We start from the raw sequence: 66,007 nt of genomic DNA, 5'->3' as shown, positions 1-66,007 counted from the left end.
CATCGAAAGTGGAATCCTCTCCTTTCTGATGCTTCCTATCCACTGTTCTCTGCTTGATCTTCCTCCCCAGGATTTATCACTTTAATCCAACTCTATGCCCCAACCAGTAATGCTGAAGAAGCTGAAGTTGAATGGTTCTATGAAGACCTACAAGACCTTTTAGAACTAACACCCAAAAAAGATGTCCGTTTCATTATAGGGGAGTGAAATGCAAAAGTAGGAAGTCAAGAAACACCTGGAGTAACAGGCAAGTTTGGCCTTGGAATACGGAATGAAGCAGGGCAAAGACTAATAGAGTTTTGCCAAGAAAACGCACTGGTCATAGCAAACACCCTCTTCCAACAACATAAGAGAAGACTCTACACATGGACATCACCAGATGGTCAACACCATAATCAGATTGATTATATTCTTTGCAGCCAAAGATGGAGAAGCTTTATACAGTCAACAAAAACAAGACCAGGAGCTGACTGTGGCTCAGATCATGAACTCCTTATTGCAAAATTCAGACTGAAATTGAATAAAGTAGGGAAAACCACTAGACCATTCAGGTATGACCTAAATCAAATCCCTTATGATTATACAGTGGAAGTGAGAAATAGATTTAAGGGCCTAGATCTGATAGAGTGCCTGAAGAACTATGGAATGAGGTTTTCATGGCATTGTACAGGACACAGGGATCAAGACCATCCCCATGGAAAAGAAATGCAAAAAGAAAAATGGCTGTCTTGGGAGGCCTTATAAATAGTTGTGAAAAGAAGAGAAGTGAAAAGCAAGAGTTTCAAAGAATAGCAAGAAGAGATAAGAAAGCCTTTCTGAGTGATCAATGCAAAGAAATAGAGGAAAACAACAGAATGGGAAAGACTAGAGATCTCTTCAAGAAAATTAGAGACACCAAGGGAACATTTCATGCAAAGATGGGCTCGATAAAGGACAGAAATGGTAGGGAGCTAACAGAAGCAGAAGATATTAAGAAGAGGTGGCAAGAATACACAGAAGAACTGTACAAAAAAGGTCTTCAAGACCCAGATAATCACAATGGTGTGATCACTCACCTAGAGCCAGATATCCTGGAATGTGAAGTCAAGTGGGCCTTAGAAAGAATCACAACGAACAAAGCTAGTGCAGGTGATGGAATTCCAGTTGAGCTATTTCAAATCCTGAAAGATGATGCTGTGAAAGTGCTGCACTCAATATGCCAGCAAATTTGGAAAACACAGCAGTGGCCACAGGACTGGAAAAGGTCAGTTTTCATTCCAATCCCAAAGAAAGGCAATGCCAAAGAATGCTCAAACTACTGCACAATTGCACTCATCTCACATGCTAGTAAAGTAATGCTCAAAATTCTCCAAGCCAGGCTTCAGCAATACGTGAACCGTGAACATCCAGATGTTCAAGCTGGTATTAGAAAAGACAGAGGAACAAGAGACCAAATTGCCAACATCCGCTGGATCATGGAAAAAGCAAGAGAGTTCCAGAAAAACATTGATTTCTGCTTTATTGACTATGCCAAAGCCTTTGACTGTGTGGATCACAATAAACTGAAAAATTCTGAAAGACATAAGAATACCAGACCACCTGACCTGCCTCTTGAGAAATTTGTATGCAGGTCAGGAAGCAACAGTTAGAACTGGACATGGAACAACAGACTGGTTCCAAATAGGAAAAGGAGTACATCAAGGTTGTATATTGTCACCCTGCCTATTTAACTTCTATGCAGAGTACACCATGAGAAATGCTGGACTGGAAGAAGCACAAGCTGAATCAAGATTGCTGGGAGAAATATCAATAACCTCAGATATGCAGATGACACCACCCTTATGGCAGAAAGTGAAGAGGAACTCAAAAGCCTCTTGATGAAGGTGAAAGAGGAGAGTGGAAAAGTTGGCTTAAAGCTCAACATTCAGAAAATGAAGATCATGGCATCTGGTCCCATCACTTCATGGGAAATAGATGGGGAAACAGTGGAAACAGTGTCAGACTTTATTTTTTTGGGCTCCAAAATCACTGCAGATGGTGACTGCAGCCATGAAATTAAAAGATGCTTACTCCTTGGAAGGAAAGTTGTGACCAACCTAGATAGCATATTGAAAAGCAGAGACATTACTTTGCCAACAAAGATCTGTCTAGTCAAGGCTATGGTTTTTCCAGTGGTCATGTATGGATGTGAGAGTTGGACTGTCAAGAAAGCTGAGCACCGAAGAATTGATGCTTTTGAACTGTGGTGTTGGGGAGAAGACTCTTGAGAGTCCTTGGCCTGCAAGGAGATTCAACCAGTCCATTCTGAAGGAGATCAGCCCTGGGATTTCTTTGGAAGGAATGATGCTAAAGCTGAAACTCCAGTACTTTGGCACCTCATGCGAAGAGTTGACTCATTGGAAAAGACGCTGATGTTGGGAGAGATTGGGGGCAGGAGGAGAAGGGGACAACAGAGGATGAGATGGCTGGATGGCATCACTGACTCGATGGACGTGAGTCTGAGTGAAGTCCAGGAGTTGAGTGATGCGACTGCGACCCCCTGAACAGTCGGACTGAGCGACTGAACTGTTTTCTCCAGACTGCCTCACTGAACTACATGGACACTTGCTTTCTCCAGGTCTGTCTTCCCTCAGGTCAATCACCTTGCTTTGTTCCACACTGGTTAATTTGTCTCAGGACATTCCCCTGGGGTGCACATGTACACTTGAACCATTAAGGTGTGGCTAATCTCATGCACACCATTTGAATCTCCAAGTGAAGTCTTCAGGGAGGAGCAAGACTCATTATGGCCTGGAATTACCCTCTAACTTTTGACTCCAAGGAGCCTTTCTGTATGTGTATAGGTTCAGTTCAGTACAGTTGCTCAGTCGTGTTCAACTCTTTGCAACCCCATGGACTGTAGAACACCGGGCCTCCCTGACCATCACCGACTCCCAGAGTTCACTCAAACTCATGTCCATTGAGCCGGTGATGACATCCAACCATCTCATCCTCTGTTGTCCCCTTCTCCTCCCTCCTTCAATCCTTCCCAGCATCAGTATCTTTTCAAATGAGTCAGCTCTTCGCATCAGGTGGCCAAAGTATTGGAATTTCAGCTTCAGCATCAGTCCTTCCAATGAATATTCAGGACTGATTTCTTTTCAGATTGACTGGTTTGATCTCTTTGCAGTCCAAGGACTCTCAAGAGTCTTCTCCAACACCAGAGTTCAAAAGCATCAATTCCTCAGCGCTCAGCTTTCTTTATAGTCCAATTCTCACATCCATACATGACCACTGGAAAAACCATAACCTTTACTAGATGGACCTTTGTTGGCAAAGTAATGTCTCTGCTTTTTAATATGCTGTCTAGGCTCATCATAGCTTTTCTTCTAAGGAGTAAGCATCTTTTCATTTCATGGCTGCAGTCACCATCTGCAGTGATTTTGGAGCCCAAAAAAATAAAGTCTGACACTGTTTCCACTGTTTCCCCATCTATTTCCCAAGAAGTGATGGGACCAGATGCCATGATCTTCGTTTTCTGAATGTTGAGCTTTAAGCCAACTTTTTCACTCTCCTCTTTCACTTTCTTCAAGAGGCTCTTTAGTTCTTCTTCACTTTCTGCCATAAGGGTGGTATCGTCTGCATATCTGAGGTTATTGATATTTCTCCCAGCAATCTCCATTCCAGCTTGTGCTTCAACCAGCCCAGCATTTCTCATTATGTACTCTGCATATCAGTTATATAAGCAGGGTGACAATGTAAGCCTTGATGTACTCCTTTACCTATTTGGAACCAGTCTGTTTTTCCATGTCCAGTTCTAACTGTTGCTTCCTGACCTGCATACAGATTTCTCAGGTCAGGTGGTCTGGTATTTCCATCTCTTTAAGAATTTTCCACAGTCTGTGGTGATCCACAAAGTCAAAGGCTTTGTGGTAGTCAATAAAGCAGAAAAGTTTTTCTGAAACTCTCTTGCTTTTTTGATAATCCAACAGATGTTGGTCTCTCTTATTTTTCACTCAGACATGGTTTTTTCCTTCTCTTTGTCTTTGCCATGATTATTCCCTTGACGTGTTTACAAGAGACTCCAGTTCAGTTCAGTCACTTAGTCATATCTGACTCTTTGTGACCCCATGGACTGTAGCATTCCAGGCTTCCCTGTCCATCATCAACTCCTGGAGCTTGCTCAAATTCATGACCATTGAGTCCATGATGCCATCCAACCATCTCATCCTCTGTCGTCCCCTTCTCCTGCCTTCAATCTTTCCCAGCATTGGGGTCTTTTCCAATGAGTCAGTTCTTTGCAACAGATGGCTAAAGTATTGGAGTTTCAGCTTCAGCATCAGCCCTTTCAATGAATATTCAGGACTGATTTCCTTTAGGATGGACTGGTTGGATCTTCTTGAGTCCAAGGGATTCTTAAGACTCTTCTCCAACACCACAGTTCAAAAGCATCAATTCTTCACTGCTCAGCTTTCTTTATGGTCCAACTCTCATATCCATACACTGGAAAAACCATAGCTTTGACTAGATGGAACTTTGTTGGCAAATAATGTCTCTGCTTTTTAATATAGCTCTACAAGGCATGTTGGATGTTAGCTCCCTGTGTGTTAGTTGCTCAGTTGTGTCTGACTTTTTGCAACCCCATGGACTGTAGCCCACCAGATTCCTCTGTCTATGGGATTCTCCAGGCAAAAGTACTGGAGTGGATTGCCATTCCCTTCACCAGAGGATCTTCCCGACCCAGATATGAAACCCTGGTCTCCTTCATTGCAGGCAGATTCTTTACCATTTGAGCTACAGGGAAGTCTCTTGTTACAAGAGACAAAGACTGGCTATTTACCAGTCAACGGGGGGCTGGTTATGAATGCCTCAGCTGGACCCCACCTGTTTCTTATCTCAGGAGGCTGACTGATTGTAAAGCTCCAGCCTGGAGCTTTCAGTATGACTGACAAATAAAGTTGTATATACTTAGGCATACAATGTGATGACTTGATACACATGTACACGATTACCAAAGGCAGGGTTTCCTGCCTTCCAGGTGCTACCTGTAGGTATCATCTCATCTAACACTTACAACCCTTCTAGGTGTTGTATGTCATTTTGAAATGAGAAGAAAGGGGGCAGGGCACAACTTTTGAAAGAATGACATAGCCCACGGATATAACATAAACCAATTAGAATCCAATGGGCCCCAGATGGCAGACAAGTCAACTTCAACTAGACTTTGATCCTCAATCAGCAAGCTAAATGACACACCCAGAGGTGCCATGACAGTTCTACTGCTAAGTCACTTCAGTCGTGTCTGACTCTGTGCGACCCCATAGACAGCAGCCCACCAGGCTCCTCTGTCCCTGGGATTCTCCAGGCAAGAACACTGGAGTGGGTTGCCATTTCCTTCTCCAAAGCAAGAAAGTGAAAGTGAAGTCGCTCAGTCGTATCCAACTCTTAGTGACCCCATGGACTGCAGCCTACCAGGCTCCTCCGTCCATGGGATTTTCCAGGCAAGAGTACCGGAGTGGGGTGCCATTGCCTTCTCCATGACAGTTCTAAGCCACCATCAAAACCAAAAAGTGATCAGTGGCCCAACTCCTGGAAATCTCCACCCCCTCCCAAAAATAGTTAGAATAATCCTCCCACTCATTAGCCTATGAAATTGCCCAGCCCATAAAAGCTAACCACACCACATTTTGGGGCCCCTGTTTTCACCCTCTGCAATGGCCCCACACTTTGTCTATGGAGTATGTTTCTCTCTGAATGAAGCCACTTCTTAACTATCACTTTGTCTCTCACTGAATTCTTTCTGTGATGAGACATCAAGAACCTGAGCTTCATTACTGTGGGATTTGGCTGGGTTCGAGTGCTGGTCATGTGAGTTCAAGTCCCAATCTAAGGTAAACGGTTTCAATTTTACCGGTGAGCAAACTGAGCCTCAGAAAGCCTAAGTGACACTCCTGAGATCACACAGATGCTTAGGAACAGAGCTGGGATCCAAATTCCAATCTATAGGCACCTTTGATGGGGACACCCAGTACCCCATAGTGTGTTTTGTTTCTGGCCCTTCTTGTGACCTTCAGTCCCCCTCCCCCAACTCAGCATGGGCAGGGGAGGCCCCTGCTCTTACTCAACAATGGCCTATTCTTCTCCCGGGCCACCCCTGGTCCTCCAGAACTCCAGAACTCAGAACACTGAGGCTACAGTTACTGCGGCCTCAGTGTGTCCAGGAAGGGACTCCATTTCTACCTCTGGATTTCTTTAGGACACTCAGCTGCTTTTGGGTCCTGCTCTGGTCACAAAGAGAAGTCAGGAACCTACTCTTCAGCCCACGACTGTCCTCCTCAAGGGCCAGAAGAGTTCATTGCCCGAGCCCTGGCTCAGCCCCAGTAGGCCTGAGAGAAACCAGGCTTCTTGCAGGTATGAACTTGAGTGAAAACAGCAATTCTGACTAAAGGGCCCTGCCTTGACAGCCTTCCTTCTGCCAAGGTGGTTATGAATTTAAGTGTGAATTTCAGCATAAATGGTTACACATTAAGATGACCAAGAGGGCTTAAAAAGAAAAGATACCCAGACTCACCCCACCCCAGATCAATGGAATTGAATCCAGTGCATTTGAGTTCAAGCATCAGTATTCGGCTGAGAACCACTGAAACAGACTTGTGGAGTTTGCATGAGAATTAAATTAGCATTTTTATTCATTCATTAATTCAAATTCCTTGAGCTCCAAATCTTGGCCGGACACCATTCCAGGAGGAGGGGAAACAGCCACAGCCGTGAACAAGGGCACTTACATTAAAAAGTTAGAAATATAAACAAGATGCAGCAGGAAGTAAAAATACAAAATTTGAAGCAAACTGTTGTGATGTGACCAAGAGCACTCAAAGTTGGGGTTTGGGGAGACAGAGTGGCCTGCGGAGACCCTTCTGAGTTGGTGGTGCTTGTATACCCGGACCCTTCAGAAAAGGCTGAATGAAGAGCAGGATGAGGGATTCCAGGCCAAGGCAAAGGCCGGGAAGCAGGATGTGTTTGAGGAGAGGAAAGGAAAGCAATGTGGCTGGTGCCCTGTGAATGGGGGTGGAGAATGGAGCGCTGGTGTCAGAGGGAAAAGGAGCTACAGAGGCCAGAGTTGGCCTGAGGGGCCTGAGAGGACAGATGTGCGGTGCGATTGTCCGGACAGCAAGCCGTGGACCTTTTTGTAAGACAGCAATGTGATCTACATTATGTTTAGAGAGAAAATTGATAACTGAGGGCAAGTAAAGAGAATAAGGAGAGTGATCAGACAGGAGGCCACCGCTCCAACTGGACGAGGGCTGACAGTACAGGGACGAGGGGCCTCTCTGGGAATGCGGGTGGAGACAACGCACACACCGCACTCAGCACACTGGCTGGTGGGTAGGAAGCCCCTCTGTGGCAGCTATTCTTGTTCTTAATAATAAAAATTTCTTATCATGGCACAGTTCTCCCGAGTAAGTGAGGTGAGACCACTGGCCCAGGCTTCCCTTCCCTCTGACAAGAGCCATCCAGATCTCTCAGAGAGAGCCTGCTACTGCTACTGCTGCTAAGTCGCTTCATTTGTGTCCGACTCTGTGCGACCCCATAGACGGCAGCCCACCAGGCTGCCCCATCCCTGGGATTCTCCAGGCAAGAACACTGGAGTGGGTTGCCATTTCCTTCTCCAATGCATGAAAGTGAAAAGTGAAAGTGAAGTCGCTCAGTCGTGTCTGACTCTTAGCGACCCCATGGACTTCAGCCCACCAGGCTCCTCTGTCCATGGGATTTTCCAGGCAAGAGTACTGGAGTGGGGTGCCATTGCCTTCTCCACAGAGAGAGCCTAGCAACCTCAAATCTTGAGATTTCTTTCCAAAGACCCATTGGTACTTTGGCAAATCCCTCCCACCCCTGCCAAACAAGAGATTTTGGGTGCCAAGGGGTTTGAAAGCGGTCACCAATGGTCAGTCACCCAGAAAGGCTCTGGGTGGCTCTCACTGTCTTATGCTTGCATAATAGATAAGGGGTTATTCTGGTGATTGTCTGTAAAATAAAAGTTAACTCTCTAGCACTTTAATGTCTCCATCTAGACAAAGAAATTTAGATGAGAGTTTCTCTTGCAAGTAAATTAATCAATGAACAAACAAGCAAACAGGTGCCAATGAAAGAATAGAGCTCACCACCTGGTTGTATAAGAATTAAGTCATTAGTCATTGCAGTCGCTGACCTTCAATACACCCTGAAAGGAGTTCAGGGCAAAGATGAAGAATGAAGTACTCTGTGCTCTGGGAAAACTGGCAGCATAGGTCTTCAAAATAGTTAGATATTTTTAGGAGAAATTTTTATGAACCCAGTTTCTTGCATTTTCTCATGTTTAGAAAAGCACTAAAACCAATAACTAGGACATTGGTTCCTTGTGATCAATAGCAACCTTCTACTGAGATGTGTGTTTGATTACATGTACCCCTTAACCAGAATTATATATACACTGACCTCCTCCCTTACATCTTCTGAGCAGTTTCTCAGAGCCATCTGAGAGGCTGTCTCCCCAGGCTATAGTCTTCAACAAGACACTCAGTTCAACTCACAGCTCTTACATTGTGTGTTTTTTCCCAAGTTGACAAAGGTGAATTAATACTGAAAACAAAAGCTCCATCTAATAGTCATCATCCTGTACCAGACTTCCCCAGGACTAACAAGTGGCATGTTATCTGTGGGTCTTGGGATTCTGGGGATTATTAAGCACCCTTCAGGCTGGGTGGTAGTAATGAGCCCTTTGGTTGAAATGTAGATTTGAATAATATCCATCACAGCTTTCCAGAAAACCAGGCTCTCCACTCTGCCTTCATCCTTATCTCAACTCTCCTTTATTGATTTTATTTGACCATGTAGTTCTCAACCTACAGGCTGCAGGACAGAATCACCTGGAAGGCTTAAGAGATCCAACAGTCAATGACAATACACAAATCTCAGTTGGATTCTGACTCAAACAAACCTAAAACTTATGAAATAATCAGAGTAGTTTATTGTCTAGGTATTTGATGATATGAGGGATTAGAGTGAATTTTGTTGTAGCTATGTTTTATTATCAGATTTTCATCTTTTAGAGATTCACAATGAAATACCTATGGATAAAATAATATGATGCATGGGACTGGCTTCAAAATAATCCAGGGTGGGGAGTTGACAGGAGTATAAAAGATATGATTGGGAGTGACAACTGAGGTTGAGTGATGAGTTACCTTGGGGGTATGTTGTACCATACCATTCTGTTTTTATGTTCAAAATTTTCTAAATAGAAAGTTAAAATAATCACCTGGAGAGCTTTTAAAACATACATATATCTGGACCCCACCTTGAGCAATTTTGAAATAATAAAGGGTCAGAGGAGCATCAATATCACCTTAAAAACTCCCTAGAGAATTTTAATGTGAATCCAGGTTCTTAGTTCATGTTAGTCGGTCAGGCATGTCCAACTTGTTGCGACCCTGTGGACTGTAGCCTGCCAGGTTCCTCCGTCCATGGGATTCTCCAGGCAAGAATACTGGAGTGGAGGTGCCATTTCCTCCTCCAAGGAATTTTCTCAACCCAGGGATAGAAACCGATCTCCTGCATTGTGCTAATCAAGCACAACTTCTTTATGAATCTTCACAACTATTCTGGGATGAAAGGCCACTCACCCATTCTGCAGAGGGAGGTGCTGTGCTCTGATAGTGGATTTGCAAATCTGAGAATCTGTGACCACTTCCCAAGTACAAAATCTGAGGTATGGACATGAGAGCAGTATGATATGGTGATTTAGACCAGAGGTTAGCAAACTTTTCCTGAAGAGAGCCAGATAATAAATATTTTTGGCTTTGCTGGCCACATAGGGTCTCTATTACAACTACTTAACTGAGTAGTTACGGTAATGGCTGCTGCTGCTAAGTCGCTTCTGTCGTGTCCGACTCTGTGTGGACCCCATAGACAGCAGCCCACCAGGCTCCCCCGTCCCTGGGATTCTCCAGGCAAGAACCCTGGAGTGGGTTGCCATTTCCTTCTCCAATGCATGAAAGTGAAAAGTGAAAGTGAAGCCGCTCAGTCATGTCCGACTCTTTGAGACCCTATGGACTGCAGCCTACCAGGCTCCTCTGTCCATGGGATTTTACAGGCAAGAGTACTGGAGTAGGGTGCCATTGCCTTCTCCGGTAGTAAAGGCAACTGTAGACAATAGTGATGGGATGGGTATAGCTGTGAATCCTCTAACACGGTATTTGCAAGAAAGGCAGAGGGCTGTAGATTGCGAGTCCTCGTTTAGACCCATATGCATTAGGCTTAGATATACCTGAGCTTAAGTCTTGCTCCTTCTTCTAGGGTGGGTCTCCACTTTTGTAAGTTGGGCTTATAATTGTACCTACCTCACAGACATGCTGTGAGGGTTAATGAGATGATGTGTGTAAAGCTCAAATGCTAGCTTAATACATGGTGATTGACTTATTACTGTGACCAGAGTGTGACTGGGGATGGGGACTGCAGTGGTGAGCAAAAAGAGAAGGGACAGAGGGTCAGAACCCTTTCTCAGGACCCTAGAAGCATCAAAGCTCTTGCCATTCCTCCCTGCCCTCCTGATAAGAAGGCACACTTTTATCTCCTTTGGGGAAGGTAGATGTTCCTTCTGTCAACGTGTTCTTCCTTACCTAGAGTTTATAGCAGAAACCTTTGAGTAGTCAAAAACCCTTTTATATTTTCCTGAAAAGCTTAATTCTTGCAATTAGAACCTTGACTTGCAAGCCCCTCCTGAGTTTTAAAGGCCTGTTTTGTAACCCCAAACCAAAAATTTGATTCTGTTCTGTTGCCAGCCTCAGTCCTCCCCTTCTGAGACACAGCATGATTAGATGGTGGATACCAGAGATGGTGCTTGGAGTCAGGGAGCCTCAGTTACTGTCTCAAGACACTGTTCACTGCACCAGTTTTACAGGGGGCATTAGAGAGACAGTACATCATTCTGGTTAAGGACATGGATTCTGTAGCTAGATATCCTTGTTTGAAATCCTGTCTCTGTCACATGTTAGTTGTATGGCCTTGGACAAATCATTTAACTTTTATGTGCCTCATTTTATACTCACTAAATATAGAATTGTCATAGGAGAGATGATGGCATGGAATGCATAGAGCAGCCATACATGACAAGTATATTTAGCTACAGGTATTTATAAAATTTAACACTTGATACATAATTTAACAAGTATGTTTAGCTATAGTAAAGTGAAGTCGCTCAGTCATGTCCAACACTTCACGACCCCATGGACTGTAGCCTACCAGGTTCCACCATCCATGGGGTTTTCCAGGCAAGAATACTGGAGTGGGTTGCCATTTCCTTCTCCAGGAGATCTTCCCGACCCAGGGATTGAGCCCGGGTCTCCCACATGGTAGGCATTGTAGGTAGATGCTTTAGGCATTTATAAAATTTAACACTTGTGACCAATTATCTAATCCCAATTATTTTGGTATTAGACCAAAAAATTACATCAGAAGATCTACTTTTAAAAAATCCTCAGTGTGCCAAACATATTTACCAGGTACATATCAAATATCCACTCATTCATTCATGTTTATTTGCCTATCATAAATACCAAATGCTAGGAATACAGCACTCAAAGAAATTGAGGTCCTTATAAATTTAATCTGGACCAGCTATTTGCCATGTTCAAAACACTTGAGTAGTCTGTACGCTGCATAGGAAAATGGCTCTGTGCTTAAGGACAACATGCAAAGATCTGTGACAGTGATCCTATGCTCTAGATTATTAGGGGAAACATTACTGGGAAGAGTGGCACTTAAGGAGAGACAACTGCTGACCCAAACCATCTGAACAGAAAAGAATTGTAAAAGAAAAGGAAAAGAAAAAAAAAATGAGGGGAAAAAAAAGAGGAAAGGAAATCATGTTATAGACCTAGTATGTACTGTTATCAAAAAGGTATCTGGATTATATTTTACATCATTGAGTAAGACAGTTGGACAATGAACAGTATTGCCTATCTAATTCCATTTATTATATACATTTAAATATATATTCATACTGGCATTTTCAACATTGGTAAAGATTCATTCCAAACTGAGTCATTTTCTCAGAGGTGGGGTTATGGGAGAAATTTTTGTTTTCTACTTAACATTTTTTTATTGTGTTTCTTGAAATTTTTACATGTGTGCATTATGGTGATTACTTTTGAAAGAAATATTTACATTTGAGAAAATTTGCTCAAAAATCAAATGGGTTACACTGCCAGCAGTAAGCTTCCCATCAAAAGAGGTATTCAAGCAGGAGTTGGGGGAGCATGAGCAGAGGCTGTGATAGGGATTGGATTAGTCATCTCTGAGACCCAGAGGCTCACCTTGGGATTCTGGACTGAGTTTCATATCTAAAAATATTCTTACCTATTGTCTGGGGAGCCAGTGGGCTTGAGTGTTGGTTTGTGATTTGGCTTTCTGTTGCTCCGAGTGGGACCCTGCTGCCCTGAGCTAATCCCATGCAGTTTCAATGGGCCCCAAGGTTAACCTCTCTGGCAAAGTTTGCCTCTCCTTTACCAGCTTGCTTTGCTGAGCTCTGGGCACTGCTAGGAAGCCAGTGGGGGCATGCTGAGGTAATATTCTCCACATCAGGACTGACCTTTTAGGAAAGGAGATGGGGAGGGAGTGATGACGTGGGTCCCCACCACCCGTGTTGGTAAGAGTTCTTGTTCTTTCTCCTGCCCTTGAAGGACAGCCATGGAGCTGCTCTGTATGTCTCTACTGCTGGTAGCCTCTTGTGTCGGCACTGTCCAGGGCTCACCAGAGATGAATGGCAAGAAGGAGAGCATCAACATGTCCCAGCCCTTGCATATCCTTGTGGAGGAAAACTTGATGGTGCTAACACCTGCTGGCCTGACTCAGATGCTGAACGAGACGCGCTTCCTGATGGTGCTCTTCCGTGAGTGTCCCCCACTCCTGGGCAATGGGTGATGGGTGGGCTGAGACCTGCCCCCTTTCTTCTGGTAGCCAGAGGAATTTTAAGTATTGTTAAACAGGTGGCGCTAGTGGAAAAGAACATGCCTGCCTATGTAGGAGATGTAAGAGACGTGGGTTCGATCCCTGGGTTGGGAAGATCCCCTGGATAAGGAAATGGCACCCCATTCCAGTATTCTTGCCTGAAAAATCCCATGGGCAGAGGAGCCTGGCAGGCTACAGTCCATGGGGTCTGCAAAGAGTCGGACACAACGGAAGCAACTTAGCATAAATACATGAGAACACATTTCAATAATAATTTAAAAAAAAAATAGCATCATCCTTAATTCCCAGATGAGAGTATTGAGGTCCAGGGAAACTGAGTCATTTGCAAGATACTATGTCGCCTCTGGTCTTGATTTGTATCTGGCTCCTCTGTTCCACTGAAGGCAAGAAGCCAGGATTTACCTTCAGGTGTCTTTACCATTCTGAACCTTAGTTTTCTCCTCTGTGAAATGGGTATAAACAGAAGTGCCATACTGGATTATTGTGAAGACAAAATAAGTTGTTAAGTTGCTAAATAATATTGTAAGTTGCTGGGACACAGTTATGGGCACTGTCTCAAGGAAGATTTTTAGATCATCAGGTTTTTCATCTGAATTTTGCATGCCCACTTTTATTCTTCAGATTTTGCATCAGCAGGCATTTTGATGGAGGAAACGGACTCCTTTTTCCTGAGACACTGACACAGACCCATGTCTATGCTTTGAGACCGGATGGAAGGGATGTTCATAACAACTTTCACATAGCGGGCACCTACTGCATGCTGGGAACTGTCCTTATAGCCCCACTAAATGTTCTCACACACTCCTCATAATCACCCAGTGTACTGCCACTATTTGTCTCCCTATTTGGGGACATTTCATAATTGAAATTCAATTTACATCTGCTCTTGAAAAACCAAAAGATCTGGAAGCCCTGGCTTACATTCCTATAATGTGACAATTTGGAGCTGACTGGAGTTGGCTGGAGCTAAGTGACAATTTGCCCCTTGTGATCAGGAAACAGCACACTAGTCAGTTTGCCACATCCCTAGTCAGCCAGCCCCACATAGTCACACCCCTGCCTCACCCCTCTAGCATTTGAGTCTGTGTCTTCTGCCTGAAATTCAGGCCTCCCAGCTCCTTCTTCAATTCTTGTCTCTTCTCATTTGATACATTCTCTCTGAGTTGCACCACTTCAGCAAGGTGGTCTTTGCATCAGCGGGCATTTTGTAACAGTGACATAGTATCAGTAGCTCAGTTACCATGGATCCCATTGCTTCCTCAGCTGACTTGTGCAGCCACTTCATAGCAACATACAACAACCTTAACCTTAACCTTGCCCTTAACCTTGGTAGTTCCCAGGAGTGAAAATCTAACTGGGTCATTTGGCCTCCTTCCAACTTTCACCCTTATGGCGGAAAGTGAAGAAGAACTAAAGAGCCTCTTGATGAAAGTGAAAGAGGAGAGTAAAAAAGTTGGCTTAAAGCTCAACATACAGAAAACTAAGATTATGGCGTCAGTTCCCATCACTTCATGGCAAATAGATGGGGAAACAGTGGAAACAGTGGCTGACTTTATTTTTGGGGCTCCAAAATCACTGCAGATGGTGATTGCAGCCATGAAATTAAAAGACACTTACTCCTTGGAAGGAAATTATGACCAACCTAGACAGCATATTTCTTTTCCATGGGGATGGTCTTGATCCCTGTCTCCTGTACAATGTCATGAACCTCAGTCCATAGTTCATCAGGCACTCCATCTATCAGATCTAGGCCCTTAAATCTATTTCTCACTTCCACTCTATAACCATAAGGGATTCGATTTAGGTCATACCTGAATGGTCTGGTGGTTTTCCCTACTTTCTTCAATTTAAGTCTGAATTTGGCAATAAGGAGCTCATAATCTGAGCCACAGTCAGCTCCTGGTCTTGTTTTTGCTGACTGTATAGAGCTTCTCCACCTTTGGCTGCAAAGAATATAATCAATCTGATTTTGGTGTTGACCATCTGGTGATGTCCATGTGTAGAGTCTTCTCTTATGTTGTTGGAAGAGGGTGTTTGCTATGACCAGTGCGTTCTCTTGGCAAAACTCTGTTAGTCTTTGCCCTGTTTCATTCCGTACTCCAAGGCCAAACTTGCCTGTTACTCCAGTTGTTTCTTGAGTTCCTACTTTTGCATTCCAGTCCCCTATAATGAAAAGGACATCTTTTTGGGGTGTTAGTTCTAAAAGATCTTGTAGGTCTTCATAGAACCGTTCAACTTCAGCTTCTTCAGCATTACTGGTTGGGGCATAGAATGGTTTACTGTGATATTGAGTGGTTTGCCTTGGAAATGAACAGAGATCATTTTGTCATTTTTGAGATTGCATCCAAGGACTGCATTTCGGACTCTTGTTGACCATGATGGCTACTCCATTTCTTCTAAGGGATTCCTGCCCACAGTAGTAGATATAATGGTCATCTGAGTTAAATTCACCCATTCCAGTCCATTTTAGTTTGCTGATTCCTAGAATGTCGATGTTCAACATATTAAAAATCAGAGACATTACTTTGTCAACAAAGGTCTGTCTAGTCAAGGCTATGGTTTTTCCAGTAGTCATGTATGGATGTGTGAGTTGGACTATAAAGAAATCTGAGTGCAGAAGAATTGATGCTTTTGAATTGTGGTATTGGAGAAGACTTTCGAGAGTCCCTTGGACTGCAAGGAGACCCAACCAGTCCATCCTAAAGGAAATCAGTCCTGGGTGTTCATTGGAAGGACTGATGTTGAAGCTGAAACTCCAGTATTTTGGCCACCTGATATGAAGGGCTGACTCATTTGAAAAGACCCTGATGTTGGGAAAGATTGAAGGCAGGAGGAGAAGGGGACGACAGAGGATGAGATGGTTGGATGGCATCACTGACTCAGTGGACATGAGTTTGGGTAAATTCTGGGAGATGGTGATGGACAGGGAGGCCTGGTGTGCTGCAGTTCATGGGGTCACAAAGAGTCGGACACGACTGATGAACTGAACTGAACTGAACTGAACATGAAGTGTGCCTATTGTGTAAAGTTCTATCAAAATAATTCCAAGCCTCTGACCTCCATCTAGTTCAGGCTCTTAATGGTTTGTTTCCTTCAAAGTGTCAGAATGCACACCTGATTTTGCTTCAAGCCCATGGAACAAAACCTAGGTGAGATCCAGTTTGGGTCATTTTCTTTATAGGAGCCTGTGAGCAGGGCATAATTTCTACCTTACTGAACTACTCCTCCAGCTGGTTCCCTACCTCCCTCATTCACATCAAGACTTGGGTCACTACTTGAACATTTGGTTCATGGTTTTTTTCTCAGGGAAGAATTGAGAACTCTACAGCTGCTGTGGCTTGTGAGTTAATGGTTTGCACAGGTCAGCCATCTAAGCCGTCTTCTCTTTTTTGCTGCAGCCTTAAGCCCTGAATCCTGGACCCTCAGTGGAAATATTGAAGGATTTAGAGCCACACACTTTGCATGACACAACACACACCACAACACTCATTTACACTTCCAAAATGACACGGCAGGTGGACAAACCTGGGTAACCTATCCAATCTGGGTGAGAATGTAAGACTCTGTCCACAACTACTCTGCTTTAATCAGGGCAGAAGGGCAAGTTCATGGTTCTTTGGGACGTTGATGTTTTATAACTTAGGGATTGACACTGAACCTGGGGCTATGAAGGGAGCTAATCGATTTTATATTCTTTAATTATACCTGATAACAACCAATTTGAATACTTGAAAGTCTTCCCACCAGCAGGTATTTCAATTCGGTGAACACTGGCACAGATGCTATCTAAAAGACACTCAAACTCATTTCATTTGAAAATTTGATTTCTTCAAATATGCAGCTTAAATAAAAATGAATTCTCAAAAGCTTGCAGACCCTTTAAAATGACCTTTGGAAAAACGAATCACTTAGGACGAGCATTATAAAACTACCCCCAACCCCACCGCCAGGAGTAAATGGCTCTTTACAAAAAGGTCTTTCCAATATTGTCCCAGGGAAATACTGTCCTGGTAACTATCAAATCCTTAGCTGCTCCCCAGTTTCTCATTTCTCCAAGGACTCCAGATTCAAGAACCAACACTCAGAGGCATCTTTTCTCTTGGATATCTCACACATCTCAACGCCCATGTGTCCAAAATAGACCTCAGCATCTTTACTTGATTTGCTTTTTCTCACTTCCTGTCTTGATTGACAGCATGGCTATCTTTATAATGTCAAAGTCAGAAATCCTAGATCATTCTTGACTCCTTTCTAGTCTCATCTCTAATCTCTCACTGAGTCCTACTGAAACTACCTCCTGAAGCCCTCTGCAATCTCCAGTCCTCCCCATTCCCCCCGCCACTGCCATAGTTATGGCCTCATCATTCTCTCCCTGAACCACTGCAGTATCTTCTAGATCATGGGTAAGAACTGGGCCACACAGCAGGAGGTGAGTGGTGGGTAAGCAAGCAAAGCTTCATCTGTATTTACAGCCACCCCTCGTTATTTGCATTACTGCCTGAGCTCTGCCTTCTGTCATGTCACTGACGGCGTTAGATTCTCATAGGAGCACAAACCTTACTGTGAATTGCACATACAAGGGGTCTAGGTGGTGTGTTCCTTCTGAGAATCTAATGCCTGATGATCTGATGTGGAGCTGAGGCAGAGATCATAATAAATCAATTGCTTGCGGACTCATCAAAAAGCTGCATCTGGGGGTGGACTTTATAGTGGCAAGAGAGGTGAATTTCTTCAATTGTACAGTTGCATCTTGGTGGCAGGCTTTAAGTTAGAATCCAGCACTTATTTCAGTCCATGCATGGCCTGCCTGTGTTTTATTTACCACTTCTGTCTCTGCTTCTTTTCCACACTGTGCACTTGTCTCAGTCACAGTTTTGGCAAACTCACAAGCTAACTCTAGCCAAAATGAGTAAAAAATGAGTGTCACTGGGGAGCTTCTTTGAAAAGGGGGAAAGACTAAATTATGAGACAGCAGAATACTCTAAGACTGCCAACAAAAAGAAAGCCACAGTTACAAGAAAATATCAAGAGACTTAAGTTACAGGCTCATTGCAACAGGTGATTTATATTCTCTAAGCTCACTTTCTATGGTGACCAGCTATCCAACAAAGCCATGAAATCTTCAAATCTGCTTTGCCACATGGAGACCTAGCACCCTGCATTAAAAGACAAGCCTTGGGAGCTTTTCAAAAGAAAAAATGTGAACAGGAAGAACAGAAGCAATTATTGAAGGCCACCACACCATCAAGCATTCCTGCACTAACAGCATCATTCTTAGAGGCTAAATTAGCACATCTGCTTGGATCACTTTCTGATTGAAAATCCCAAAGTTTCCAAACTCCTTAACATAGCTACAATGTCCTTGGCTTGATTTAACCCAGGCCTACTTTTCCATTCCACTTGAAGTCTGTGCTCTACACCCTGAGTGTGGCTACCAGGTAGGTCACACTGGCACTAGCCTCCTGGCCTTTACACTTGAGGTTCCCTCTACCTGTAGTGTCCTTCCTGAACTTCTTAAGCTGGATTATGAAGTTTAAGTTCATGAAGTTGCCTTGTCAAGAGGCTGTGTTCACCTCCCTCCCACCTAGGCTCTGGCATGCTCACTCAGCCCTCTGCACCCTGCTTTTTATAACATTTGCCACACTGCTTTGAAACTGCATTTAAACTTGTGAGTTCCACAGGGGACAGGGGTCAAAACTGATTCATCTCTTGATTGCTAACATCTAGGATTGTGCCTGGAGCACAGTAGTCATTTGGAGATGTTGGTAAATAAATGAGCTTTCCTTTGGCCCACAGTGTTCTTCATAAATGAGACAAGAGAAAAGGAAAAGCTACATTTAGTGGAGGAGGCCAAAATGAGACTTAAAAGGAGCAGTTTCTAGGTTGACTAATTAGTAATCATCCGTAAGGCAGAGGTGGCAAGAGTCTGCCTTGGGAGCAGATTAGATGATGTAGATGGTATAGTAGATGACGATGGTGATGATGGTAATGACGCGGACAATCGTCATGATGAAAATGAGGAAGACCATTTACTCAGACCTGTATTCCAGGCACTGGGCTTGTTCTCAATGTTCCTGTCTTATATTATGAGGCAAATAAAGTCTCAGAAAGGCTTAGGATTTGCCCAAAATTATACAACTGGTAAGTGATGAGGATTTCAGACCAGGTCTAACACTCAATTCTTCTTAAACTGTGCTGATAATTGAAACATTCATTCATTAAACACTTATTAAATATTTATTATATGCCAGATCTCTTTTAGGCACTGAGTGGTAAGCAAAACAGACAGACCCTTGCTTTACATATCTTTTATCCTGGAGAGGTGAGTGAAAATGAAAGTGAAAGTTGCTCAGTCATGTCCAACTCTGGGACTCCATGGACTATACAGTTCATGGAATTCTCCAGGCCAGAACAGTAGAATGGGTAGCCTTTTCCTTCTCCAGGAGATCTTTCCAACCCAGGGATTGAACCCAGGTCTCCCACATTGCAGGCGGATTCTTTATCAGCTGAACCACAAGGGAAGCTTTGAGAGAGGAGACTCAAGATAAAATGATGCAGAAGTCAAAAATGTAGCATATCTTAAGGGTAGAAGTACTATGGAGAAAAACAGAGCAGGGCCCTTAGGAAGTACAAGAAGTGGTGCAAGTGGGTTGAGTACAGGGTAGCCAGAGAAGGCTTTCCTGTGAAGATGGAAATTGAACAAAGACCTGAAGGCAGTAAAACAGCAACCTGAGAAAATTTCAGGCGGAAGGAACAGCAAGTGCAAAGGCCCTGAGGTGGGAATGGGCAGGGTGGCTAAGCTGAGTTGCTGAAGAGAAAAGTAGTGGGATATAAGATCAGAAGGGTAAGGAGCAGATTTTTAGAGTTTTGTAGGCCTTTTCAATGGTCAAAGAAACTTGTTGGCTGGACCCTGAGGAACTGGGAGTTGGAAATCATCCTGAAGTCCTTATCACCTATGAGCACTATAAAGCATCCTATGGAATGGTGAGAGTATTATACTCATAAGCTTTTTCCATGCTTGATCTTGAACTTGGTCTTAAGTGGGGTTTCTCATGCTTAGCACTGTTGACATTTCTGCTGGCTAATTCTTAGCACAGTCTCTCTATGTATGTGTGTGTGCGCATGCGCATGCATGTGTGTCTGTGTGTGTGTGTGTGTGTGTGTGAGATGGGGAGGAGGGTGTCTTGTGCACTGTGGGATATTTATTAGCATCCCTTGATTTTACCAACTAGATACCAGTAGCATTCCACATGTGGCAACCAGTAATGACTCCAGATAGGGCCAAATGTGCCCTATTGAGAACCACAATCTAAAGAAAGGCAGACTCCAGCTCCCCGTGCTGGGAGCGAATCTCCATTTCCTACATTCACACCTCTCCCATCCATCAGCCCCATGGGGTTACCTACTAAAGACCCAGGCAAACATTGATTCTAGGTCCACTAGCCATTAACACATTTACACACTAGGCACACTGTCGAGAGCCACTGCCAACTCTAATGGGACCCTGGGTGCCATTTGCTTAACCCCAAAACCCATGAGAGAGCCACAGAATAGGCCTCAGCCTTATTTTGGATGGCTTGTCACCCTTGTCTTCCTTTCCCCAGGAATAAGAAGATTTGCTGAAGATCCTGATAACTACATAGGATCCTTCCTCCCCAGAGAACATCTGGTCAGAGCAAGACCATGAATTTCCCCCATATTATCATAATGCTCAATGTTAATTGGGCACTTCTGTATCAGAGCTTTGCATACCTTGGCTTACTATGTAGGCTTATTCTAAGGTATGGAAACTTATCACTATCCCCATTCTATAGGTGATGAAGCTAAGGTTCAGAGATGTTTAAAAAAACTCCTTTTCTGGACCACAGGTGCTGTAAGCCACCATTACTGTCTCTGATTTATGAAACAACCTAAGGAAATGATGTTCATTGAGTATCTAGTATGTGCCAGACAATGGACCCTAGTTAGAACCTGAGGAGGGCTAAAACTGAAGGAGCTCCCAGCAAAGGGCTCCCTGCCCATTCACAGTCCACTGGGCACTGCTTTGCCCAGGTTCCAATGTACAGCTGAATTGACTCCATGCCCCATAAGACATAGTCACCAAGATCTGAGGGTGTATGCATTCATTTTACCTTTACACGCTTGGCATTCAAGGCTCCAGAGGTAAACACTGATTTGCAAATTTTAAAAATATAGAAACTAGCAAACAGGACTGGACATAAAAAGTAGATTTGGTTCTCTACAGTCTATCTGCTCTCATATGAACCACCCAGAGCAGGGTAGATTGGAAACTCACCCCTCCAGGGAAAAAGAGCATTTTTTCAGTCTGGCTTGCCTACAAGGTCAGTTAGAGCATGGAGTTTGGAGTCAGCCAGCCTTGGAGATGGAGAAGGCAATGGCACCCCAATTCAGTACTCTTGCCTGGAAAATCCCATGGACGGAGGAGCTTGGTAGGCTACAGTCCATGGGGTTGCACAGAGTCAGACATGACTGAAGTGACTTAGCAGCAGCCTTGGAGCTGAGTCTTGGCCTAATGCTTACTAGCTGTGAGACTTCTGGGTTTCTATTTCCTTGTCTAACACTCCTCACCTGTAATAGTAGATGACTGTCTACAACAGTAGATGACTCCTAGGCTTTTTCTGAGGACTAATCAAGATAATGCACGTAACACTTAGCAAAGTACTTGGCACAGTAAGTGTTCAATAAATGCTGTTATCTTGTTATCAATACTATGATCATCATCACAATCATTACCATCATCATCACTATCATCATCCTTCTGGTTGCTCAGGTCAAAATGTCAGAGTCATCCTTGATTTCTTTCATTTACATTCCACCTCCAATCCATCAATAAACCTTGTCAATTCCTCCTTCAAGACCCCTCGAGGCTCTGACCACTTCTCACCCTCTCCATTGCCACTCCCCTGATTCAAGCCATTAACATTTCTTACCTGGATTATTACAGTGGCCTCCAGCTGGCCTCCTTTTTCCTCTGTGGTCTAATCTCCATGTAACATTCAAAACAATCCAGTAAAAATGTATATCATCACATCTAACACTGCTCCAAACCCTCTAGTACATTTCCACAAGCTTCAGAGGAAAGACCAAAGTCTATTCAGTGGTCTACAAGGCCTGTGTCTCCAGACCCAATGGACTTCTTGTCATCCCTCAGACATGTTGCTGCTACTGCTACTAAGTTGCTTCAGTTGTGTCCGACTCTGTGCAACCCCACTGACGTCAGCCCACCAGGCTCCCCCGTCCCTGGGATTCTCCAGGCAAGAACACTAGAGTGGGTTGCCATTTCCTTCTCCAGTGCATGAAAGTGAAAAGTGAAAGTGAAGTCGCTCAGTCGTGTCCGACTCCTAGCTACCCCATGGACTGCAGCCCACCAGGCCCTTCTGTCCATGGGATTTTCCAGGCATGTTGCATGTGTTCTTACTTCAAGGCCTTTGCTCATATGGCTCCTTTGCCTGGAACTGTCTCCCTCCTGTGAGTGAGCACACAGCTGGTTCCCTCATCATCTTCAGCCTTCATTAAAATGTTCCATTCTCTTCTCAGTGAGACCTCCGTTTACCTCCCTACTTAAAATCCATTCCCAGACACACTCCCAACTTCCATGTCTGCTTCTTTTTTCTCCATAGCACTTAGCGTCTAGCATAGAATACAGCCTGTTTCTTTACTTTATTCTTTACTTTATTTTCTGGGTTTTCCAATGAGAGCAGTGATTTTTATCAGTCTGTTCATTGTTAAGTCCTCAATACCTAAAATACTTCCTGGCACATGGGAGATTCTAAAAAAGATTTGTCAGATAAGTGAATGAATGAATCCCATTACTGTAACTATTAGGTCCCATCCATCCAACTCTCAGGCCCCAGTTGTCACAGTCTCTTTCTCTCACTTCCATGTTAGACACCAAAAAGCACTGGGCTATGTGTGGAACCTCAAAAACTCCACTGTTTGGACAATCATTCCAAGTGTTTCTCTTGTCCCAAGCTTAGAAACTCAGATTTGAATGCTATGTCAATCAGCAGCCCTGAGCCAGGCATGGCCAAATCCATGAGGAAGTCAGAGGAGAGGCCTGCAGGCCAGAGCTTCTGGCAACAGGCCAACCCCTGCTGATGGTGAGGGATGGGGTATCGAAGGCAATGCTGGTGACGAAGCAGGCAGTGGAGAGGCACTGATCAACAAGGGAGGCGAAAAGTCACACTTCATGTCCATTGATTGAGAGTTTAATGAAAGTGATCATTCACATTTGGGTTCCATCACCGGAGCAGTGTGCTGACTGGCAATGGGGTGTGTGCCAACTGTCCTAGGCCTGGCTTTCTGGGTTTTGCTTTACAAAAGCCCTTTCTCTTGTACTTGGAACTTGCCCATGGCAGTGGAAATGACTTGCACTGGTTTCAAGTGCTCCAGATGGACAAGGGAGTTTGAGAAAGATAAAGCACTCTGGCTTAAAAGGGAATCAATGACCCCCTACCCTGGCTCAACCCACCTGCTGCAGACACTGGGCTCTGAGAGCCAGTGAGGGGCCTACAGTCTCTCAACATTATCAGGAGGAAGGGAGACAAATGTGATTGCCTTTTAGCCCCTCCCATTTAGGCCAGGAAGTCTTATACTGCTGCTGGGATCAAATGCCAGTCCCCCAGGGCTCTTTCCAGAAAAAGGCCCCTCACTTCTACTTCCAGCCTACCGCCTAGCAATGTGAGAGGCCAAGGAATCTTGATCAATAGTGTCAGGTCTCTTCAACACTCTGGACCAAGGAGATGAGCTGGGTGGGTAGGGGGTCATCATAACCTCCCCCCACCCCCTTATCCTTCTCACATCTGGCCTCCTTTTCACAAGCATGTCTCCTGCCATAGTACATGTAGATACAGGGCAAATGAAGGTGCAGAACCTGTCCTGTTAGCTCCAGGAACTTCCACCAGATGGTGCTCATTCTCCCTCTCTCTCCATGCCCCGCCCACCCACTTGTCTTTTTCTCTCCTCTCACCTCCCTCCTTCTCAATCTCTCCCTCTACTATGATTTCTGATAGACATTTTAACCATAATAACAGTATTAATAAGAAGGCATTATATACTGACCAAGTGCCAGGCCTGATGCTAAGGACAGGCCCAGTGGAGGTTAGAGAGCAAGCACCCAAGCCAGAGTGAGTGAGTCCCATCCAGCTACACCTCCTATTGCCATGAAACTTTGGGCAAATAAGTCATTTCAATTATGCAACAGTTTCCTCCTCTATCACAGTGAGACAATAATAGCCATACCTACTCCATAGAGGCTTCTCTGGTGGCTCAGATGGTAAAGAATCTGCCTGGAATGGGAGAGACCCAGGTTTGATCCCTGGGTTGGGAAGATCCTCTGGAGAAGGAAATGGCAACCCACTCCAGTATTCTTGCCTAGAGAATTACATGGACAGAGGGGGCTACAGTCCATGGGGTTGCAAAGAGTCAGACATGACTGAGAGCAACTAACACACACACACACACACACACACACACACACCCCATAGGGGTACTTGGAGGATTCAGTGGGTTAATCCACATAAACCTCTTTGAAAGTAATAAGCACTATATAATTGATTGTTAAATCTTTTGACTCAGCTTCACAAAGCAGCCACTATTTCCCCACTTTATTGATGAGGCACATGAGTCTCTGAGAAATTAAATTGCCCAAAGTTGTATTGTTTCCAGTGTTGCTGAACCTCTGAAAAACCTGATGCATATCTCCCAAACTGATCAGTTTCATGAACTGTGATATACTGTCACATTTCTGAATCTACCCATAAGCAGTGGAACATGAGAAAAACCCAGGAGTTAAGCAGGCCTTAACTTAAAAAAAAAAAAAAAAAAAGCCTTAATAAAGGCTTAAACTTAACAAAGCCTCCTCTTTGGGAGATGGGATGGAGGAGAGGTTCTAGTGAGTTCTGTCTTTTTATTGGCTCTTTCAGATAACCCATCCTCAAAGCAATCCAGAAGCTTAGCTGAGGAGCTGGGCAAAGCCGTGGAGATCATGGGCAAAGGCAAGAATGGGATTGGATTTGGCAAAGTGGACGTCACAGTTGAGAAAGAACTTCAGAAGGAGTTTGATGTCAAGAAGGCCCCAGAGTTGAAGCTGTTTTTTGAGGGCAACAGATCACAGCCCATCAGCTGTGAAGGTAATGGTATTTGTGTGTCAATCAAAGGAATGCTAACTATGGAAACACAAAAATCTGCATTTCAGTGGCTTAACAGAATTACAAGTTTATGTCTTGCTTGCACCAAACCCAGTTGTAGCCAAGGTTGGGTGTGGGGCTTCTGGTCCACACAATCTTTCAAGGACCCAAGTCCCTGTCAGCCTGTGGCACTGTCCTCCCCTAGGACCTCTGATTCTCTGGCTGTTCCCTCTGTGTCTGGCCAGAAGTCGGTGCTGGGAGGCAGAGGAGTGCCCCCAGTGGAGTCCGTAGCCCAGACCTGGAGGTAGTGAATACCACTTCTATCCTCATCCTATTGACCTGGTTTCTGTTATGTGGCTCCACCCAACTGAAAGGCTGAGAAATATGGCCCTGCTCTATGACCATAAGGAAAAAAATGGATTTTGGTGCACATGTAGTTACCTCCACCATATCTGAGCCGGTGGGCCCTGGAGGCACACGAGATGGCACAGTGAGGTACATGGTTTCTAAACTGAAAAGACCAGAGAGTGAGTTCCCAGCTTACCTAACTGCCCACTCCCACTGCACCCTTCCACTTTAGAATGATCTTGACGGGGTCTCAGACCAAGGAAGCACTGACTGATCAAAAGGGAGACCGGGAGGTGCTAGAACAAGATGCGCATGGGACTGGGTGACTACTAAACTAAAGCTAAAGCTTCTGTCACCATCCATTTCATTAACTCATTCACCCACTTATTCCACACCTTTTTATTAAGAACCTAACATGTGTCAAGCCCCATCTTTCAAAAATATTCATTTATTTTTATTTATTTGGCTGCACTGGGTCTTAGTTATGGCATGTGGAATCTAGTTCCCTAACCAGGGATCGAACCCAAGCTCCCTGTATTAGGAGCACAGAGTCTTAGCCCCTAGAACATCTGGGAAATCCCTCAAGTCCTATCTTAATGCTGGGGAATTTGAAGAATTTTGTGCCTCAGTGTGACTAGGTCTTAATTTTTAAAAAGTGTTAAATATATGGAGAAGCTAAAGGTAAAGGGGAAAAAGGAAAGATACATCCATTTGAATGCAGAGTTTCAAAGAATAGCAAGGAGAAACAAGAAAGCCTTCCTCAGTGAAAAAAGCAAAGAAACAGAGGAAAAAAACAGAATGAGAAAGACTAGAAATCTCTTCAAGAAAATTAGAGGCACCAGGGGAACATTTCATGCAAAGATGGGCACAATAAAGGACAGAAACTATATTGATCTAACAGAAGCAGAAGTTAGTAAGAAGTGGCAAGAATACACAGAAGAACTATACAAAAAAGGTCTTCTTGACTCAGATAACCACTGTGGAGTGATCACTCACCTAGAGCCAGACATCCTGGAATGCAAAGTCAAGTGGGTTTTAGGAAGCATCACTATGAACAAAGCTAGGGGAAGTGATGGAATTCCAGCTAAGCTATTTCCAAATCCTAAAAGACGATGCTGTGAAAGTGCTGCACTCAACATGCCAGCAAATTTGGAAAACTCAGCAGTGGCCACAGGACTGGAAAAGGTCAGTTTTCATCCCAATCTCAAAGAAAGGCAATGCCAAAGAATATTCAAACTACCACACAATTGCACTCATCTCACACACTAGCAAAGTAATGCTGAAAATTCTCCAAGCCAGGTTTCAACAAACAATACATGAACTGTGAACTTCCAGATGTTCAAGCTGATTTTAGAAAAGGCAGAGGAACCAGAGATCAAATTGCCAACATCTGTTAGATCATCGAAAAAGCAAGAGAATTCCAGAAAAACATCTACTTTGACTGTGTGGATCACAACAAACTGGAAAATTCTTAGAGATGGGAGTAACAGATCATGTTACCTGCCTCCTGAGAAATCTATATGCAGGTCAAGAAGCAAAAGTTAGAACCAGACATGGAACAACAGACTGGTTCCAAATTGGGAGAAGAGTACGTCAATGGTGTATATAGTCACCTTGCTTATTTAACTTATATGCAGAGTTCAGTTCAGTTCAGTCGCTCAATCGTGTCCAAGTCTTTGCAACCCCATGAATCGCAGCACGCCAGGCCTCCCTGTCCATCATCAACCCCTAGATTTTACTCAAACTCATGTCCATCAACTCGGTGATGCCATCCAGCCATCTCATCCTCTGTCGTCCCCTTCTTCTCCTGCCCCCAACCCCTCCCAGCATCAGGGTCTTTTCCAATGAGTCAATTCTTCTCATGAGGTGGCCAAAGTATTGGAGTTTCAGCTAAGCATCATTCCTTCCAAAGAACACTCAGGGCTGATCTCCTTTAGGATGGACTGGTTGGATCTCCTTGCAGTCCAAGAGACTCTCAAGAGTCTTCTTCAACACCACAGTTCAAAAGCATCAATTCTTCAGCGCTCAGCCTTCTTCACAGTCCAACTCTCACATCCATACATGACCACAGGAAAAACCATAGCCTTGACTAGATGGACCTTTGTTGGCAAAGTAATGTCTCTGCTTTTGAATATGCTATCTAGGTTGGTCATAACGTTCCTTCCAAGGAGTAAGCGTCTTTTCATTTCATGGCTGCAGTCACCATCTGCAGTGATTTTGGAGCCCAAAAAATAAAGTCTGACACTGTTTCCTCTGTTTCCTCATCTATTTCCCATGAAGTGATGGGACCAGATGCCATGATCTTCGTTTTCTGAATGTTGAGCTTTAAGCCAACTTTTCACTCTCCACTTTCACTTTCATCAAGAAGCTTTTTAGTTCCTCTTCACTTTCTGCCATAAGGGTGGTGTCGTCTGAATATCTGAGGTTATTGATATTTCTCCCAGCAGAGTACATCATGTGAAATGTCAGGCTGGATGAAGCACAAGCTGGAATCAATATTGCCAGGAGAAATATCAATAACCTCAGATACACAGATGATACCACCATAATGGCAGAAAGCGAAGAAGAACTAAAGAGCTTCTTGATGAAAACGAAAGAAGAGAGTGAAAAAGTTGGCTTAAAACTCAACATTCAACAAACTAAGATCATGGCATCCAGTCCCATCACTTCATGGCAAATAGATGGGGAAACAATGGAAATAGTGACAGACTTTATTTTGTTGGGCTCCAAAATCACTGCAGATAGTGACTGCAGCTGTGAAATTAAAAGAGACTTGCTCCTTGGAAGAAAAGCTGTGATTAACCTAGACAACATCTTAGATAACAGAGGTGTTACTTTACGAACAAAGGTCAGTCTAGTCAAAGCTATGGTTTTTCCAGTAGTCATGTATGGATGTGAGAGTTGGACTATAAGGAAAGCTGGGAGTGCCGAAGAATTGATGCTTTTGAACTGTGGTGTTGGAGAAGACTCTTGAGAGTCTCTTGGACTGCAAGGAGATCCAACCAGTCAATCCTACAGGAAATCAGTCCTGAATATTCACTGGAAAGACTGATGCTGAAGCTGAACCTCCAATACTTTGGCCATCTGATGCGAAGAATTGATTCATTAGAAAAGATCCTGATGCTGGGAAAGATTGAAAGTAGAAGGAGAAGGGGATGACAGAGGATGAAATGGTTGGATGGCATGACTGACTTGATGGACATGAGTTTGAGCAAGCTCCAAGAGATGGTGACAGATGGGGAAGCCTGGTGTAGTGCAATTCATGGGGTCTCAAAGATTAGGACATGACTCACCAACTGAACTGAACTGAAATATATGGATGCAAAAATGTATGCACAATGTGTAGAAACAGTGGCTGACTTTATTTTTTGGGCTCCAAAATCACTGCAGATGGTGACTGCAGTCATGAAATTAAAAGATGCTTACTCCTTGGAAGGAAAGTTACGACCAAACTAGACAGCATATTAAAAAGCAGAGACATTACTTTGTCAACATAGATCCATCTAGTCAAGGCTATGGTTTTTCCAGTGGTCATGTATGGATGTGAGAGTTGGACTATAAAGAGGACTGAGCACAGAAGAATTGATGCTTTTGAACTGTGGTGTTGGAGAAGACTCTTGAGAGTCCCTTAGACTGCAAGGATATCCAACCAATCCATCCTAAGAGAAATCGGTCCTGGGTGTTCACTGGAAGGACTGATGTTGAAGCTGAAGCTCCAATACTTTGGCCACTGATGTGAAGAGTTGACTCATTGTAAAGGACCCTGATGCTGGGAAAGATTGAGGGTGGGAGGAGAAGGGGATGACAGAGGATGAGATGGCTGGATGGTATCATCGACTCGATGGACATGGGTTTGGGTGGACTCCAGGAGTTGGTGATGGACAGGGAGGCCTGGCGTGCTGCGGTTCATGGGGTCGCAAAGAGTCGGACATGACTGATCGACTGAACTGAACTGAACTGATGTTGGGAAAGATTGCGGGCAGGAGGAGAAGGGGACGACAGAGGATGAGATGGTTGGATGGCATCACTGACTCAATGGACATGAGTTTGGGTAGATTCCAGGAGTTGATGTTGGACAGGGAGGCCTGGTGTGCTGTGGTTCATGGGGTTGCAAGGAGTTGGACACGACTGAGCGACTGAACTGATCTGAACGTGTAGATGAATAGATAGATGGATGGAATAAAACTGATGAACACAGAAATGCTCAACACAACCCTTCCTTTATTAGTAGAATGTCCCCATTGTGTATGTTGAATGATTCAATCACAGAAAACTGAGCCTGTCTTTTAGCAGGGCTCAGCATTTAGCAGGAGAAGGCAATGGCACCCCACTCCAGTACTCTTGCCTGGAAAATCCCATGGAAGGCGGAGCCTGGTAGGCTGCATTCCATGGGGTCGCTAAGAGTCGGACACGACTGAGCGACTTCACTTTCACTTTTCACTTTCATGCATTGGAGAAGGAAATGGCAACCCACTCCAGTGTTCTTACCTGGAGAATCCCAGGGACGGGGGAGCCTGGTGGGCTTCCGTCTATGGGGTCGCACAGAGTTGGACAGGACTGAAGGGACTTAGCAGCAGCAGCAGCAGCATTTAGCATGTTTGCAAAAATCCTATTCAAGAGTGGTTGCAAGAACCAAAGGGGTAGAGTGGAGAGGGCCCACCAAGTGCAGGGGCTGCAGGCTGCCTTGAAGCTCTCAGAAGGGACACAAAGAGAGTATGAGATACACAGGCCAGACTTGCAGAAGAGCCTGCCTCAGGGCAGGTTGCATAAAAGACTTGGAGCCTCCTCCTAGCTGGTTTGTAGGAGGGTAGTGTGTGAGGGAGTAAGAAGAGAAAGAGATGAGGAGAGAGGATAGGAGTGAGAGAAAGGATAAAGACTGCTGCTTCCTGTGTGCTGAGTGATACCCTCAGTGGCTACACACTGACCTAAGCGAGGAGTCCTTTGTGATGTGTTGGTTTAGGGGAGGGCTGTGAAAAAAATAAAAGCCTGAAGTTACTTTGTTAAAGTACATATCTGCTCATGGAGTTACTCAGGCTCTTGGGATACCCTCACTTCCTAAAGGACAGGTGAGGTCCAACTGCACTTAAGGGTAAAAGGGTTGCAGCATAAAGAGGACTGTCTGAGCCCTCTTTGTGCTGGGAGCCAGTGCCTGAAATCTCCTCATCATTCAGGAAGCGTCACCATCACCTCCTCTAGGAAGTCTCCCCTGATTGCCTGGGTCATGTGCCTGCCCTGTTTCTGTGGTACTGTGGGTACTGTCCTTCCTCCTCAAGATCTCACCTCTCACCTGAGAGCACAGGACAGAATCCAATCTCACCTTCTTTTCTGCGATCTCTGAAAAGGCTACCAGAACTGGTGGACACTGTGACTTCAAATCCTCACTATGTACCTGAGGAGCAGCCACTTCCTCCCATCGAATTCTGAATTCTTCATCTGTAAAGTGTGAAGGGCAAAGATATCTACCTCTGAGGGTTCCTGGGAAGAAAGATAAGTGGACATGTCTGAAGCATTTACTGTGTTACAGATACTGTTCTAGGCCCTTCTCAGACATTACGACACAGGGTAGGAGGTGCTTTTACAGGTGGGGAAACTGAGGTGCAGAGAGTGGAATAACTCTTAAGGCTCCCCAGCTAATAAGCAGTGAGATTCACAAACATTTTCTCTAAAGGACCAGAAAGTAAATATTTCAAGCTTTACAGGCCAATCTCTGTTGAAACAATTTAACTCTGCTGATGCTCTGAAAAAGGAGCCATACACAAACAGATGTGGCTCTGTCCCAATAAAAATAACTTATAAAATTAGATGGCTGGTCAGATTTGGCCCATGGGCTATAGTTGATGGATCTTTCCTGCACATTGTTCTGTCCTCTAAGTAAATGGCAGATGTGGTTATTATTGTTGTTCAATCACTCAGTCATGTCCAATTCTGTGACCCCATGGACTGCAGCACACCCAGACTCCCCTGTCCATCACCAACTCCCGGAGCTTGCTCAAACTCATGTCCATTAAGTCAGCGATGCCATCCAACTATCTCCTCCTTGGTCATCTCCTTCTCGTCCTGCTTTCAATCTTCCCACATCAGGGTATTTTCTAATAACTTGGCTCTTCGCATCAGGTGGCCAAAGTAATGGAGCTTCAACTTCAGCATCAGTCCTTCCAATGAATATTCAGGGCTGTTTTCCTTTATGATTGACTGGTTTGATCTCCTTGTGATCCAATGGACTCTCAAGAGTCTTCTCAAAAACCACAGTTTAAAGCATCAATGTGGTTATTATTATCCTCAAATTATTACTTTTCTGACCCTAGACCAGGGCCTGGAATGCTTAGGTTTTTAATGCATATTTTGTGTTTGAATGGGGTGGTATTAGAAGGTCCCCACTGCAGCAGGCTTGGAGTAAAGAAGCCAGCTGTTATTTGTACTAGGCTTAACCATCTCCTTCTTCCTCAGTATGACCCTCAACCATGGAAAGAGACTATGGAATACTGGGATGGAGTCAGGGCCCAGATTTTAGGATGAGCACTAGCTGTGAGAACTTGAGGCAGCCTTGATCTATCACTTCCTAAAAAGAATGACTTGTGCCAATTCTGCCACTTGATAGGACTTCCCTGAGCCAAGCAGGTGATGGTACTTTACTGGCCTCCTACACTGTGACTTGTATGAAAATTTTCCTCAGATGCAGGTTGGGTTTAGTTCTTGTTGAGTCAAGTTCAGGTTCTCCTCTGGTCTCCAAGGACTGATGGTGGGAGACTTGGCTTTGACCATCTCCGTTGAGGGAGGGAGACTCAGGCTGCCTCCAGGCCCTCAATTAATGATGCATTCACACCTTGTGCCTGGAAATATGCAGCAGAGTGACGGCCCCAGTTAATTATTGGCACGACATTCACACCTCAGTTGTCACTGTGTCCTCTGGCTCAGAGCCGAGGAACAGGACAGGCACCTGCATAGTGGGGACAGTGCCCAACACTCAGAAACAAACTGTTTACCAGACTCAGAGCTGTCTCAGTCCCATGGGGCCCAGGGGGCCAAGTGGAGTCCATCCATCCCAGAGAGGAGGGTTCAAGATCAAGTTCCCTCACAGTTATCTAATGATTCATTAACCTCGTTCATTCATCCCATGATTTCCTGAACACCTACTATGAACCAGACATTACAAGATGTAGGGGAGGAAAACTTTTCCTTTCTTCCCTTCTAGGTTCTTTGAGGGGTCTAATAATTAAATGGACATAAGAGAGATTAATGAAAGAAAAATTAATTTCATATGTACAGGAGTCCCAAAGATATGAGGCTAAAAAGAAGTGATCAAAGCAGGCAGATTTTATACCTTTTAGACAAAGAAACAATAAAGTTGTGAAGAATTGACAAGAAAAAAGGGGTTGGGGCTTGGGGTAGAAAATTAGTGAGGAAGTAACCAGGTTTGTTTATATAGCCTTCTTGACCTTAAAACCCTATGAGTCGTAATAAGGATGTCATCTACCCTGCTAGTGTTGGGAGGGTACCGCCACATGGGAGATTTATTTCCTGCTTTCAGAGGGATAAAGAAGAATCAGAACATCTTTTTTGCACAGGCTATTTCTCAAGTACCTTTAATTCAAAATTATATGCCAAAGTAGTAGAATTTGAGGTGGCATATTCTATTATCCTTCAGGAGCTACTGAGAAAGTTAGCAAAAACTCATAACTTCAGAAACAGAGTCAATGAGGAAAATATAACAGGTCATAATATAGAGAATGATTGAAAGGAGAGTAGGAAAAGACCAAACTGAGGATTAAATAAGCAGGATGAGATGCACTTGAGGGCTGAGAGGAAAGGACAGCCTAGGCGGAGGGACTGGTGGATGCCACAGCCAGTGTGCTGGAAGACAAGGGTGTGACTGGAGAGTGGCCACAGGGAGAGGGAAATCAGGGCAATGGTCCTGATGACCTGATATGCAAACTCATTTGAAGGGATTTTATTCACCTTTTTTGACATTTTCAGAATGTCTAAGCTAATTTCTTTCAGGTCACTTGGAAAAAAATAATTTTTTCAGGCAAAGCCTTTAGGAGAAAGGGTTTGTTTTCATGATGTGTGCCTCTTTCTTCCTAAAAGATGGCTTGGACCACTGTGAAAATAGAATCTCAACATTAGGCTGGTATCTGGGTTGGAGGGGTGGGGATGACTGCTGTGAGTGGAACCATGGTCTGAGAATGGCATGATGCCTCCCCACCCACTCTGACCCTTGAGACCACCACATCATCCTCTTATGAACCTTCAGAGGCTTGACTCACTGTGACTTTTTTAATGGCCTAATCTGTATCTACTGAAGCTGGACATTGTGTACCCATGACCAGAAATTCTTGTCTTGGGCATGTACCCAACAGAAGTGCATATAATGTGCCCCTAGAGACATGCCCAAGAATTAATTCTTAATAGCCCCAAACTGTAAACAAACCAAATGCCCATTAATAAGGAATGGATAAATAAGTCATGGAAATCTCACACAACAGTGGGAATGAATCTGAAAATGCAACATGGAGGACTCTCACATGTGTAATGAAGCCAGATCCTCAATCACATACTGTATGACTGTTTACATGCAGTTCAAGAACAAGCTGTTAGAAGCTAGGGTAATTGTTACTTCTAGTTACCTCTAGGTGAGAGCAGGGTAGAGGCTGGGAGGGGGCACATGGGGACTTCTAAGGGGCTGATAATTTTCTATTTATTTATCTGGGTGGTATTTACACATGTTTGTTCGTTTTATGAAAATTCATCAAACTGTATATTATAATTTGTGTACCTTTCTCCACGTTGCTGCTGCTGCTGCTAAGTCGCTTCAGTCGTGTCCGACTCTGTGCGACCCCCATAGATGGCAGCCCACCAGGCTCCTCTGTCCCTGGGATTTTCCAGGCAAGAACACTGGAGTGGGTTGCCATTTTCTCCTCCAATGCATGAAAGTGAAAAGTGAAAGTGAAGTCACTCAGTCGTGTCCGACTCTTAGCGACCCCATGGACTGCAGCCTACCAGGCTCCTCCGTCTATAGGATTTTCCAGGCAAGGGTACTGGAGTGGGGTGCCATTGCCTTCTCCATTTCTCCATGTAAACATACTTAATTAGAACATTTTTAAAGGCCTAATGTTCTTAGGAAAGGTAAGTAAAGACACTTGGTGCCCTTTCCAGTCAATTTAACAATAATGTCCTTTTCAGACAGTTGAACAACACTGTGTGCATTCCTCAAGCCCCAGGCTGCAATTTGTCCTACCACAGGGGCTTTGCACAACCTGTTTTCTCTGCCTTTCCTTCTCTAGCTACTTCCTGTTAACTCTTACGTATCCTTCAGTTTTCAGCTCATAAGTGATTTCCTCCAGGATTTCCTCCTCAACTTCACAGTGTAGGTCATGTATCTACTGGTCCACAGAATTTTGCTTCTTAATGCTAACTTTGGGTGTGACTACATACTTGTTTGTGCAGTTATTTAACAATTATCTTCCTCAACAGAATGAGAGGTGCATAGCAGAGGCAAGGTCTTATTTCTGTTCACCATTTTATCCCCAGGACCAAACACGGCACTCCAGTGCATATTTATCAAATGAATGAATGAGTGAAGGAATGAATCATGAGAGAAGGAATACAGGCTTTTTTATGTCATACAAAGCTACTCACAACTAACATTGCTCTAGCTCATAAATTCGTTTTAAATGATCCATTCTATTCTATAACAGTCTTTGACAGAAAATATTTTCATTATCTGCCATCATATAACATCGATGATCCTAGCAAGCACAGTCCATTTGTAGCCTTGTGTACATTTTGGCACACTATTATGTCTCCCAGATATGGTCGATGTGTCTCAATTTTAGAAGCTTTCTGCATGCTTGGCATTTCCTATATGATAGCTGAGAAATGGAAGTCAGGATAGATGACCTTAGAGGACATCCATGTCTCAGCTAATGAATGGGAGACACACGGAGATAATGGAATTTTCCTAAGGGTGCAGAAAAATTCTGCTGGTCTTTACCTTTTAAATTTTTATATTTAAAAAAATAAATCCATCTTCCTTTTACTTTGAATGGTGAATAAGAAAACACGGCTGGGCATGCTTCCTCCTCTGTTTGATTCCCAGGTTCACTAGTGGGGTGGCCACTAGCAAGTTGAAACCTCAATATGTATCCCATAGGGCTACTATGGAGATGTAATACATGCAAAATGCTCAGCACAGTGCCTGGTCCTTGGTAAGTGTTCGGTAAAGTTTAGTTGTTATTAAAGTTTACATCCTTGGGGCTCAGGTTGAGGAAGAGAGGAAAAATTGACCTTGGCTTTCAAGGGGTGGGAATCTAAGGCAAGAGGTTTTTACTCATTTAACTTGGGGAAGATAGGCCTTGCTCCAGTTCAAGAGGAAACTTCTGTGCGATCCATTTAATTGTACCTCTCTCTCCAGGAGTGGTTGAATCTACTGCTTTGGTTGTTTGGTTGAGAAGACAAATTAGCCAGAAAGCATTTCTGTTCTCTAACAGCAATGAGATAGCAGAGTTTGTGAATTCCAGGCCCTTGGTCATCATCGGTTTCTTCCAGGTACTGCATTCAAGAGGTGGGAGGTGGCTTCTCAGTTTCTAAGGATTCCTATGTCTGGGAAGGTGCGTGGGGTGAAGAGAGGTCTTCCATTTAGGTTAATTCCATGCCCATTTTTCCTTTTTCAATGAGTGGTTTTCTGGGAAAACTGGAAGGATAAAAAAGAAAAAGTGGAAGCTGAAATGGCAGGAGGAGCTAACTACAAAGGCAGATAGTAATGGGGAGAAAGGAGGGGAGATTAGTATACTTTGAACTGGTTTTGATAGTATCAGATCAGATCAGTCGCTCAGTCGTATCCGACTCTTTGCGACCCCATGAATCGCAGCATGCCAGGCTGATCTTTTTGAGGTCCACTTAGAACATCAATGAATAATAAATGATTTTCAAATTGCCCCTGCTTTTGGAGAATGAGTTTTTTATACATCTTTGCTCATTTCCTGTAACTTTGATGACTCCTCCCTTTTTCTGAGCAGAAATCAGAACTTTGGGGTTATATTTATACATGGGGAGAATTTGTACTTTTTTCTCTCCCATATTACATTTTGACATTGTTTTGCGCCACAGTTTTCTTTCAAGCTAAAGAATGAAGGCTGAAACTACAGTTATATCTTAATATGAAGTTCATATTTGTTACTACATGTGATCAAATCAATGGCCTCTTCTGAAAGCAATTAAGGACTGTGTGTGCATGTGTGCTTAGTCACTCAGTTGTGTCCAACTCTGCAACCCCACTGACTGTAGGCTGCCAGGCTCTTCTGTCCATGGGGTTTCCCCAGGCAAGAATATTGGAGTAGGTTGCCATACCCTCCTCCAGGGGATCTTCCCAACCCAGGGATTGAAACCAGGTCTCCCACCTTGCAGGCAGATTCTTTACCATCTGAGCCACCAGGGAAGTCCATTTAAGGACTAAATGTTATTAATAAAAAGTCTCAACAACTGTGTTCAGACTTCACACTCATACTTGGAAAAGGTCAAGTTTATCAATTCTCTCTGTTTATCTCTGTGGATTTGCCTATTTTGACCTTAGTCATAGCCATAGAGGAGAAGGCAATGACAACCCACTCAAGTACTCTTGCCTGGAAAATCCCATGGATGGAGGAGCCTGGTGGGCTGCAGTCCATGGGGTCGTGAAGCGTTGGACACAACTGAGTGGCTTCACTTTCACTTTTTACTTTCATGCATTGGAGAAGGAAATGGAAACCCATTCCAGTATTCTTGCCTGGAGAATCCCAGGAACAGAGGAGCATGGTGGGCTGCCATCTATGGGGTTGCACAGAGTCAGACACGACTAATGTGACTTGGCAGCAGCAGCATAGCCATAGAAGTATTCTGGGTGTGAAACATCCATGAAGGTGGATTTAGGTAGCCTACCAAAACCACAGAACTTGGAAAGGTGAAGAGTTGAGTTAGTCACCATTTTCACCCTGTCCTTAAAATTGCTAGGCATTTTGCTTTCTGTCGAAGCCTCATCAAACATCTCTCCCCAAATAGGACTTGGAGGAAGAAGTAGCAGAGTTGTTCTATGATATGATTAAAGACTTTCCAGAACTAACGTTTGGAGCGATATCGATTAGACATGCCATTGGGCGTTACCATGTCACCCTTGACAGTGTTATAGTGTTCAAAAAGGTAAGACTTGAATTTTATTGCTAGTGACGGGTCTCTAGTTCAAAATAATGAACCATGCATGGGCTTTGGGTATAAATTCTGGTTCTGTACTTGTGAACTAAGTGGTATTGACTAGTTGGTTTCTGGGAAACCAGTCTCTAGACGTCTGTCTGACCTTTCCATCCATTTCCCATCGGGAGCTCTTCCTTTCCTTAACCAGTAAATGCCATTAATTAAGGCTCAGTCTTCTGCCCTGCATTTTCTTCTGGTCCATCCACATACCCATGATTTACAAATCTCCATCTCCAGCCAGACTCCTCTAATCTCCAGACCTTTAAATCCATCACCAGACGTCTCAACATGGTCAAGCCTAAAGTCATGACCTCCCTTCTGAACCCTCTTCTAGTATTCTCTCTCTCTTTTTGTGAATAGCAGAAACATTTATTCCACCCAGCAGCCACTGAAGAAAAGCAAAGTTCAAAAACATTTCTTTGATTATCTTCTCAGTTATAAATAGAAATAGGCATTTTTGTCAAAGAAGACATACACATGGCACATGAACACAACACAAATGTTCAACATCATGAATCATAGGGAAATTCGATCCTCTCACAGTGCAATGTCACCATCACTCCCAGCTCCTCTGTAAACAAAATCAGAACACCTAGGCATCATTCTAACACCTCTCTCTTTTCCATCCCTGCTAACCGATCCATCAGCCCAATCCCATTGATTTTTAAATTTAAAATGTTCCATGAATCTATCCACTTCTTTCTATTGCTACCATCATAGATCAAGTTGACCATTCATATCCCACAGCCTAGTGCAACATACATTCAACTGGTCTACCACATTTTATCTTGTCCTCTAAAGAGATATCTTTTCAAAATTAAAATCTGATGGTTATTTTCCTTCTTTTCATTGAAAGCCCTTTAACAGTGTCCTATAATTTTTAGGATAAATATGAGTCTTTGATGAGACCCCCAAGGCTTTCCACAGTCTAACCTCTATTACAAACTGCCCTCCTCTCCCTCTCTGGGATCTAGATCTGAGCTGTTCAATACAGCAACCACTAGTCACATGTGACTATTTACTGTAACATTAAAATGTTAGTTCTTCAATCAAACTAGCTATTAGTAGATAGTGGCTACTATATTTAATATCATTGATTTACAGAGCAAATCCATCATCTCAGAGAATTCTACTGAAGTGTTACTTTAGACTCTGTAGTTTGGTTCCTAGAATATGCATTATTCCTTCCCTACACAAAGCTAAATCCTTACAATAACCATGTTACTTAAAGACACGGCTCAGAGAGGTTAGGTTACTTGCTCAAGGCCACACAGGAAGTAGATGAAATGATCCAGATGCTGGTTGACTTCTCATAGGGAAGACTGTGAGCCATTGTGTTTTACTTAGGCCCATGAAAGTCTGAAAGATTCCAGGCTAGAGAATAAAATAACCTGATTTGTGTTTTTGAATGGACAATATAGAGTCCAGAAGTAGATCCATATGCATACTGAAATTTAGTATTTAATAAAGATGCTGTTTTAGACTAGTAGGCAGACTATGTTATTCAGTGACTAGCATTGAGAGAATTGGGTAGCCGTTTGAAAAAAGCTAAAGCTAAATCCATAAGTCATTCCTGCCACCAAATTAAATTTCAGCTTGATCCCTGATTTAAAAATATAATAAAACTGTGGAAAGACTAAAAGACGCCATAGGAGAATTTGCTTTCTAACCTTGGAGGGAGGGGAAAAGTCTCTTTACGAAGCATGACAGAAACCATAGAGAATATGAAAAGAAACCACTATTAAATTTGGACCATACAAAAAAACATTAAATTCTGAAGAATAAGTGAAGGTCACTCAGCCGTGTCCAGCTGTTTGCAACCCCATGGACTGTACAGTCCATGGAATTTTCCAGGCCAGAATACTGGAGTGGGTAGCCATTCCCTTCTCCAGGGGATCTTCCCAACCCAGGGATCAAACCCAGTTCTCCTGCATTGCAGGCAGATTCTTTACAAGCTGAGCTACCAGGGAAGCCCTCTGCAGAACAAACCCAGTCACAAAATAAAAAACGAAACAGCAAACTTGGCATTGCATTTAGGAGAGATTTGGTTTATGTTAATGGTTAAGAACATGGGCACTAGAGTCAGATTGCCTGAGCTGGAATTTTGGCTCCATGTCTTAGCTTAGCTTAGTTTAGCTTAGCTTAGCAACTCTGGGCAAGTCACTTCACTCCTCTGTGCCTCAATTTTCTCAACTGTAAAATGGGCAAAATAATAGTATATGGCTCAGTGAGATGTTATGAGGATTAAATGAGTTAATACATACATGTTTAGAACTGTGGCTGGTACAACTTGATCTCTCCATAAGTTTAATTAGTATTATTAAACTATTATTATGACCAGACAAGAGTGTAGGCTTTATCAAGAGGACAATAAGGCTTATGTTTAAGAAAGAGTCGCATTTTAACATCACTCTGGCTGAAGTTTAGGGGACAGATTGAAGGGAAGCAGGGGGATAAGTTGGAAGACTATTAGGAAACTATTGTAGGAGCCCAGGAAATACGTTTGGATTAGAGGTTGGAATTGGTATAGATGTAGAGAAGGAGATGGAGTAGAGAGAAATAAGGAGATAGCTACTTTTTCCTCCTTCTCCCACAGACTTTGATCCTGTGCTACAGATAATTTATATCATTTTCTGTGTTAATCCAGTTCCTTCTGAGAAGCAGTCATCAAGCAGGATTAGTCATGCAAAAATTAGAGGAAATGCCTGTGAAGGAAAACAGAAAGCGGGGTGGGGAAACTTATCAGACCATGATGCAGATTCGACCCTTGGAAGGAAGGAAGGTGAAGTGGAAGTCTTTGATTGCAGTGTAGTCCTAAGAAAGTTCATCAAAGTCCTCCATAAGAGAAGTCCTGCATCTTCCAGAAATGGGCTTGCCTTAGTATCCTTGAAAAATTCATTGGTTAGGAGCAGTGTGTGAAAAACTGCTCAGCATCAGCACAAATACATTGACGAGATTTCAGAGCAAGGCAGATAGGGCTGTCAGTCAACTATACTCCCTGCTCTGTAGACCAGAGATTTTCATGGCTTCCCTATATCCATATTCCACCCTCAGGTTAGTCTGCTCAGATGTCTATATTTATTAAGTATCTAGATTATATGTCACACCTGTTACCATGGTGTTTCCCTTTTATCCTAGGGGAAAATCGTACTATTTACATTTATTAAATGGTTATGTCATGGATGCTACTGCTGTCTAATTTTTTCTTCTATTGTTCAAGGGAAGAATTGTGAACCGCCAGGAGCTTATTAATGACAATGTCAACAAACAAATCCTCAATAAACTCATAAAAGAACAACTCACAGATCTTGTTATTGAATACAACACTGAGGTCAGTGAGCAAAGGGTCTCAGGAGGAGGGTAGCTGCGGTAGCTGTGTGCACAAAATGACTTGTTTTCTTTTGAATTTCAGAGTAGGGATCTGATTTACGAATTGAACATCCTGAATCACATGTTGCTCTTTGTCTCCAAAAGCTCTGAGTCATTTCGTATAATAATGCAGCATTACAAGTTGGCATCGAAGATATTCCAAAACAAGGTTTGTGGAAGTTGCCATTGCTTTTTAGGGTTCTTTGGATAGGAATCAAAGCCCTGTAGACCCTGATGCCATCCATCTGCTTTGCTGATTGTAAATGAATCTAAGAAGAATTGGCATATTCATTTGTATACCTCCTGATTTGCAGTCTTCTTCCTGCCCAGTGTCTCTTTCTTTCTCACCAAAGTTTTGCTTTTCCTTCCCTCATCTTTTTGAGAAGCCTACTATGGTAACATGATTGTTTTGGCTGCTTTTTTGATGGACCAGGCTCTGCTAAGACTGGGTGACTGCACTGTGGCTAGAATCTGGCCTGGAAGAGAGGGGAAAGCAAGACCTGAGGTCAGGGACTGTGAAAAGCCTGAAGATGTGAAGCAGTACAGACAGCAGTTGCTGGGGTTCTAGGATTCAGCATCAACAGGCTTCGGTGCAAATTCTCTTCCTCTTACAAGTGATTTTGTCTTAGATGAGTTTAATCTCTCAGTCTCAGTCACTTTCAGTGAAAAACGGATAATTAGAGCAAGAATTAGAAGTGCTTTATGTAAAGGAATGAGCAAATGTACAATAAACAGTGCTTACTTTTATTATTATCATTAGAAACACATCAGTGTTTCCGAAGTATTATATCCATATATATGTAGTTACCACCGTCTGGATTATGGAGGCTATTTACTTCCTTTTTCTCTTTATTTTTATAAGAAGTAAGGTAATAAAATTATTCTGAAATTTAAACAAAACAATTAAAAACTTTGAAGACTCAAATGAACACATAATAAAGCCACTATGCACCAACATATTTAAAGACCATGCTACATCCCACATCATTATTCTCCAGGAAAGCTGTTCTAATTACAGAAACATCTGTTGTAAATGCATTCCTGTGTGTGTGTGTGTGTGTGTATGTGTGTGTGTGTATGTGTACGAGCTCAGTCGTGTCCTACTCATTGTGACCCCATGGACTGCAGCCCTCCAGGCTCCTCTGTCCATGGAATTTCCCAGGCAAGAATACTGGACTGGCTTGCCAGTTCCTTCTCCAGGGAATCTTTCCAACTCAGGGATCCAATCTGCTCGTCTTATGTCTCCTGAATTGACAGGTGGGTTCTTTATCCCTAGCACAACCTGGGAAGCAATAGTTCCTGGTTTATTCAATTTTAACCTAGATTTTTGATGTAATTAAATTGATTACAATCTGATTGCTTTCCCGCTATTTTTGTTATAATGGTCAATTTGTTGTTGCTTAGTCACTAAGAGACGGAGAAGGCAATGGCACCCCCACTCCAGTACTGTTGCCCGGAAAATCCCATGGACGGAGGAGCCTTGTAGGCTGCAGTCCATGGGGTCGCTAAGAGTTGGACACGACTGAGCAACTTCACTTTCACTTTCCACTTTCATGCATTGGAGAAGGAAATGGCAACCCACTCCAGTGTTCTTGCCTGGGGAATCCCATGGACAGAGAAGCCTGGTAGGCTGCAGTCCATGGGGTCGCACAGAGTCGGACACAACTGAAGCGACTTAGCAGCAGCAGCAGCAGTCGCTAAGAGAAGTGAAAGACAAAGCGGAAAAAGAAAATATACCCCTCTGAATGCAGAGTTTCAGAGAATAGTAAGGAGAGAGAAGAAAGCTTTCTTAAGTGAACAATGCAAAAAAAAAAAAAAAAATAGAGGAAAACAATAGAATGGGAAAGACTAGAGATCTCTTTAAGAATATAGATACCAAAGGAACATTTCATGCAAAGATAGACACAATAAAGGACAGAAATGGTATGGACCTAACAGAAGCAGAAGACAGTAAGAAGAGGTGGCAAGAATACACAGAAGAATTGTACAAAAAGATCTTCACGACCCAGATAATCACGATGGTGTGATCACTCACCTAGAGCCAGACATGCTGGAGTGCGAAGTCAAGTGGGCCTTAGGAAGCATCTCTGTGAACAAAGCTAGAGGAGGTGATGGAATTCCAGTTGAGTTATTTCAAATCCTAAAAGATGATGCTGTGAAAGTGCTGTACTCAACATGCCAGCAAATCTGGAAAACTCAGCAGTGGCCACAGGACTGGAAAAGGTCAGTTTTCATTCCAATCCCAAAGAAGGGCAATACCAAAGAATGTTCAAACTATTGCATAATGGCACTCATTTCACATACTAGCAAAGTAATGCTCAAAATCCTTCAAGGTAGGCTTCAATAATATGTGAACCGAGAACTGCCAGATGTTCAAGCTGGATTTAGAAAAGGCAGACATATCAGAGATCAAACTGCCAGCATCCTCTGGATCATAGAAAAAGCAAGTTCAGTTTAGTTCAGTCCCTCAGTCATGTCCGACTCTTTGCAATCCCATGAATCACAGCACACCAGGCCTCCCTGTCCATCACCAACTCCCGAAAAAGCAAGAGAGTTCCAGAAAAAATCTATTCCTGATTAATTAACCATGCTAAAGCTTTTGACTGTGTAGATATCAATAAACAGTGGAAAATTCTTAAAGAGATGGGAATACCAGACCACCTGACCTACCTCCTGAGATACTTGTGTGTAGGTCAAGGAGCAACAGTTAGAACTGTACATGGAACAACTGACCAGTTCAAAATCGGGAAAGGGATATATCAAGGCTGTATATTGTCACCCTGCTTATTTAACTTATATGCAGAGAGAGTACATCATGAGAAATGCCAGGCTGGATGAAGCACAAGCTGGAATCAAGATTGCCAGGAGAAATATCAATAACCTCAGATACGCAGATGACACCACCCTTATGGAAGAAAGTGAAGAGGAATTAAAGAGCCTCTTGGTGAAGGTTGAAAGAGGAGAATGGAAAAGCTAGCTTACAACTCAACATTCAGAAAACTAAGATCATGGCATCCAGCCCCATAACTTCATGGCAAATAGATGGGGAAACAATGGAAACAGTGACAGACTTTATTTTCTGGGCTCCAAAATCACTGTGGATAGTGACTGCAGCCATGAAACTAAAAGACACTTCTTGGAAGAAAAGCAATGACAAACCTAGACAATGGATTAAAAAGTAGAGACATCACTTTGCTGACAAATGTCCATATAGTCAAAGCTATGGTTTTTCCTGTAGTCATGTATGGATGTGAGAGCTGGACAGTAAAAAAGGCTGAGCACTGAAGAACTGATACTTTTGAACTGTGGTGCTGGAGAAGACTCTTGAGAGTCCCTTGAACAGCAAGGAGATCCAACCAGTCAATCCTAAAGGAACTCAACCCTAAATATTCATTGGAAGGACTGATGCTGAAACTGAAGCTCCAATACTCTGGCCACCTGATGCAAAGAGCTGATTCATAGATCCATTGACAAGACCCTGATGCTGGGAATGATTGAAGGCAGGAGGAGAAGGCAATGACAGAGCATGAGATGGTTGAATGGCATGACTGACTAAATGGATATGAGTCTGAGCAAACTCCAGGTGATGGTGAAGGACAGGGAAGTCTGGTGTGCTGCAGTCCATGGGGTGGCAAAGACTTGTACATGACTGAGCTACTGAACAACAAGTTGCTAAGTCATGTCCGACTCTTTTCTGACCCCATGGACTGTAGCCCTCCAGGCTTTTCTGTCCATGAGCTCTCCCAGCAAGAATACTGGGGTAGGTTGCCATTTTCTTCTCTAGAGGAATCTTCCTGACCCAGGGATTGTATGCACATCTCCTGAATCATCATGTGGATTCTTTACCACTGAGCCACAGGGAAGCATAATTGCTTAGCCATAATACTTCTAGATTGATTTTTTAATTTATCTCTTTAATCTAGATGGAATTTATTTTGGCATATATCAAAAGACTGAGGTTGTTGATTGCCTTTATCCCATTTAGCAAGCTTGTTGAATGTCATTCATGATTGTGCTCCATTTTTGAGGCAAAGTTATACAGTTGGATAAATATTATTCCAACAGGTCATGCCCCTTATCTTGTTCTCCTCTAACAAATGTTTACTGAAAATATACATGGTTTTAATATGTCTACTTTGTTTTTCACTCTCTCCCCAGCACCTGGAAGACTGTCTGATACACAGTAGACTCTTAATATTTTGAATCATGAATGACCTGAGAGTGTCCAAATCCAGAGTCTTCAAGAGCCTCTAAATGGTCTCCTTTCACATTTTCTTCTTATCTACAACCAGAGTGGCCTTTTTAAATTATCACCATGTCACACTCTGGCTTATTATTCTCAGAAACTTCTCATCTCTTTCATATCAACTCTCGGCTCCTCACTGTAGATCTGACCTTATCTCTCACCATCTCCCATGACTCTATCCCTCATGGTGTTGTAGCCACACTGGGCTGCCTCTCTGTTCTAGAACACTCTAAGCGTTCCCCATCCCTCCACCCAGGCCTTTTCAGTGACAGTCTTCACTGCTTAAATAAGTGATCCCCTGACTAGTTACTCATCACTCAGGTCCAAGCTCAAATGTCATCTCCTCAAATATGCTTCCTGACCTTCTATTGAGCCCCTATGTCACCCTATCTGTGCAGTCACTCTCTCACAATGCCCTGTCTCATTATCCAGTTGGCACTCACTCATTGCTATCTAGTTGATTAATTTCTTTACTCATTTCTTGCCTGTCTTCTCCACTAGAACGTGAGCTCCATGAAGGCATGAATTTTGTCTACCTTGTATCCCCAGTACTTGGTAAAATTCCTAGTAGCCACTCCACAAATAGGTGTAGAATGCATGGTTGAATGAATTATGAGTTTCCTAGATGGAAGAATAATTTAGAATAATAATGAGTTGACATGTACTGAGCAATTTTCTACCTCCCAGTCACTGAACTAAGCCTTTTATATACAGTGTCCTGTTTCATTCTCACAGCAACCCTGTAATGTGGATACTATTGTAATTATCACTTTACAGATAAGAAAACTGTAGCACATAGAGGGGACATTACTGTTTTGCCCAAGGAACTGAGATGAAAGCTTAGGATCTCCTGACTTCCTGCAGTTGTATGTCTTGCACAAGGATGATGAAACCAGGATGACAGCTAATGCCTGTCTATGCAGTGGTGTTCAGGACTGCACCTGATGAAAAGGAGCCTTTACAGAGATGCTCCATAGATGCTGCTATTTGCATTTCATTAAGTGCCTTGCCGGGCTTCCCTGGTGGCTCAGACAGTTAAGAATCTCCCTGCAATGCAGGAGACTCGGATTCAATCTCTGGGTCAGGAAGATCCCCCAGAGAAGGGAATGGCTACCCACTCCAGTACTCTTCCTGGAGAATTCCATGGACAGAGGAACCTGATGGGCTACAGTCCATGGGGTTACAAAGAGTCAGACATGACTGAGCAACTCAAACTGCTACCGCTACGATTGCCCTCCCGTAGCTTCCCACAGTTTCTCTCCCTCGCCCTCTCCATAACTCCAGTCCAGACAGACATGGGTTTCATTTGATTTTGCAGATCCTTTTCATCCTTGTGGATACAGATGTGCCCAGAAATAGACGTGTCTTCAAATACTTCCAGATCAGAGAGGTCGATGCCCCATGTATCCAAATCCTAAACTTAAGCTCCGATGCAAGGTACAAAATGCCTTTCGAGGAAATAACCTACGAAAACCTCCGGAACTTCGGCCAGAGCTTCCTGAATAGAAAGGCTAAGGTAAGCCCGTCCCTGGATAATGATTATTCAGAACCTCAAAATAATTCTTTTTTGGCTGTGCTGGGTCTTCACTGCTTCGCTTAGGCTTTCTCTAGTTGCAGTGAGCGGTGGCTACTCTTCGTTGTGATGCTCGGGCTTCTCATTGTGTTGGCTTCTCTTATTTCCCAACATAGGTTCTAGGCAAGCTTGGATTCAGTAGTTGTGGTATACAACCTTAGTTGCCCTGAAGCATGTGGAATCTTCCTTGACTAGGGATTGAACCCACGCCCCCTGCATTGGCAGGCAGAATCTTATCCACTGTGCCACCAGGGAGGTCCTCAAAATAATTTTTTCTGTCATTCTGCTGGCTTTGGGCATCTGAATGGAAAAGTCAGTCTTACGTTTCTTGTGATGAAATACCCGCATCTCCCCATCTCAAATCTATTCAACGTTTGATATGTCCTGACCTTATAATTCCACCATTAATTCGTTATTCTTAATTTTAAGACATTTTCTCTATAGGAATCTCCAATTGAAATGAGCACTCCCAGCCTGGCATTGTCTCAAAGTAGGTTCTTATTCTTCTTTCAGACTCTAAAGTGAAAGATTTACTTGGGCACAGGGTAGATGCTTGCTTGGGGGAGAAGATGGGGTGGCATATATGGAGCAATCAGGACTTAACCTCAAAGACTTTAGGGACTAAGGAGGAGAGGCTTCAAAAAGAGGGCTACAAACACTATGTTGCCCCATTACATAACCACCTGCTGTTTATTTAGCTCTTGCTGTATCCTCAACCACCTTTCTGAGTTACTTCCTGCTGAGTTAGGTGATCATATTGTTTATTTTTCCAAATGTGGACACTTTTGAGAGTAATGGGAGCATTCTTTGGAAGTATTTTAAATGGCAGGCAAACAGGCAAACAGGAATGTATGATCACCTTATTTTGGAGGGCTCCCTCTACTTCTGTCCATCCCCCCACAGACACTGCTTCCTCTGAAGCCTTCTCAAATGAAAGCTGATTTTTATTTTATGTACAGCATTATCACACACCAGTTGGTAAGGCTGGTGTCCTCCATGCCACTTCTAAACCATTTCTCTTCCTCTTGGCTTTTAAAAACTCCAAATTCTTTAGATTCCATGCCTTTGGACTTTAGACCACCAGCTCCTGCCTCCCATGGCTGTCCTGGTCACTTCCCTTTCACTTTCTGAGGATGCAGACATGCCCTCTACCCCTATTCTGTCCTTATTTACAGAGATGTCAATATCCAAAACCCTCATCTCTTCTCCAGTAATGGTATGTCCATGCCTTCTCAGCCACTTGCTCTTAGGGCCATACTCTAGAGATGGCAGCCCCTCTGAAAGCCTGATTTCACCCTCCCTGTCCCCTCAGTTCCCTTCCCTAGTAGCCACATGGCTACAACCCCTTACCCTTTTCTCGTGGCTCCAGTCTCCTGATCTTATTTCATAATCCCTTTAATGCCCTCCTTTGTTAACTTGGATTCCATGTCCATCACCCTGATGATGATTCCCTTAACTCCTCCGTCCCTTCCACCTTCTACCTCCTCTACATCCCCTAGCATTTCCCAGGCAAAATCACAACTCCAGTTGAACCCACTTAACTTTCCTATAGATTCTAGGCCAATTCTGGAAAAAAAGAACATCACCCTGAGGCAGGCTGGCTTCATGGAGTCACAAACCAAACCCCCTGTGGGCTCTTAGAAATGTTCTGACATTTATAGAAATTTCACTTAATGTGTTCATTCTCTTAATCTTGGAGTCTATTTCTCCTCAACCTCATTCCTACTTTCAGTCTGAGCTGAGTATTCTAATATATCCCTAAGAAAATAGAAGGTTTCAGACAGGGTCCCCTCATTTTCTATCACCACATCTGCAGATCTAAGATGGAGCTCTGCCTGTCCTCTTTTTCTCATTCTGGTTATATCTCAGGAGGTGTTTGTCTTCCTCTCAAGGACCAGCACATCCTCTTGTGTTCTTGGGACAAAGAAGAGCATCTTTCATCTGACCTATAAGATGTCACGAGTCTGATCTGGCCCATTACTAATTCTCCATCATTTTCTCCATTTCCCATCCCTCACATCCAGTCCCCTCACAAAGAATCTTCAGGTCCTTTCCAGAGGTGGGGGTAGGGATGAGGGAAGCTATTGTAGGTGACAAGGCTGGTGAGTTGGACAAAGACCACACAGCAAGGACTTGTAAGAATATTAAGGACTTGGTATTCTAAAAGCAATGGGAAGCCACATTTGCCTGGTGAAAGTAGAACCTGCTTTTAGAATAAAGGTGTGAAGAGGATTAGGAGGAGATAAAGAGAGGACACTGTAATAACAGTGACCTAGATGAGAGATGAAAGCTACCTGGCCAAAGTAGTAGCAGTGCAGACAGAAAGGTGTGAATTCAAGAGATATTCAGAAAACAATGGTTGCAAAGAAAAATACATGTTCTGAGATTTTTCATCGCCTCCTTTAAAGAGAAGCAAGAACTGAGTTCATTTTTTCATTTGTTCACAATATTGACTGAGGTCTCATGATGTACCAGTACTCAGTGGTACTCAATGATAAGGGAAGAAAAGTCCTTTGTGAGGACTCAGATAGGGACACATTAATCACATAACCATAAAATAAATATAAATGATAAATAAGTGATACAGGAAAAGTACCAAGTATTATGAGAATTTATGAAAGCAGGGCTGTGACCTAGTCTGGGGGAGAGTCAGGGAAATCTTCCTCTGAGATCATTCTGAAAGACAAATCTAAGTTAGAGATAATTCTGATAGAGAAGGGAGCATGGGAATGAGGAAGTGGGCAGAAGGCTAACCCTTTGAGTGAATAGACCAGTGTGGCTGAAGAAAGCGAGGAAAGAATGATGAACGTGGAAAAGGTGGCAGAAAACAAAGTATAATATATATTTTATAGGTGACATAAGTGATCCTAGTTTGATTCTTGGAATAATTGAGGACAGCTATATTTTTGGGAGAAGGGACATAGACTAGTTTAGATGTTAATGATATGAAACTCACTCTCATCTAAGAATTCTAAGAATCATGTATTTGGAATTCTGGAATCCACCCTGGTTTGGGACTCTGCTGCCTTATCAGCCCTCTGACTCCAGTGCCCTGGACAATCCAAGTTACACATTTAGCTCATGACCTTTCTTAACATTTCAAATGCTTTCCCAAGGCTGCTATAAAAACAAGAGAAAATTTTCTATTGTTTCCAGCCGTGGTGGGGACCCCAACTGCCAACCCATTTCTGGAGGCTGTTAAAATGTCTCAAATTTATTTCCTAGAAACATCTATCCAGTGAAGAAATTCCAAATTATTGGGACCAGGGGCTGGTTAAGCAGCTTGTTGGGAAGAACTTCAATGTCGTCGTGTTTGACAAGGAAAGGGACGTGTTTGTGATGTTCTGTGAGTATCTCTGCAGGGGCCTCTGGAGGCCGTGGCTCTAACGTTACTTTTTCAAGTGTAGGTTCCTGAATTCTTGGGTACCAAAATCTCCAAAACCTACCAAAGCATCATGCCAAGAATGGTCTTCAGATATCCACAGTTTGGCTCAAGATGCTATCAGCTACAAAGCAACTCTCCCCCCAGATCAAATTCTTGAAGCGTGTGGAATACCTTTCACGTAATCGAAGCCTGTGGCTATTTGTAACAACAGTAATACTGATGGCTAACGCTGATTGGATGCTAGAGCCGCCAGGCCTGCACCATCACACTACACTAGCTCACTCAATCCTCACACCTTACTTTTGAAAGTAGCTACTTTATTGCTCTCACCTTACAGGTGAGTATACAGAGTCCCAGGGAAGTGAAACTTTACTGAAGTTAGGCAGCTAGTGGGTGACCTTAAGTAAGTAAGGGATTGGAACCTAGTCAGCCTGAATCCAGTGGCTACACGGGTAACTGCTGTACCAGCATAAGTTAAGTAACATCAAATAGCCCATATTTAACATACCTGAGTTGGGGCAACCAAAATGAAGACTCACATCATACATGTAAAAGACCTGGAACAGTGTCTGGCATGTTGTAAGCACAGATAAAAGGCAGGTACTATTTATTGCCATTGTTTCCCTTGTTATGACTGTTTCCAGTGTTCACCCAGGGACTGTTGCTCTTCCTCCATTGTTTCTGATTTGCATGTGAAACCAAAGCGAAGGGACCTTCTCTTTTACCCTGAGACACAGAGAAGGGTGGCAATGCAGTGACTTCAGATACCTCTTTTACTTAACAGGAGGAGTTGATATTTATTGAGCACTGATGAGTTTGCTGTTTATACACCTGCTCTCATTCCTCCTCCAACCAAGCCTCTTAGGAAGGTACAGTGGATTTCCCCATGATACAGATCAGGGAACCTAGCCTCAGAGAGAAGAATTACTTTACCCCAGATCCCATAGCAAGTAAACTGCAAGACAAAAAGTTCAAATCCAGGTCTGATGCCATCATTTCCTAGAGGGTGAAACAAGGACTGGGTTACATTATGCAGGCCTTTAAAACTCTCATTAAAATGGACATTCATCCACGGAGCCAGGTGTTTAGAAGTCTGCATGGCTGAATAACCATGATCTTTTGCCTTTAAGTGAGAGCCTGGGGAGGCCTTTCTTTGCTCGTCTGACACTGGGAGTCTTGAGAATGCTCACTTGGTTCTGGTAAAAAATCAAAGTGGTCTCATTTTTTTGGAATCAGGGTTGTCAGATTAGCCTCACGACCATAGCCATTAGGCCCCCTTGGGTTCCCACCCAGGGCCTGTTGATCTCCAGGGAAGCTGCCAGGATGCAGCCAGGAGAGTAGATGATCACAGAGGCACTCAGTCTGTAAATGGAGGGATAATCATCCAAATGTAATACCCAGGGACTTTGAGCCACTCCTCCGACAAAGCCAGAATCTTTAATGGAACGAATAAGGCAAGGTTGTTTCCCTTCCATGGTTGGAGCTGGTCCCAATTCTCCCCACAGTTCCAGGTGTCTGGACTGTCCACAGAGCTTAGGGAACTATCTGGAGGGAAGTCCAGTGTCTCTTTCCCAGGGATAGTTGTACTTAGCTCAACCTCATGTTCACTTCCTAGGTGGACTCTCCTCCGTGGGACTGAAAGGAGTGTGATACAATGGTCACAAGTCAAAGCAGCCTGTCTGCTAATCCCACTTCCTCTGCTTAAATCACTAAGTGACCTTGAGTTGTAAGCTTAACCACTGTTGGAAAACTCTTGTGCTCTCTCTCACATACACAAATACACATACTTTTTGGCAGAACATAAATATTTTTTTCTTGGTTTGGTTTTCCTCTTCAGCTGGATAGAAGGAAATGTTAAAGGGAAATCAGAGAATAGAAGAAAATGTCCCAACATGTTAATGTCTGAGTGGAAAGGGGACTAGGTTATTATTTTTTTTTTCTAGTTTATGTAGTGATGATCAGATACTATAGCTGAAATGTAAGATAATCTAAGTGAAAGTGAAAGTTGCTCAGTTGTGTCTGACTCTATAGTCCATGGAATTCTCCAGGCCAGAATACTGGAGTGGGCAGCCATTCCCTTCTCCAGGGGATCTTCCCAACCCAGGGGTCAAACCCTGGTCTCCCACATTGCAGGTGGGTTCTTTACCAGCTAAGCCAGGAGGGAAGCCCAAGAATACTGGGGTTGGTAGCCTATCCCGTCTCCAGCAGATCTTCCTGACCCAGGAATCGAACTGGGGTCTCCTGCATTGCAGGCGGTTTCTTTACCAACTGAGCTATCAGGGAAGCCCAAGATAACCTAACATACTATTAAAAGAGACAGGGAGTGCAATTTGCATGGCAGCAGACCATTAGTGGAGCACAGTGATGGTGTATACGGGGGAGTGTGGCTTTCAGGGTCTTTATGAGTGTGAGCTTGAGTGATGGCCCTTCTTTTCCAGATGCACCCTGGTCCCAGAAGTGCATGGTGTTATTCCCAGTGTTGGAAGAACTGGGCAGAAAGTATCAAAACCACTCCACAGTCACCATCGCCAAGATTGACATCACAGCAAATGACATTGAGCTGACGTACCAGGACCGGTACCCCTTCTTCAGACTCTTCCCCACTGACTCTCAAAAAGTGAGGGGCTCTTGGGATTCACATAACTGGAAATGTTATATTATTGTCAAGGACTCAGTTTCTCTCAGTCTCCCTCTACCTTTTACAAAATCAACTTCATTCTCAGCTCCAACTCTTATTATCTTTTCATATTCAAGTTAGAGAAAAATTTCCACTAGCTTTCAGAAAATTCCCAACTCAGTCTGATTGGGTCCCCCTAACCCAATCATTGTGGCAAAGGGGATGTTGGTGTTTTGATGGTCAGGCCTAGGTCAAATGGTTCCCTCTGGTATTAAAGCTGAGCTTCACTCAGACTATATGGAATAAGGTAAGAGGAGTCACCATGTGAATATTGGGGGTGGGGTGGTACCAGAAGAAGGAAGACTGCATGATGGAGACAATTAAGTACTTTACACTTTGGTTATAGAGCCATTGAACATCACCAGTGTTCATGGAATACATACTTCATGCTACTTTGGTATGTGGGGAAGGACGTCAAAGAATCACAAGCCAAGGTCCCTGATCCCAGGAAGAGTACGATTAAGTGTTGGGTAAAGTCATGGAATGTGAAGTCAAGTGGGCCTTAGGAAGTATCACTGCGAACAAAGCTAGTGCAGGTAATAGAATTCCAGTTGAGCTGGAATTCCAGTTGAGCTATTTCAAATCCTAAAAGATGATGCTGTGAAAATGCTGCACTCAATATGTCAGCAAATTTGGAAAACTCAGCAGTGGCCACAGGACTGGAAAAGTTTTCATTCCAATCCCAAAGAAAGGAAATGCCAAAGAATGCTCAAGCTACTGCACAATTTCACTCATCTCACATGCTAGTAAAGTAATGCTCAAAATTCTCCAAGTCAGGCTTCAGCAATATGTGAACCGTGAACTTCCAGATATTCAAGCTGGTTTTAGAAAAGGCATAGAAACAAGAGATCAAATTGCCAACATTTGCTGGATCATCGAAAAAGCAAGAGAGTTCCAGAAAAACATCTATTTCTGCTGTATTGACTATGCCAAAGCCTTTGATTGCGTGGATCACAATAAACTGTGGAAAATTCTGAAAGAGATGGGAATACCAGACTACCTGACCTGCCTCTTGAGAAACCTGTATACAGATCAGGAAGCAACAGTTAGAACTGAACATGGAACAACAGACTGGTTCCAAATAGGAAAAGGAGTACGTCAAGGCTGTATATTGTCACCCTGCTTTATTTAACGTCTATGCAGAGTACATCATAAGAAATGCTGGGCTGGAAAAAGCACAAGCTGGAATCAATATTGCCAGGAGAAATATCAATAACCTCAGATATGCATATGACACCACCCTTATGGGAGAAAGTGAAGAAGAATTAAAGAGCCTCTTGATGAAAGTGAAAGAGGAGAGTAAAGATGTTGGCTTAAAGCTCAACATTCAGAACACTAAGATCATGCCATCTGGTCCCATCACTTCATGGAAAATAGATGAGGAAGCAGGGTAAACAGTGGTTGACTTTATTTTGCTGGGATCCAAAATCACTGCAGATGGTGATTGCAGCCATGAATGCCATGCAGGCATTCCAAGCTTACTCCTTGGAAGGAACGTTATGACCAACCTAGACAGCATATTCAAAAGCAGAGACATTACTTTGCCAACAAAGGTCCATCTAGTCAAGGCTATGGTTTTTCCAGTGATCATGTATGGATGTGAGAGTTGGACTGTGAAGAAAGCTGAGTGCCAAAGAATTGATGCTTTTGAACTGTGGTGTTGAAGAAGACTCTTGAAAGTCCCTTGGACTGCAAGAAGATCCAACCAGTCCATCCTAAAGGAGATCAGTCTTGGGTGTTCATTGGAAGGACTGATGTTGAAGCTGAAACTCCAGTATTTTGGCCACCTGATGCGAAGAGCTGACTCATTTGAAAAGACCCTGATGCTGGGAAAGATTGAAGATGGGAGGAGAAGGGGATGACAGAGGATGAGATGGTTGGACGGTATCACCGACTCAATGGATGTGAGTTTGGGTAAACTCCAGGAGTTGGTGATGGACAGAGAGGCCTGGCGTGCTGCGGTTCATGGAGTCACAAAGAGTTGGACACGACTGAGTGACTGATTTGAACTGAACTGAAGGTCATGGTATAGCCTCATCTCCAAATGCAATTGACATTAAATAGGGCAGATTCTGGAGGGCTTATATGGCTGGAAGTCTTCATGAAAATATGACACTTTGAAGAATGGTAGGGATTTAAATCAGAAGTGTGTGAATTATAAGTAGGGAGTATAATATAAACAAGGGGGTAGGCAGAGGGCTAACCACAGAACTGTGAAAGAGATGTCATCCTCCTGGTGTAGAAGATGCACATGGAAAATGAGGCTAGATTGAAAGGGTGGATGGACCTGGTTCAGATCGTCAGTTATCTGAAAAGGAGTTTAGACAGCCAGAGGGCAGTAAACAGTTTCCTAATCTTCTTAAAGACTGAAAAAGGAAAGGAAGCTAGTGATAGCTGAGCAAGAACATACGCCAGACCTTTTGTAAAACAAATATTCTCATTCTTTAGTGATAAAATAGCATATATATCTAGATGTAGATATATATAGTGCTCCTATGAGTCAAGCGTTGTTTTAACTGCCTTTTGCACGCTGTTTGCGACCCCATGAACTGTAAGCCCACCAGGCTTCTCTGTCCATGAGATTTCCTAGGCAAGAGTATGGGAGTGGATTGCCATTTTTTTTTCTCCAGGGGCTCTTCCCAGCCCAGGAATAGAACCCAGGTCTCCTGCATTGCAGGCAGGTTTACCTCTGAGCAACCAGGGAAGCCTCCTTTTCACATAGTAACTCGTTAAACCCAAAGAACAACACCATGAGCAAGGGACTGTTTTTATCTTCATTTTACAGTTAAGGAAACTGAGTCATAGAGTGGTTAAGCTTCCAGACAACACTGCAAAGTGATGAAGCCAGGGATTGAGCCCCAACAGTGTGGCCCCATAGTTCTTGCTCTGAACAACTACATCACAGCCCTATGATGGAGGATATTTCATTATTCTTATGGTAATGAAAGCTCAGAGAAGTTAAGGAACTTGCTCACTGCACTCAGGTTGTTAGGAATTTGACTCCGGATTTGTCTGTGGAGCAATCCCTGAGTATCCTGCAGGAAGAGGCTACCATTTCATCTCTGCGCCATTTTCTTCCTAGGCTGTACTGTACAATGGTGAACATACCCTGAAAGGCTTTTCTGACTTCCTGGAAAGTCAAATCAAGATTCAGATTGAGGATGAAGATGAGGTAAGGTGAAACAGCAGTAGCCTAGACCATTCTGTCCCACACAGAACCATCAAGAGCTCAACAGATTAGGAAAGAGGGTGCCAAGAGTTCTATAATCTTGTGGGAGAGAATGGAGGAGGGATCCAGGTTGGATGACTTTATTTCAAGGACACATGCTATTAGAAAGGCAGAGTTGAGAAACACATAAAATTAATAAATTTATATTAAAAAAAAAAAAAGGACAAGGTCTCACACAGCTCCTAGGCTGCTTCCCTAGGTCCACTATTCTTGAGTGCTTAACCACATGTCCTGATTGGCTCCTGTGCCCTGGCATTGTTCTACAATTTCCATTCCCTCCTAATTCTGTCCATGCCTCAGTAAGCTGAAAGGGGTCATCTGTATTAGTTAGGACCCTTTCAGTTGCAAATGTCAGAAACTATAGCACTGTTTGGCTTAAGCAGCAATGGGAATTTATCCCCTATAACCAGGAGAACATCAAAGGTGGGTGGATTCTGAAGCTCAGAGTCATTTTCTGTCTCCCCATCTCTGTTTTCCTCTGTTTGCTTCATTCCCAAGCAGGCACTTCCCCACGGAGGGGCAGTGACTGCTCCACAGCTCTCAGCTAACATCTTCTCAGCTTGCAAAGAAAGTATTATTAATAATACCAGGTCTTTAGTAGTCCTAGCACGTGTCCTGGAACGAATCTCAGCAGCCAGGCCTGGGGCAGCAGCACCTCTGAGCTTAGAGCAGTGAAAGGCTGCTTGGCAATACAATGGCAATTACTGCATAATTCTTGCCTCTATTTATCTTTCCTCCTCCAACCCTTTCTCCCTCCCTCTCTTCTTTTCTTAAATAGCTACTCTCTGTTGAGCAAAGTGAAGAGACAGAAAAGAAGGTATTAGCGGAGGAAAAGGAGGAACATTTTATGAAGAAAGAGCTACCAGAACAGAATTTGCCTGAGCTGGAGAATGTGACCAAGCTCGAAGGGCCAACTGAGCAGAAAGAAAAGGCTGAGGAGGAGAAGGTAGCTGAGCCAAAGGAACCTCCAACACAGGCGGAGAAACCAAGAGTGAAGGAAGAACTGTAAGGCTCTCCAAAGCCAGGAAGAGAGGGTGCCCATTTTCCAGATCCTGGCATCATTTTCTGAGTTTATCCACTCCAAATAAAATTCTATATAATTGTGGTAGGTGGGTGGAGGCTGGATAATAAAAGCCCCTGAATGTCTTTGGCCCCGTGTTACTCATTACCTTTTTTCTGCTGGTGTTGCTTTAGAAGAGCTCTTTGGCCTCGAATTCAGATAGGGCTGCAAGGGAAGCCATAATAGTAACATTTAATGAGTGTTTACAACATACTGGGCATTCGCCTAGTTCTCACAGCCTCACTGAGAGCTAGGTTTCATCATCCCCATTTTACAGATGAGAAAACTGAGGCAAAGAGAGGTTGAGCAACCAGGCAGGATCACAAGGCTAGAAAGCCCTTGAAATATGATTCTGGGCAATCTCACTCTGCAGGTGGTGCACACATCACCATCACCACTACCACACTGGGATCCCCAGAGAGGGTGGCTGACGCTTTCAAAGAGGTGGACTGATCTTTTTTTTTGCTTCATTTTAGCACGGTAAGAAAGAGATTTGACCCAAAATCTCTCCCTAGTCTTTCACTCAAAATGACCCATTCTCGTAAGCAACCATATGCTAGGCTAACGCTCAAGTCCCTTCTTTCCTTTTATTACCATAAAAGTAACTCCACCAAAATACATGACTCCTCCTACTTCCTTCCATGTGACTCCATCCACTATTCCCCATCTCCAACCACCAGTCTCAGCCACAGAAGTCTTCTAATTGGTCCCTCTACTGCGGCTCTGTACCTCCAAGCCCCCAACACATACATGCACACAATCCGTATTCCCTAAAGCTGTTAAAGTGATCTTTTTAAAAGCCGTTTCATGAGAGCTCACGGTACTACCCTGTTTTTCTAGTTTCTAGTGGCTACCTGCCATTCATGTTTTCCTCTTCAAAGAACTCTGACCATTTGTTTCCATCCTCACTTGTCCTGCTTCCTCTGACTCTAATTCTTCCTGCATCTCTCTCATAAGCACCACTGTAATTGCACTGGGCCTGCCCAGATAACCTCATCTCAAGACGCTGATCTTAATTATACCCACAAAGTCCCTTTTGCCATGTAAGGTAACATTCACACGGAGAAGGAAATGGCAACCCACTCCAGTGTTCTTGCCTGGAGAGTCCCAGGGACCGGGGAGCCTGGTGGGCTGCCATCTATGGGGTCGAACAGTCAGACATGACTGAAGTGACTTAGCAGCAGCAGCAGCATATTTATGCTGCTGGTTTGTGACATTCACTTAATTCGGGTATAATAGACCTTCTCAGTAAAAGGAGGGCATACTATTTTAGAAACTAAGGTCTACACAAACCACCTGGGCCTCTCCACAGCCTTCCTATTATGTAACGCAAAGGCTGATTGTACTTAATCAGGTCTCAATAGCCTGTGCCCCAGTCTCTCCTTTCCCAAACCCGGGCCTGTCCACATCCAGACTAAGCAGGGAACAGCCTGCGGCCCTGGAACTCACCGGAACCAGTTGCCCTGGCAGGAGCAGGTGTTAGTATTCAAGACACGATTCCAAGCTCACCTGCTTCAAAGCCATGTGGCTGCCAGTTGAAGGAGGGGTCCCCGGGGGCTTCTAGGAAATCACGTGGAACTAAATCACATGGAACAGAGCTCCTTACTGGCCATGAGCCAGAAAATGGGTGTGCTACTTGCCTGTCCCCCAGATGCAACTGGGGCCTTAGGAAGTGGGGGCTCAGATTGGTGAATACAGTATGGGTAGGTGGGGCAGGTGATGACTCTCTGTTGGGAGGTCATTAGAGCATACAGGGAGAGAAAAACCTTTTACAGAAGGATACTGTCTCAATGAAAGGACGGGATGTGGAAGATGAGTCCAGAGGCAGGTAGATGGAGAAGATGTGGGAGGCATGGCTTAATGACTCCAATGAAGTTGCCATGTCGTCATTAAGTGTGTGGGGCTGGTGGAGGCAGGGAAGGGTGCGAAGAACAAAGAGTGGAAAAATAGCCAATTAGAGAAATATACCACAAGATGATCTAGCTGTGTTGAATGAAGGTGGTAATTACTGTTCTAAAATACAGATTTTATTATAATTCAAGTCTGACAAAGGCAACAGAACAGGAGATAACTGTCATCAAAAGATAGTTTATTATACTCTCAGATCCTAAGAGGAGGCAATATGTCATGCCATGAGGGTGGCATACAGGAAAGTGCTAGGGTTGGTCAGAAGGCAGAGGAAGCAAGGGAGAAATCTGACTATAACCTGAAAATGTAGTCTTTATTGTGGCTCCCATAGTAAGGGACAGAAGAGGCAAGGTAAGCAGGTTTAGGATTGGCTAGTTGGAATAATGTCAGTAGGCTCTGGGACTTGGAAATTGTCCCTAGTTATCTGGTACCTGGTCCTGAGTGTGAGCCTGACAGAGGAGAGCTTGGGTGATGGGCTCTAGACTGGCTGTTTTGCATGTGAAAGGCATGCTCTCAGGAATATGATATTCTTAGAGATAGCAAGGTGTATCTCCAATGCTACCTATCTCCAAGGCATAGTTCACCCTCAGTGGGGCAGTCCCTCCAGAATCACCAAAGTTTCAAGACGTAAAAGCATCAAACACAAAAACTTGAATAATGTGGTTGGTTATTAGACTTAAGAATAGTCTCAGCCCAAACTCCCTATTTTCCTACCCAAGATCTCTGCCCAGACAACTTCAGGAGCTACCTGGAGCTCCATCTTTAATCCTTTAAAGACACTCAGACTTAGGTTTTGACAGAGCCTCAGAAGGAAATGGCAACCCAGGGACGGGGGAGCCTGGTGGGTTGCCGTCTCTGGGGTTGCACAGAGTCGGACACAACTGAAGCGACTTAGCAGCAGCAGCAGCATCATGTCACCAACCAGAAATGACACTCACCATCTAGGATTGAGAAAAAAAATATTAAGAACTTTTATTTTCTTCTGAAGTTATAGCAAAGAAAGGGAAAAAAACATTCTTATGGGGGCGGGGGGAGGAGGAGGAAATGGGCAAAGGATACAAACAGTTCAGAAAAGAATAAATAGTAAGCAAATGAAAAGATAACTTCCTGTTTCATTAAAGAACTGCAAAAGGAAATAACGATGAGATATTTCTCACTTTTCCACAAAGATGAAAGTTAATGCCCAGGGTGGCTGAGTACTGTGCTGGGATTGGAAACTAATTGTTATAGATCTCTCTGGGGTGCTGTTTGGGAAGAAATATCACTGAAAACTGTGCTACCTCTTTTCCTATGAAATTCCCCTGAGGAGGTGAGTGAGCCTCTGCTGATAGTCACCCGACCACTGGGCCAGACAGAAGGAGAAAGCCCTCAAAGAGGCAATGCTGTGGATCACTGTCATACTTCCTGCTCAGCCTGAGTTCACACGTACCTGATTTTTCTCAATATGGCATTGCCATTAATGTGGAATTAGGTCAGGAGACCTAAGGCTGAACCAAGCCCTGTCATTCTCTACCCCATGATTGCACATCACCAAAGCAGCATCCGCAGTGACTTCCACAGTTGGTACCATTGCTATATGCCTTAACTTGCATCATCTTCTTTAATGGCCATAACAATTCTAGGACACGGGTATTCTTGTTTTATAGATGATGAAAATTACCTCTGGAAGGAAAGAAATAAGCCCACTGGCACACAAAAAACGCTGACCAGGATTCAGATAGACTGACTCCAAAGTCAGTCTGTTCATTTACAAAATTATCTACTTCTCAAGGACCTTCCTTCATGGGAATTCAAATTTCTTGATTCACAGAGCATCTGGTCCAATGATGTCTGAATTGCCTTCTGTCTCTGACCTTCAGGCATTCTCAGCTCCTTTCCTGCTCACATCGGGACCCCAGGGAAGCTGGTTGAACCCATGAGGATGGAACTTGCTTTGGAACTGAGTGGCCACAAGTATACATCCCAGTGGGGACAGTGAGCACCCCTTTTCTCCTGGAGCAGCCTGGCTTCAGATTCTGGCCTCTGCTTGGCTCCACTTTGTGCTTTTCAATGACCAAGAAAAGCCCAGGCACTTGGAATTGTTTACCCAGTTAATTTCTAACTAAAGAACCTCTCGTTGCCAAAAGATATAAAACAGAGCCCTTGTAACTCTGGGCACAACTGTGACCCCCAGTGTCAATCATTTGGGGTCTCTACCTATTAGGGAAAAGAACAACAACCACCTCACAGCCTAGAAAAGGAAAACACTGTGTCAAAAGGGAAAAATATTCCACCCCCATTAAAATAATTAAGAAACAGAACCAGAGGATCATTGGAGGAAAGACTGCCAGTGGGGGACAGATGTATATATATAGATATGAAAGTCACCTACTTGTAAAAGGATTAATTCTACCTTTCTGGTTTCAGGTAAGGCTATCTGCAGCTCTCACTTCTCCTAGCCACTTCTCCCATCTAGTCTTTGCTGACTCCCATTCTGTTTGAGGGATGGGGGTCTGGAAATGAAGAGATTGGACACTTGAATCAAAGCTAGGATAAGTCATTACTCTGCTGACTATTGACTTTAAGGGCTTTGATAAATCAACTCCCCTCTCTTTAATCTTGCGCTTCCCTAACAACAATGACTACAATTTTTCCATTTGTTCAATCCATATTAGTGAAGTTCCTATTATATACTAGGCATGGGGATGGAGAGAGCAGTGAACAAGAGCATCTGCTCTGAACCTGCTTTGCACATATCATTTTTGTTAATACCGGGATGGTAATATGCAGTCTGATATTAGCCAAACTATAGTTCTCAGCCCATTAGTGGATTACGGAATCATCTGTGGGTTACATTCAGAATTTTCTCTTAATTAGATACAATAGGATATATCAGCAAGGAATGCACGTAGTAATGGTAAGAATTGTTTTATAAAACATTTATTTCATGTGTACGTGTGTGTGTGTGTGTGTATTAGCAACTGTACTGGATCATGGCATAAAATATTTTCCTTATAGCAGATCATGGTCACTAAGGTTTGTAAAACACTTTCCTATGAAGCAGGTTCTTTACTGAAAGGAGACTTCACACTGAGCCTGATGCATTATAGCCACTCAGTTTGTGCAAGCAATAATCTCTATTTCATAGATGAGGAAACTGAGTCTCAGTGAATTGAAATACCTTGCCCAATGTCACATGTGAGTTTACCAATCATAGTGATTGGTAAAATATAGGTTCAAATCCTTGTTGCAGCCTCCAGGTCCTATACCTTTAACTGCCATGCTACCTTATGCTGCTATAAAAACTGGGGTATTAGTAGATTATTTTGCCAGGTGAGTGAAATAATATCTGAGCACTCTGGAAACATTAAAATACATTATGAAGATTAATCACCTCTCAAACTGCTTATCTCAAGCCACTTCTTTACAATATGTGAATTGCATGAAGTCAGGGACCTTGTCTGTCATTTGGTGCTTAGCTTCCTGTTTGGCTACTCAATAAATTTCTGTTGAATGAGTAAATGCATCTAGGAAAGTTTAGAGTTTTCCATGAGGGAATCATGAGGGTGCCTCCAATAAAATGGTGAGTGCAGAACACCCAACCCCCACGTCTTGCAGGTTCCTGCTCCAGATGAGAGACTCAGCTCTTTCAAATGCACTGAGACTTGGGGAACTGAGACTGGGATGTGGTGGGAATTAAGAGTCAGGCCACAGAGGGGAAAGCTCTACCAAAGCAAGGACCACAGCACTACACACTTTTTGTGGTTCACATAAATGGCATCTCCTGGACTTGCACAGAGCACAACCAAAGCACTTTTCCCAACTGTGGGGAAGGGAGTTCCATCATGTATTTATCTCATCTGACTCTGTTCACAGGACTTCAGGGATCAGGGACAGAAGGAAATCTCAAGAGGCCAGCCTTTCCTTGCCTTTGGGAAAGTCTTCCCAGACCAGAAGAAGCTGTGAGGAGCAGAAAGGATGAAGTGTCTTTTCTCTCCGAACTTCATGTGGATGGCAGCGGTGGTGACCTCTTGGGTCATCATACCTGCAGCAACTGACACCTCATCAGCAAGTAAGTGCTGTGTGTGTAGAGAGCAGTGCCCCGTTAGCAGAAGAGGTCTCAGTCCCTCTCCTTTTATGCTTGGGATTTGCATAGTCTTTATTCTAAATTCATTTCTTATACTTTAAGGTACATAGGACTCACCCAGGAATTTTACTAAAATGTAGATTCTGATTCAGTAGGCCTGGGGTGGGGCCTGAGACTCTGCATTCTAATGAGCTCCCAGATGATGCTGATGGTGTGATCCTTGGATCACATATTGAGAGACAAAAGTTTAGAACATCACTAAGCCCGCCCCCCCGCCCCCGGCACTTTACTGGAAGGTCAAGAACATATTCAACCACACAAGAGATGTGAACATACCTGGGTGGGACCCAAAAACATCCCCTTTCACACATAAGTGACCCTTCCATTGGGTTGCACATTGCTGTTAGCTTTTTGTTGGAGAAGAGACACCTCTCCACAACCCCCAACTGGAGTTCTCTGGAGCAGAGTAAATACCATTGTGTCATTGTGGAGCACACACACTGCGGTCCTGCAACCTCCATTTGTGTCCTGGCTCTGCTGCTTACCAATGAAGCAAGTAGCTTAAACCCTCTGAATCTCAAGTTTCCTCACCTTTAAAATATGGCTAAATACAAAAGTAATTGCCCAGGGCCACTGGAGAGGATTCTATTAGCTAATGGATAGAAAATGCCTATCCCAGTGCCTGGCATATCCTAAGCACTTAATACATGAGAGCTCACCATCTTTACTGTTGTTATTGTCGTAGAGGAACACACAAAATGTCAGTGCCACTGCTAGGTAGAGAGGGGAGGCAGGGAAGGAGATCTGAGCAAAAGGCATAGAATATATCAAGTTGGGGAAGGGGTGACAGGGTTCCCCAAATCCTTACCGAAGTGTCAAGTATTATTACCTGCATTATTCCTCTGGTGGTGGAAAGGTGGATGTTTGAAAAGATGACACAGCTTGAATGCAATGCTTAACACAAGAATGCAGGTGGGTGTTTAGACATCGGGGGAGGTTTATTTGTTTCTTTCAAAGGGAGTCTGCAATGTCTTAAAGAACCCTAAGGACCATGCAAAGAGTCTCTTGGTGAACAGTGGCCTAGTGGCCCCTACTCTGAATCTGGGCTTTTCTGCCTGCAGAAAGCTGCTCTGAATGTCACAGCAATGCCACTTGTACGGTGGACGGGGCTGCCACGACCTGCGCCTGCCAGGAGGGCTTCACTGGCGACGGCCTCGAGTGTGTGGATCTGGACGAATGCGCCGTTCTGGGGGCGCACAACTGCTCCGCCACCAAGAGCTGCGTGAATACGCTGGGCTCTTACACGTGCGTCTGCCCTGAAGGTTTCCTCCTGAGCTCGGAGCTCGGCTGCGAGGATGTGGACGAGTGTACAGAGCCAGGGCTCAGCCGCTGCCACGCCCTGGCCACTTGCATCAATGGCGAGGGCAACTACTCGTGCGTGTGTCCTGCGGGCTACCTGGGGGACGGGAGGCACTGTGAGTGTTCCCCGGGCTCCTGTGGGCCTGGGCTAGACTGCGTGCGGGAGGGCGACGCGCTCGTGTGCGTGGACCCATGCCAGGTGCACCGCATCCTGGACGAATACTGGCGCAGCACAGAGTACGGTTCCGGCTACATCTGTGATGTCAGTCTGGGCGGCTGGTATCGCTTCGTGGGCCAGGCCGGCGTGCGCCTGCCCGAGACCTGCGTGCCCGTCCTGCACTGCAACACGGCCGCGCCTATGTGGCTCAACGGCACGCACCCATCGAGCGACGAGGGCATCGTGAACCGCGTGGCCTGTGCACACTGGAGCGGTGACTGCTGCCTGTGGGACGCGCCCATCCAAGTGAAGGCCTGTGCCGGCGGCTACTACGTGTACAACCTGACGGCGCCCCCTGAGTGTCATCTGGCTTACTGCACAGGTGAGCGGGTGTCTCCCAGCAACCCCCCCTGGGCCCTGTGGGCGCCCCGAGAGACTGGAACTCATCCTTGTTGACTGTGTCTGTGACCCTGCAGACCCCAGCTCTGTGGAGGGGACGTGTGAGGAGTGCCGTGTGGATGAGGACTGCAAATCAGATAATGGCGAATGGCACTGCCAGTGCAAACAGGACTTCAACGTCACCGGTGAGGCCGGTGGGGAGGTGGGGTGGTACTCAGAAATGCCAGGGACCTGGGGAGGGACATATTCCTGTGTGTGAATTGGGGGCCTGTGGGATGACCCAGGGTGTGCATATTATCCAATCGGAGTGGAAAGTCAGTCCAGTAATACCCATTAAAATCAGCCAGAAGCTCTCTGGATTCCTGGAGTCTCCCCTTAGTTGACCCATAAGCTCCCAGAGCTTGAGGAACAACCCCACTCCCAGGCTTCTTTCGGAGGCCCCCAAAATCCTGATGGATAAGCAGGAGGCTGCCACCTATTGGCCAAAGGCTAACCTGAGCTGTATTCCCACAGTACAAGAACACAGCCCTGGCCAGCAGTCTGTGGTTTCTTGGACTGGGCCCTCCACTGACCGGTTGAGGACCCTGAGCAGGGCCCTGGCCATCTCTAAACCTGTTTCCCTGTATACATAATGATTGAAGCAGGCTGCTGCTGCTGCTAAGTCGCTTCAGTCATGTCCGACTCTGTGCGACCCCAGAGACGGCAGCCCACCAGGCTCCCCCGTCCCTGGGATTCTCCAGGCAAGAACACTGGAGTGGGTTGTCATTTCCTTCTCCAATACCTGAAGTGAAAAGTGAAAGTGAAGTCACTCAGTCGTGTCCGACTCTTAGGGACCCCGTAGACAGCAGCCTACCAGGCTCCTCTGCCCATGGGATTTTCCAGGCAAGAGTACTG

The 66,007-nt window shown here is 44.0% G+C and overlaps 2 protein-coding genes across 3 annotated transcripts in view; both read left to right on the top strand.

Moving 5' to 3' along the window:
• The first annotated feature begins 6,118 nt into the window (after nt 1–6,118).
• On the top strand, nt 6,119–57,310 carry PDILT (protein disulfide isomerase like, testis expressed). 2 transcript variants are annotated; one of them, XM_061401305.1, is made up of 12 exons: nt 6,119–6,369; nt 12,678–12,886; nt 24,912–25,118; nt 35,875–36,008; nt 37,497–37,634; nt 40,906–41,016; nt 41,098–41,223; nt 46,619–46,816; nt 50,099–50,219; nt 52,697–52,875; nt 56,018–56,107; nt 56,943–57,310. In XM_061401305.1, exons 2-12 carry the CDS (start codon nt 12,685–12,687, stop codon nt 57,171–57,173), a joined length of 1,737 nt encoding a protein of 578 aa, XP_061257289.1. In that variant the 5' UTR covers nt 6,119–6,369; nt 12,678–12,684; the 3' UTR covers nt 57,174–57,310. The 2 variants fall into 2 exon arrangements, with proteins under 2 accessions (XP_061257289.1, XP_061257290.1); XM_061401306.1 differs by lacking the exon at nt 24,912–25,118.
• Nucleotides 57,311–61,319: 4,009 nt separating this feature from the next.
• UMOD (uromodulin) overlaps nt 61,320–66,007 on the top strand; it is an 18,777-nt gene continuing 14,089 nt past the window's right edge. The window contains exons 1-4 of the mRNA XM_061401302.1: nt 61,320–61,538; nt 62,988–63,183; nt 64,320–65,096; nt 65,191–65,298. Of these exons, the coding sequence (XP_061257286.1) occupies nt 63,090–63,183; nt 64,320–65,096; nt 65,191–65,298 (979 nt within the window). The 5' untranslated portion in view covers nt 61,320–61,538; nt 62,988–63,089. The remainder of the gene's footprint in view (nt 61,539–62,987; nt 63,184–64,319; nt 65,097–65,190; nt 65,299–66,007) is intronic.

This window comes from Bos javanicus, chromosome 25, assembly GCF_032452875.1.
Source record: "Bos javanicus breed banteng chromosome 25, ARS-OSU_banteng_1.0, whole genome shotgun sequence".
Lineage (NCBI taxonomy): Eukaryota > Metazoa > Chordata > Mammalia > Artiodactyla > Bovidae > Bos > Bos javanicus.
Note: the sequence above shows the minus strand (reverse complement) of the source record. Positions and strands in the feature narration are given on the sequence as shown.

What these genes read in the sequence shown, in the direction of transcription:
- PDILT (XM_061401305.1), top strand. Translation starts at nt 12,685, where the DNA reads ATGGAGCTGCTCTGTATGTCTCTACTGCTGGTAGCCTCTTGTGTCGGC. An exon ending in TCATCATCGGTTTCTTCCAG is followed by an intron (nt 36,009 to 37,496) that starts GTACTGCATTCA and finishes CTCCCCAAATAG; the next exon opens with GACTTGGAGGAAGAAGTAGC. An exon ending in TCCCCACTGACTCTCAAAAA is followed by an intron (nt 52,876 to 56,017) that starts GTGAGGGGCTCT and finishes TTTTCTTCCTAG; the next exon opens with GCTGTACTGTACAATGGTGA.